This window comes from Brachypodium distachyon, chromosome 4 (genome assembly GCF_000005505.3).
Source record: "Brachypodium distachyon strain Bd21 chromosome 4, Brachypodium_distachyon_v3.0, whole genome shotgun sequence".
Taxonomy (NCBI): domain Eukaryota; kingdom Viridiplantae; phylum Streptophyta; class Magnoliopsida; order Poales; family Poaceae; genus Brachypodium; species Brachypodium distachyon.
In genome coordinates this window covers 33,489,232-33,558,822 of record NC_016134.3, presented here as the reverse complement: position 1 = coordinate 33,558,822, position 69,591 = coordinate 33,489,232, and the positions used below count along the sequence as shown (strand labels likewise).

The window sequence follows — 69,591 nt, the reverse complement described above, 5'->3', positions numbered from 1 at the left end:
GATCCAGAGATTTAGTGGAGGTGGCTTGGTGAAGGGGGTCTTGCTGGAACAAATGGTAGAAGGGGCAGTCGTGTCCCTTGCATTTGTTCGGTTTCGCTACCCTTCACTCAATTTAGAGATGTTGCATGTTCTACCTCCATCAGTGCCAGAAGATCTTCCACTGGGGCCAGTTTACGATTCAATGAAGCTCGTGGCTCGCCAACTGGTTGCGGCCATGACATTAGAGTAGAATATCTCTTGATCGAGTCTTTCTTTAAGTGCAGTTGTAAGCTTGGAGCCTGTCGGGTGCGCGACCAGCTAATCTTAAGGAAAAGCCCTCGCGTGGCAGATCTTCCTAAAAAGAAAAATGTGGCTACCAAGAGAAGAATGAGTTCTGCAAGAGTGGTAAAAAGATTTTTTAACACATGCAGATGTCACTAATCTTAGGTGGCAGCGCCACGTCATCGCCTGACGTGTGGGCCCAAAGCCTAGGTGGCAGCCATGTCATGCGGCCGGAGCTGTGCATACAGGCGAGGGACCTGGGATGAACCACTTACCAAACAATGAGGACCTAAACGTGCATTTTCAAAGATTAGGGACCTGCTTGACACATCCGCGAAAGAATAGGACCTCGGGTGCATTTTACTCCTCATTTTATGGCTGAACCAGAAGAACCTTCATTCCCATTTTTCTTCAACTTTGCAGCCTTGTAAGCAGCCAGGTTGAAAACATAATGGCCTGGTTGGTGGTTTGGCTGGCTTCTCGGCTGAGAAGATTGACTTGCAGTCAATTTGAGATTAGGGGCAGCTCCCTTCTTCTCTTTGGATTGAACAGCAACAGTACCTCTCTTCTTCTTGTTGGTTTGGACAGCAGCTACTTTGTTGGCTATAAGCTTCCCTTTGCCAGCAGCAACATGTGCGGCAACAGAAGAAGCAGGGGCAATAGAGTACAACAGTGCATAGAAAATAAAGAATTAATAACTGAACTTAATGATAACAGTTCGCACATATTTTTAAGTGGTGACGTACCTTTCCTGTTGAACAACTTTCTGCAGACAACTTGTTTTTCTTTGCAATTTCTGCCTCATAAGCAACCCTATCTGCCTTTCTCTTCCTTGTGCCATGTCTGACAACGTGGTCATTAACATTGTGCCTAGTGTTGGGATTGTTAGTACAACTTTTTATGTTGTGGCCTTCTTTCTTGCACAAGCTACATTTGATTTTTGCACAAGCTAATTACTGTCATCATCATTGATGTGCTGATCATGTGCTTCTGGCTCCTAATCACTCTCTCGATTGAGAATCTGGAACAACATCTTCAATCTGCTCTGCATATATCTCGGCAACTCCACCATCAGTCATTGCATCATCCATTCTCTTGACTGATGCATCATCATACAGTAATGCAAGTCCATCATCTAAGGATTGCCCAGGAAAAAGCCGATGTATCTTCACCTCCATATCCTTTATCAATGTGAAACAGAGCTTCTCTCTTTCGATGTATTGCAAAAATTCAGTCCCTCCGGCATATGGAAGCACTCCAATAATTAGATCTCAAAAAAACACCACACAAATGGACCCTTAAGGCGAAATAGTCCAGCAGGTCGTACTCTGGACGTAAAAATTATCTTTGTCAACTTAACGGCTAACGCTCGCAAAAAGGTGCATAAATTCACTGCAGAAAAAATCTTAAAACAATCATTCATCAAATCTAACTCGGTTCGGACGTGGAACTGCCCCACCAAGACCATCTCCTGAAACTCTACTAATCGTAAGAACCCTAGATGACGACGGCAATAGACCAAGGAAATAGATTGGCAGTACGTACTCCATCCATCACGCAACTCTGATCAGTCCACCTACTTCCCGATCATCTGCGGCGACTTCGAGTTCTTCGACGGCGTGCACACGAGCGGAAGTTAGATGGGGAGGCGAAAGGTTGGAGACGAAGGGTATTTTATTTTTCTTTACGTTTTATACCAATACCAACCACCTTGCCATGTCAGCGAGTCAAGGAAATGTCAAATGATCCTAGTCAGCTCCTAAACCGCCTCAAATTTGTCTAATACCGCTTAGAGGGGTGATTTATCTGTTTTTGAGGATTTAGGGGTTCAAATCAGACCAAAATCAAGTTGAGGGGGGTATGTGGCTGTCGAGACACATTTAGGGGTGAAAATTGAACTTTTCTCACCCTACAATGAATCTCACCTAATAATAAAAGGGGTAACGTTTCCTTCGTCGTCGTCTGTCGTGCATCAATTTTCGTGCCCGTCCCAATTTTCCCGATTTCACGTCGTCTCTTCCCTTCCGTAGCTCGCCCGCACCTTCCCCCGGCTGCCCTCCCGTAGCTGCGCCTGCACCGCACCTCCCCCCGGCGCTCGCTGCCCTCCCGCGCCGCCTCTGCCGTCTCGCGCAGCCGACTCCTACTGCTGGCTCCTCAAGCACCTCCGCAGCCCCGTCACAGGTTCAGCTCCTCACGCACCGCCAGCGCCCACTTCGTGGGCCATGCATGGACCTGCCGGCGCCGATCACCAACCCGCTCCTCGCGTGGGCGCGCGGGGCGCACTGGACCATGGGCGGCCTCAACTCCGAGCGCCTCTGTCTGCAGGGCTGCGCCCATCGAGGGTAACCTCATCAAGATCCGCTGCAGTGCGCGCCGCGACGACGGGGTGTTGGCCATGGCCAAGGTGAAGTCCCGCGTCGCCGGCCCGAAGCCAGCCTCACTGGATCCGCTCAGGTCCGACTGTGATGCCGAGTCGACGGACGAGGAGGAGGACGTCTCGTCAAGTCCCAGGAGCAGGTCCTGAGGCAGTGAGGCTCGAGCCGCGAGGTCGTCGTTGTCAGGAGCACTCGGAGTCCGGCGAGTCGGACGGGAAGAAGAAGCAGCCCACTGTGAGTCTGTGACGCCGGCGAACAAGTCTTTGAACACGAAGGCTATTTCCGTGAAGGCTTCTGTTCGAGCTGCTGAAGCTCCGGCGAAGAAGTCACTGAACAGGAAGGCTGCAGAGGTCGTGACTGCGTCTAGGAGGACCTCGCCAAGGTCCAAGAGCTGATGGATAGGTTCTTGCTCTATGTGCAATTCCATTTTTCATGTATTGGGTCGGTGATCTGTCAATTGAGGTGTTGTGATCTTGGTGGTTCAAGACACCATGTGTTGGCTCGGTGGATTTAAAGATTGAGAGAGATGCAAGATAATGCGTGTTCATCAAAATCAAAATGTTAGAATGAAATGTGATTTGATGCTTTCATCTCTGAAAATAAATTTCTAAAGTATCAGAACAACTCTCAGACAATGCAATTCCTCTCCTTATTTCTGAACATCTTGCATTATAGTGGCTTTATATGTGGTGTTGTTTCTCAGTCTGTTTGATTAGTTCAAGCTACAATAGGGACTGCTAATTAGAGATAAAAATATGGAAGTATGGAACTACATGAGAACAACAATGATTTCAACAGATGATTTTTTCTTTTCTTTGGATAAGATAGCAGATGATGTATCAGAAATTCATTCCATTCGCTCCCTGCCTATAAGATAGGCAAAGCTACATGTCTCACAACTCGCTAATTATCATCTCACCGTAATTTGTGCACATGTTATATGTGTGTCAGACTTGCCGGTACCTTTGCTTCTCAGTTATTTGTGGCAGTTAGTTGATTACCTTTATGTCCTTAATTATAGATAGGACTTCGATGAGATAGTATTTGGATCTTTAGGGATAAGCTTGGGTTTGCTTTCTATAGGAGATAAGAGGTCAACAAGATTGCTCTTGCCACGCACTGTTCAGGTTAACTAAGTATATATGTGATGCTGAGATTAGTTCATTTCTTTTCCTTTCCATCTTTTCTATAAATTAACGTGAATTTTCGTATGCATATGTTTAAAAGCCGTGGCAACGCACGGACAATGTACTGGCAGTGTAATGTAATATCGTTTTTACGGCCCGTTTGTAAATTCCAGCCCAGACCTCAGCACGCAACCCACAATCACAAATTCACAATACCCACCCTAACCCTAGCCACAAGTCTGTGTCTCCATCGCGGCAGCTGCCTGTTCTGCCTCAATTCCGGCAACGGAACTCCCTTTGAAACTCTTTATATACGTAATTTTCCACAAACGAGCACAGACGACAGATTCGCTCGTACCGCCTCCTCGCTGATTGCCTATAGCTGTCAGTTCCCCCAATCGAGGTCAGACCATCATGGCCGAAGGCAAGTCGCATGGTTGCGACATCATCCCTACGAAAGACACTCACCTCTTCCATCTCCGGGTAAGGTTCTCGGAGCCAAAGGATACCCACACCTTCGTTCCTATAGTGAGCCCCGTCGCTGCTGCATACGATTGCGAGGTGATTTATATGACCGCCGCCTCAGGCCAGATGCAGATGCGCTTCTCTCTCGCAGCGTGTTATGACTTAAATCTGGTGCTGGATGGTGCTGCCCAGGTGATTCCGCACATGGTTTTTCTCGACAAAAGAGGTTCACCGGCGCCTTCGGTGGGGACAGCGAGACCCGTACAGTCTTCTTACTCTGAGACTATGATAAGATGTTACAATCTGGACGCGGAGAGGGACGAAGTCGAAGCCAACTGTGTGGTGGACGACCACTTCGTAGTGCTGTGCTCCATTGAAGTCATCCGGGACGGTGCAACTTCAGCTTCATGGACGGAGAAGGAGAAGGAGCTCCCGGATTTGGGTTATGATCTGGCCATGATGTCGCATAAACAAGAACTCGCTGATGTTGTCTTCGATGTTGATGGGGAGAGCTTCGATGCACATCGCCTCGTGCTCGCGGCCCGGTCACCAGTGTTCAGAGCAGAGCTGTACGGCCCGATGACCGAAAGCAAAATGCCGTCTATCACCATCCAAGATATGGGGGCCTCTACCTTCAGATCTATGCTCCATTACCTGTACCATGGCTCATTGCCCAAATCTGGCAAGGCTGATGTTTCTTCCACCATGACAGAATACCAGCATCTGCTTGTAGCTGCCGATAGGTACGGGATAGAGAGGCTAAAGAAGATTTGTGAGGACGAGCTATGTGTCAGCCGTGATAGTATCACGATAGATAATGTGGTCTCAATGTTGGAGCTGGCAGAGGTCCACATCTGCCCCACACTAAAAGCTAGGTGCCTTGATTTCCTTGTGGATGGTGAAAATTTCAAGATGGTCGGCACATCTTGTGAGTATCTCCATTTGATGCAGGCACTTCCTTCTCTCTTGGTTGAAGTGCGGAATAGGTTCAAGATAGCACATGAGAGAGTCATGAAACCTGGTGCTCACAAGAAAAGCCGAATTTGTTAGGCATGACGATGAATTCCAATCCTTTTATCTGTCCTTCATCAATCATCCTGTGCTCTGTTCTATTGTTCCTGATTACTCAAGCCTTTCAGTTGGTCAGTCTTTCTAGTAGTTGCAGGAAAATGTGTATTCCTGGCATAGTTTAGAATCCTCTTTGGAGTGCTAGAAGAAGCATGGCAACATTTGCACCGCAAGTGTACTTTGTTCTATTGTTCCTGATTAATCTAGCCTTTTAGTTGGTCAGTCTTTCTAGTAATCTTGTTTATTTCATTTGAGTACTGACAGCTAGTGGTATGATGCTGCTGTGACGTTATTACCGTATTAACTGGAGTATGCTTCCTGTACAAATGATAGCTCATGCTCATGTTTGCAGACTGCTGTTTCTTTTTCTTTTTGTTGATACAAGTTAGTTTGGCTGTTATTTCTTATTGCTGTGGATAAAGTTAGTTTGGCTAGCTATCCAAGCTATCGAGTTCTTGGTACTCACACCACGTCTTGTTGATGGGGACGCAATTCAAGTCACTTGTGCGATTAGATGACATGGAAGTACCTGCCGTGCGTTAGAGATATTACATTGTCTAGGTGTGTTCTCTGTTGTTGTACTGTGTTGGTGGATGTGTCAAGCTATCTGTGTCCATGTGGCCTGCTTGTCATATTCCCGGAACGTCATCTTCAGTTACAAGAAGATCTGGAAGTAAATGTCAAAAAAGAAGATCTGGAACTTCAGTTGACAACCCTGAAATGGAATTGAGCTTGGGTTTTGTTTGTTTCCAAGTGTGGTGTACAGAGTGGTTACTTGATGATGGCACGCCACAAGAAGTCCGCAACGCTTTTGTCTCTCGGCACACCATTGCGGTGTCTTGAAGAATGAAGACCATGGTGTGGCAAGCTTGCTGGTAAGTAACAACTCAGCTAGCTTGGTCCTTTTCTAATGATGTTGTTGTGGCACCGGGAGAGGAACTGAAGGCAGTTGCCTATGGTGTATGGCCTTTGGCTAGAGGAAGCTGCTGGATGAAGGTTGAGAAATGAGAATGAGGTCCTGTCGGTAATTGTTGATGTGACTCACAGGTGGCCGCTTAATAGCATCTCCAAACAACTTCCTGAAATTATTGCTCTCGGTGTTGCATTCTGAAAATGAAACCATAATGGTCTGAGCTAATTTCTTATTGTACTAGAATTGCACTATTCTGAAAGATTTCGAAAGGTAGAGGGTATAAGACTCGAACTAGCAAATTTATTCAGCTTTACAATGCTTGAGACAGCACACAGCTTCACCATTGATGCTCATTTTGGACCACACAATGACCACTCATTCCTCAGTTGTACTTGGCTTCACTTCGATCGGTGTACCATAGATAGTCGTTCTAGTTCCTTGGTTTTTAAAGCCGCAAGTTTCTCTAGAATTTGTTAACCGAAAGTTCGGTTCCATGGAAATTGGTTTCGGTCTGTTTGACCAAACATAACCGAGTGCGCTCCTGTACTGTACAGGAGCAAACAGATAGCTGAAATGAATCATCAGGGGACCGGCAGAGAAGAGGGCCAAGAGGCGAGGGTTCGGGGGAGAAGGGGTGACAGGGTGAGTTTTTTTTCCTGTCGCCTATTAGGTTGGGCTGCTGGGGTGGGTCGGACTGAGTTGTGGCCGGGTGGAGAAGTGGGTTCTTTATCAGTATTATTTTCGATTTATATGGTTATTTTGGGTAAACATGTAATCAAGTTCAGTCCCAGTTCTTTTGGTTCGGTTAAAATGCCAACCCTAAGATGAATGTACTGTTAAAATGCCAATCCTAAGATGAAAGTACAGTCTTCTACTCCCTCTGATCCCAAATTTTTGACTCAAATTTGCCCAAATATGGATGTATCTATTCTTAAAATGCGTCTAGATACATGTAATATTTCGACAACAATTTAGGATCGGAGGGAGTATGTATAAACCATGCAGGACTTTGCATTGAATGGAATGGCTCAAAGCACATGGCAATTTATGGGCGAAAGTGCCCGCCAATGAAAGTTGAACATTGCTCACATATCAAATGGAGTAAATACCAACATTATTGAATTATTGAATGAGGTGTAAAGCAATGCTAGTAGCTTTTTAAAGATTAGTACTCTCTAATGGAATTTCAAAAAGTATAGGAGCAGAAGAAAATGTCAGAGAGTAGAGGTGAGATAGGATTTACTATTGATATCCATACTTCTAAATTTTCTGTACTCCCAAAACCAAAGTCAACATAAATAAATAAACAACGAAAAGTAAGGAGGGAACTACAGAAACAAAAAGGGCAACATACCAAGTGACTTTTTTTGAGAGGAAACAGACCAAGTGACTGTTTGCTGCAAACAGCCTAACAGAGTTCTCCCCTGGATCTTGCTCTGGAATGCAATTATACAAACTGTGGCATTGGAAGATGCAATTGTACAAATTGTGTGCTTTCAGCTATAATGTCATGTAATCAGTTCGCTGGATCCATGATACTTCACAATATCAGGCTGCAAGATACTTAAAAATTCAACGTGAATCAACACATAACATTGGTCATCAACCTTGTATAACTAGTGAATACAATTAACTGCCTAAATTACTAAAACTTGCAAAGTCTTGTTGAGTACCTCAAGTAATCCCCCTGCCCATTCTATAAAAATGCAGAGATGGATCCCCTTCCGGATGGTGATCTTGACCAAAAGTTTCAGGACAACATTCAGTAGATGTTTTACGCACGTTTGGCCTCAAGTCCCGTGAGGTATTTTGTTTAGATGCTACAATGAGCCCTGTTTAAATCACATAGTCATTTGTATTTCTTTGTATCATGCATTTATGCCAAATCAGTAGGACACCGTGGCGAGATTTCACTGGCATGAGTGATTTTGGGAAAAAGTGAATCCACCGGCCAAGTTTAACGTACCGATTTAAGCATTTCAAGTTTATGTACTACTAGTTGCATATGCCAAAGTTAATAACCATCGACACTTTTTACTCAGGTCGATTGCATAACGAACATGAAATGGACAAACAAGACTTGATTTGCCCCTCTACTTCGTATGTCATTTGGTATTTGTGGTTTTGCTGGATTCGTCGTGTCCCTTCCAAAGTTCCATCGGGCTTCAAAGATTCTACCGGACAACAGCAAAGATTACAGTTCCTATCAAGTTACCGTCTTTTCCAAAAGGTGATTACAATTCTGGTGTTTACGGACTACATCTGCCCCAAACTCAAAGCTAGGTGCTTTGATTTCCTTGCGGAGGGTGAAAATTTCAAGATAGTCGCAACATCTGGTGAGTATCTCCAATTGATGCAGGGATTTCCTTCTCTCTTGGCTGAAGTTCGGAATAGGTTCAATATAGCACATGAAAAACCGAGAGTCAGGAAATCTGGTGCTCACAAGAAAAGCCGAAAGTGATGAATTCCAATCCTTTTACCTGTCCTTCGTCAATCATCATTGCTCACTAGTTGCATGAAAATGTATATTATGATGGTTCAAATCCTCTGGAGTGCTAGAAAAAGCATGGCAACAGTTTAACCACAAGTGTATTTTGTTGTGATGTTCCTGATTATATCTAGCATTTTAGTTGGTCAGTCTTTTGAGTAATCTTTTATTTCAAGAGCTGACAGCTAGTTGTATGCTGCTGCTGCTACGTTACATTACCGTATCAACTGGAGTAAGTCTGAACAGCTTGCTATGCTTCCTGTGTTTGTGGACAGCATAAATTAGTTTGGCTGTTTCTTTTTTCTTTCTGATATAAGTTAGTTTTGCTGTTCTTTCTTGTTGCTGTTGATAAAATTTAGTTTGTCTGGCCAACTAGCACAAAGCTCTCAAGTTCTTGGTACTTGATTCATACGGTGTCTTGTTGACGTGGGCGGCAAATCAAGTCAGTTGTGCTATTAGATGACATTGTTGTACTTGTCGTGCCCTAAGGACATAACATTGTCTAGGTTTGTTTTCCGTTCTTGTAACGTGTTGGTTGATCTGTCAGGCCATCTGTGTTCATGTGGCCTGCTTGTCATGTTCCTGGAACCTTATCTGAGAATGAAACCATAACGAGTCTTGGCAAATTGCTATTGTAACAGAATTGTGTTAATTCTGTTATTCTGAAATACTTCAGGGCTCATTCAGTTTGCAAGATTCTTAGAGGATTTTATTTCCTATGTGTAACCTTTGTTTCATAAAAATGGAGATGTTAGATTTTCAAGGATTGAATCCAAATTAACCTAATTTTTAAGGATTGAAATGTGCAGGATGTTTCAATTTTCTATTTTTCTTATTCATGTGGTTTCAAAATCCTATGAACCGAATAAGTCTTCAAAAGGTTTCGGACTGGACTACTTACAAGTTTCCTCATTTTTTTGCAATGCCAGACGCCACAGCTTCACCACGGATGCTCATTTTCCGCCACACAATGACCACTCATTCCTCAGTTGCACGCAGCTTCATCAAATTTGATGTGTGTAGCATAGATGGAAGTCAGGGTGAGCATTACCGATCGGTTTTGTTCCTTGTTTTTCTTTAAAGAAATTCGGTTTCAAGAAAACACTGGCCGATCAGTTCCTCCAGAATCTGCTAACTGAAAGTACGGTTTCCTAGAAATTCGATTTGATTCTGACAAAGCAAAACCGAAGGGCCCACTGTAACAGATTGCAAAACTATATCGACATGTAAGTTTTCTTTTTCCAATTGCCTATGAGCTGGGCCAGTCTGGGTCAGGAAGAGTGGTGGCTGGATGGGGAAGTGTTCTTCATTTTGGTTTAACAGATTTGCCTATGAGTACCAACATTATCTCAGACAGATAGGAGCAAATGACTCCATCAGCACTTTAGTCCACCAGTATTTGTATCAGCAACAAGAAAATGAACAGATCCTTGTAACTGAGTAAGATTGTACCTCAGACAGATAAGAGTACAAACCGAGTATCTGAGGAGTACAAACCAAGTACTCCCTCCGATCCATATTACTTGTTGAAATATTACATGTATCTAGACGTTTTTTAAACATAGATACATTTATATTTGAACAAATTTGAGACAACTAATATGGGTCGGAGGGAGTATCATTTATTTCATGTTTTGAGATGTTCCATCTAGGCAGATAAGAGTACAAACCAAAAAGTATCCGAGTACAAACCAAGTATCATTTATTTCGTGTTTTGAGATGTTCCATCTAGAGAACCACAGCTAACTACCAGCCTCCAGATTGTATTCACCATCAGCATCATGCCTGGACTGCTCAAAACATGCCTCTTGTGTACTCCGTGGTAGAAATTGGTAGTCTCGACTCATGACAGAGCCATCATATGCGCCAGAATGCAAAGAAAGTATCTTCTAGATGCCAGACCTGAAAAAATTCAGCCGGTTGCCTAATTAGACAATCATACCAAAACGCAGAGTAAAACAGCAGTGGTTGTTCTCCCCAGTACTGCATAGGAAATTAGAAACCATCTTTCATGAGTCCAATAAAGAAAAAACACTTCTCATACATATACTGAAAAAATTAACTTCGTCTTACAGGAAGACCTGAAACATTGACAAGATCAACTGACCAAGGCAAGATTACATTCCCAGCGTATCATTTTGGTGTGGCTCACACTAAACGACACCAAAATTTTAGTCAAAGGAAGAGGAAATGCTTATGAAGAAATACAAGGTTAGTGCTTGCACCAAAGCATACGAGAGAGGGACACCAAAATTCATAGTAAATGAGGTGTAAAGCCATGCTGCTAGCTTGTTTTAATTTAGTACTCTCTAATGGGAGAACCAAAAGTATATAATCAGAAAGAAAATGTCAAAGGACTAAAGGACGCTAGAGGGAAGATAAGTAGGATTTACTATTGAGATCCATACTTATAATTTTCTGTACCCCAAAAAACAAAAGGTAAAAAAACCAAGAGTAAGGAGGGACTAAGAAACAAAAAGGGCACCAGATGAAACATGGACGATCAAGTGACTTTTTACTGCAAACAGACTAACAGAGTTCTTCTCCCCTCAATCTTGTTCTAAAATGCAATTTTACAAACTGTGGCATTGACAAAATGCAATTCAAACCTAGAATTGGGTACTTTCAGCTACAATATCATGTACACAGGTCTCTGGGTGACTGGGTCTACATCACTTCACAATATCAGGCTGCAAAGTACTTGGAAGTTCAATGTGAACTGTTGCTAAGCAAACAAACTTAAAGACTTAACTGATTTCAGAAGTTAGACTTAATTTGGCAAAACCTCATACAAAATGTAGAACAACATTTTTCTTCTGCATTTTACTTCACTCAAGTGTTGAGAGATATTATGTTCTATTACTCAGACCTCAAGAGGTAGTCTGCACTGCAGTCCCTTCATCAGAAAAAACAAATTATCTACATATACATAAATAACTCAACTGGTGGCAGCCTTCCATAACATCCAGACCACCCCCCCCACCCCACATTGATCAGACAAAATCCATGTTTGTGTACTCCCTCCGTCCAACAAAAGATGTCTCAAGTTTGTCAAAATTTGGATGTATCTAGACATGACTTAGTGTATAGATGCATTCAAATTTAGTCAAAGTTGAGACATCCTTTGTTGGACGGAGGAAGTATGTAGATTATTTGATTTGAGACACAAAATGATAATACAACATCCTCTTTAAACATTTATCATATCTTTTAGGTCGTAGCAACGGACGGGTATTGTGCTAGTCTACATAAATGATTGGAACTTGTCACTGAGAAACAATGCACCCCACGTAATATGCTCAAAACTTTGTCATCGATGATCCATCAGATCCAAATAGTGTTCAAGGTTACACACTTACGCGGTCAGGTGATTGGCAACCTTGGCTACATTACATCTCCCCTTATGAAAATAACATGACATAAAACAGAACAGCTAAAAGCCATATACCTATGTATCTGACAATCCGTGCACATCTAAAGCAGCCCAGCGATTAACGATAGTGAAAGCAGCCTCAGTGCTGTGACCACTGGATGCTCTTGATGTCGATGCCTGCCTTGGCCATCTCATAGAGTGGACTCATCTCACGGAGCTTAATCACCTGATGCACAGTGAGCTCAGTTGCTCTATCCACCTCTTCCTCAGTGGTGAAACGGCCAATGCCAAAGCGAATTGAGGTGTGCGCCATGTCCTCATCCACCCCAAGCGCCCGGAGCACATAGGAAGGCTCCAAGCTGGCACTGGTGCATGCGCTACCGCTTGAGACAGCCACCTCCTTCAGCCCCATCAGCAAGCTCTCACCCTCAACATATGCAAATGACAAGTTGAGGTTGCCTGAGTACCGGTGCTCCATGCTTCCATTGATGACAACATCATCAACCTTTCCACGGATGCCATCAAGCAGACGCTGCTGCAGAGCAGTGACTCGCCTGTGGTCATAGTCCATCTCTTTAGCCGCAATTTCACAGGCAGCACCAAATCCAACAACAAGCGGGGTGGGCACTGTCCCACTGCGGATGCCGCGTTCCTGGCCACCCCCACTCATCTGCGGCTCCACACGAATGCGAGGCCGGCGGCGCAGGTAGAGCGCCCCCACGCCCTTGGGCCCGTAAATCTTGTGGGCAGACAGTGACATGAGTCCAATCCCCATCTGGTTGACATCGATTGGGATCTTCCCGAGCGCCTGGGCCGCGTCAGTGTGGAAGGGCACGCCCTTCTCGCGGCAGATGCGACCAATCTCCTCGAGTGGCTGGACAACGCCGATCTCGTTGTTGACGGCCATGACGGAGACGAGCCCAGTGTCGGGGCGGATAGCGTCGGCGAGCTGGGCAACATCGATGAGGCCGTCAGGGCGGACGGGGAGGTAGGTGACCTCGAACCCCTCCTGCTGCAGGTACCTGCAGGAGTCGAGGACGCACTTGTGCTCGGTCTGGGTGGTGATGACGTGGCGGCGGCGGTCGCGGTAGAAGTGCATGACGCCCTTGACGGCGATGTTGTTGCACTCGGTGGCGCCGGAGGTGAAGAAGATCTCCCTGGGGTCGGCGCCGACGAGGGCGGCGACGCGCGCGCGGGCCTCCTCGACGGCGGCGTCGGACTCCCAGCCGTAGAGGTGGGTGCGGGAGTGCGGGTTCCCGTAGCGGGAGAGGTAGAAGGGGAGCATGGCGTCGAGCACGCGCGGGTCCACGGGCGTGGTCGCCTGCATGTCCATGTAGAGCGGCCGCCCCGAGATGCGCACGCCCTTGATGGTGATGGAGTCGTCCTCCTCCTCTGCGGCGGGGACGTCGGCCGGCAGCGCCGCCGTGGAGAGAGCGCGCGTGGGGGGAGGTGGGAGGCCGCCGCCGCGGCGGAGGAAGAGGGGGAGGAGGCGGCGGGAGAGGGCCATGGATTGGGGAGGGAGAGGTAGGGTTGAGGGAGGGTTCCGCTGCGCTGCGCTGCTCCCGTTTCGGCGGAGGGGCTATTTGGGGAGAAATGTGTGGAGAGATGGACGGGGAGAAGACCTTTGGCCCCTTAGGGGAGTGCGTGGATAGGCACACGGCCAAGGCCAAAGGCCAAGGCGGTGGAAGAGATAGGGAGCTAGGAAGTTTGGGCACGCAACGAAGCGCATCTAACTTTAAAGCCCGTCGCTCTCACGTAGCCACGCGCCGGATCGGCCCAGGTCTTGCTTGGTTGAAGGAAAGGTCGCGGCGTGTCCGCGTGGGCTCGAGTTAAAAACGCTGGAGCCTGCAGCATCTTGGGCTTGGCATTCTACGGTTTCAAGAGATGGAAGATTATTCGAAGAAAACTTGCCCAGGTTTGGTATTCTACGTTTTGGAAAGAATATCAGGATGACAAAAATGGATTTAGAGATGTTTTTTCTCTTGAGAAAAGACATCGAAATGGTATCTCATATCTTATACTCCCTCCGTTCCTAAAATTTACCATGATTTAGGAAAGGAGTATTTATCAAAGATGGATTTGGAGCCGTCAACTTTAAATAATATGGATGATACCTTGGGTGTGTTGTGACCGCGACCAAGACCAACAATACCAATTTTTTCTTCATTAGAAAAGAAAAAACTTTTGTTTAAATGGTTCGCAATATTTTGTCCGTCATGCTCTCTAGCCAATGCTAATTCATTTTTCTTGCCAACATTGATCAAAACATGAGCAATCAAAATCTTAGCCAAAATATTGGTTAGCCAACTTTTGGTAGGGTTGTATTGGGCTCAAACTAAACACACCATTTGATTTTATCAGAGGTCTTTATTGTTCGACGACGGAGCTATGGTCTAACAGGATGTTTGTCCCAGCCATATTGTGCAATGACTTTAGGTTTCCAATTACTTTGGTGCGCAAGTCATGCAGGTTTTCAAAACGTGTGAGGTTATTCCAACTTGTGTGGGTTTAGTATTGCAACTTCAGAGTGTTTTGTTTTTTGGATCAGGAAAGCCCTCAGGCTATACAATAGAGTTGAAGTACAAGTGGATTGTTCACGTTTTTTCATTAGGTTAAACTTTTAATTGAACTGATTTAGTGCATGAAACTCTTCACGGTATCAGAACCAAGAGGTCTTAAGTTTAAGAACCGGTTGACGCAATTAATTGCAGCTGTGAGAGCCACACGTGAGGAAAAGTGTTGAAGTATAAGTGCCCTTCTTTTGTCATAAGCTTTATCTTAGAGCATATTCAGGAGGGACCCTAAACTTGATTTCTATCCCGTTTTTAGGGGCTGGAGCCAAAAAAAAGTCTTCGGTAGGGATCCTATTTGAGTCCCTGAAGTAGTACGAGGCACCTAAATGCACCCCTCGAGCCCCTGTTCGCAGGGACCCTTTGGGGAGTCCCTATTCGTCTCCACGTCAGCACGGACGCTGCTCCTTCTACCTCGCTGCCATCCGCGTGCTTCTTCGCCGGACCGCGTGCCTCGCTGCTCCTCCGCCGGCCGCCCTCCGGCCCCACCACCGGCCTCCTGCCGTCGCCGCCTCGCTCGCCCCCGCAACCCCTCCTCTGCATCGCCGCCATCGGGCCCCTCCCCGCCGCCGAGCCGCCCCTCTATGGTGCTGCTCCGGCCACTCCGCATCGCAGCGCGCGCCCGCTGCTCCTCCGCCGCCGTGCTCCGGCCCCACCGCCGTCCGCACCTCCCGTCGCCTGCACCCCCCGGCCGCCGCCGCCGGCCGTTCCCCTGCTCTGCCCCACCCTGAGCTCCGCCCACCGCTCCCCCTCCCCTCGCCGCCACCCCCAGACGCCGCAATTCCCCTTCCCGCACGGCCACCCGCCGCTCCCCTGCTCTGCCCCACCGCGAGCTCTGCTGCCGCTCCCCTGCTCTGCCCCACAGCAAGCTCCGCCACGGCACAACCTGGCCACGAGCTCCGTCGTTGCAATGGGGAATTTAGGAAGAATAAAGAAGAAAAAAGAAAAGGAAAATAAATAAAGACAAGTTACTGACAAAAAGGACCCACATGTCATAACAAAATAGGGGCCGAGGAATAGGGAGTCCTGCCGAAGATGTTTTGGGACCTTAAAATTTGAGGGGAGTCCCTATGTGCAGTCTAGGGATCCTGTTTTAGGGGTTACTACTGAGAATGCTCTTAGATGAACTGATTCGGTGCATAGAACTCTTGAACAGAGGTCCCCAAAGAATTTAAAAATAATAATTGTACTCCATACAAGCACTTTTTTCCAAAATAAATAAATTGTACAAGCACTGAAAATAAAAAAGAATTGTACGAGCATGGGCCAGGAGGCCAGGCCAATCCACATTCCATGATGCGGCACGACCGCACGAATCTATGCCCAAAGGCCTGCAAAGGCTGTAAGGGCAACAGACGGCATCACCACGGCGAGGCACTGCGGCCGAAAGCGATGGTCATGGACATGGAGGAGCGGCGGCGTTGGATGCTGACCGGTGAGGCCGCGGCGACTGCGTCGCACGCCCCTCGAAGTGGCAGCGAAGGAGACGCGCGCAGGTGTACCTCGCGCGATTGGCGCCGCCGGCCGTGATCCGTGCACGCGGCGGCTGGAGCCGGACGAGCTCCGCTCCGGCGGAAAACGCTTCGCTTCGCCGATGGCCAGGTGCGCTATGGACCTTTGGTCAACCACATGCCAAAGTTACCACGAACTCAAAAGGCAAATACTCCGTACATAATTTCGCTTCGAGGAGAATTAGATACTGAATCTCTCTTTCGTAGTGCTGGCCTGCTGGGGGATTCATAGATAAACTGCTGGTAGACAAATTAGCCCTTTTTGCTTAATCACTGAACTCGTAGAAAAGGATTGGTAAACCTATTAAAAACACAGCATTGTGCAAATTTGCACTAAAATCATGACAAGTATTTAGGAAATACCGAATAGGGCCTGAAAGTGACCTTGCTCACAACGGCTGGCCGGACTCCATCCAGCACTTGTTCTTCTTGAGACTAATTAAATGGTGTTTGAAGAAATATCCAAAAGCTGTGTCTAGTTTATTCTTCCGAGACCACTTACGTTTTGTATCTTAAAAAAGCTCTCTTCATTCATCAGGTTGTACAAAAAATTGACTGCAAATTAATAAGCCAGCAAATGTTTGCCCATGGGAAAACACGGTTAAGCACTAAAGCAACGAGATCCCCCAAATCTATTCACTGCATATCATAGCCCCATTTTGGTTCTGGCTCTGTCTGCTTGTACTGTTTGTATGGCTTTCTTGGGTGCTCAGCTCGTCAGCTGCATTGCACAATCAGGACACGAGTTTAATTTTTCGCTGGTTCCAAACCTGCCAAATGGACCTGGTGAACAATGTTGCGGCTTTGGATGCTTTGTACCCTGTCGAAATCAAGTGCTTGGCCGGCTGGAACTGTTGCAACACTGTGGAACGCCTTTGACTCCTTCTGTTCAGTTCTCCTACCAAATGTAATGTAACTCTCCTCCCACTCCCAGGCACCAACGGTAGCAGCAGCAATGAGTTATCATCACTTCGTAATCATGGTGCTTTGCATCTGTTGCTTCTTATTATCCATCCATGTCCCTCTCACTACCGCACTCTCCTTCAGCTTCAATTTCTCTGCTCCTGGCTCCTATTGTGCCCCGGATGCGGAGATTGCCTGCGCCGGCGACGCCTACTTCCACACCCCTGTCATGGAGCTGACCAAGAACGACATCAGTGAAGGTAACAACCGCAGCATCGGCCGTGTGTGGTACATGCAACCGGTGCCACTATGGGACAAGGCCACAGGTGAGGTGGCCAGCTTCAGCACTTCTTTCTCCTTCCAAATCAAGCCGGTCAATGCGGATTTTAGCGCCGATGGGATGGCCTTCTTCCTCGGACACTACCCATCAGGCATCCCTCCGGGGAGCTACGGTGCGAACCTTGGACTTTTCAATGGCAGCAACAACAAGAATGCGACGGGAAGCGATCGTATTGTAGCGGTCGAGTTCGACACCTACAAGAACACGGAATGGGAGGGGGATGACAACCACGTTGGAATCAATGTCAACTCCATTGTTTCGGTCGTGTCGACCTCACCTGATCAGAAACTTATACTAGGTAACACCATGACCGCTGAGATCAGCTACGACAACATCACAGAGAATTTTTCAGTTACTCTCTGGATGGAAGAAACCTCGTACAGGATCAACACAAGCATTGACATGAGAATATGCTTGCCTGAGGAGGTAGCCATTGGTTTCTCTGCAGCTACTGGTAGCTCCATTGAGGTACACAGGGTTCTCTCATGGTCATTCAACTCCACCCTAGAAGGGAAGGGTTCTTCGATAACGCTGCCAGGAGCAGCACCTTTACCGGCTGAAACTACGAGCTCGAAACTGCAAGCAAATGTACATGCTACAATAGCATCCTCAGTTGCAATATTATCTGTGTTGGTGTGTGCTGTCATGGGCTTTCTTTTGTGGAAGCGACGAGCATGGAAGAAAGCAACTGAAATCTCTGATGGCGAATTTGAAGATGGGATTGATAAGGCTGAATTTGATAAAGGAGGGTTTGGCCCTAGGAGGTATCATTACAGTGAGCTTGCCGCTGCGACGAACAACTTCGCAGAGGAGAGGAAGCTAGGGAGAGGAGGTTTCGGCCATGTTTACCAGGGTTGCCTGCGGATTAACGATGAGGATCACCATGTTGCTATAAAGAAGTTATCGCCTGAATCATCTGTTCAAGGGAGGAAGGAGTTTGAGGCTGAGGTTAAGATCATAAGCCGGCTCCGGCATCGGAACCTTGTCCAGTTAATTGGGTGGTGTGACAGTTGCAAGGGGCTCTTGATTGTTTATGAGCTCGTATCAGAAGGAAGTCTTGACAAGCATATATATAATAATTCCAGTCTGCTAAAATGGCCTGACAGGTACAAGGAACTAATTGGTTTCTTGCTGAATTTCTTATATACATGAATTCAACTTTAGGTCCAGTGATCAGTTTATAGGACTACTTGCTATAGACCTCATCATCAGATTACTTCGTATAGGCCCATATATACAAGCAGTTTGTAATTCGTGCCATTTGGCATCTTGAAAAGCAATGACACAATTAGATAAAGACCAGCACAATGTTATCTTTTTGATAGCTGTATTAGGAGATAGTTTTGCCCTCATAGTTAATGTAAAATTCATCAACCACCAGGCTATGAAGGTATAAGGACCCAATACCCACAATTACTCGGTCATTCTATGTCTTCCCCTCATTTTAAGCTGGACTAACATGCAGTATATCATATTGATCCATGGGCTGATTTTTAGGTAAACATTGTATTGCCGAGCCAGTAGAGGAACTGAAATTAAATTTGCCCTCTTCAGCAATGTTCAGCTATATTATTCGTCAGAATAAACAAAAAATAGATTTTGTATTTAGAATGCAAAATACATCTGAACTCACATTAAATGTTTCTTTGGGTGGGGTGCTATGCAGGCAGATAAATGCTTGACCCTTCCATTTTGCCAACACTAACATTTCACCAACAGGTACAATATCATCATTGGCCTTGGCTCTGCAGTGCGCTATCTCCATACAGAGTGGGAGCAGAGCATCGTGCACGGTGACATCAAGCCCAGCAACATCATGCTCGACTCATCCTACAACACCAAGCTGGGGGACTTTGGCCTGGCAAGGCTTGTGGACCACGGAGCCAATTCACAGACGACGAAAGTCGTGATGGGTACCGCCGGATACATTGACCCTGAGTTCGTCAACACTCGCAGGCCGAGCACCGAGTCGGACGTCTACAGCTTCGGCATCGTCCTCCTGGAGATGGTCTCTGGCCGGCACCCGGTGATTGAGTCAGAGGACAAGCTCTTCGTGCTGCTGAGATGGGTCTGGGACCTGCACGTCAAGAAGGCTACCATTGAAGCGGTGGACAAGAGGCTGAGGGGTGGTGATGAGATGGAGGAGCGGCAGATGGAGAGGGTGCTGGTCGTTGGGCTTTGGTGCGCGCACCCGGACCGGAGCGAGCGGCCGTCCATGGCGCAGGCGATGCATGTCCTGCAGTCTGAGGATGCCAAGCTGCCGCGGTTTGGGGCTCAGATGTACAGAGCTGAGCCTGTTCTTCCCATGGGATCAGAACATGGTTACACTGATCTGTCGGTGTGGGCGCCATCCACTGGCTCCATTGTGATTGGTTCTGATGCAGAGTATAACTGACTCTACTGTGAGATTCGGTTCTCATTTGCGAAGTTGTCGTTCTTGGTAGAATGGAAATTTCAAATTTGAATCAACATCCAACCTGGAAACGATCAGGTGCAGTTGAAAGATATGGTTTCTTTGTTTCACTGTGATTTACTAATTCACGTTTAGTTGCCAATTAATACTACGCTTCCGGTGTTAGTAAAAAACTTTGCCTGGAAAATTGATCAGCTTGTTCCAGATCTCAATTCTGTCTGAGATGTGATATCCCAAGCCGGTGCTAGGGTCGCCGCCGGTGGGTTTCACGGATTCGCTCGATACTGAGAGAAAGAGAGAGGCCATGTTTCTTCTTATGCATGATGTTGTGGAATTTCCGTGTATATGCGAATATGATAGTATATACTCCCTCCGTTCCTTAAAGATTGGCATATTACAAGCCTTTGACCACAAAGAAATCAACGTGGTATTTCTCCGATGCATTGGGGGGAGTATATTTCTGTGTGTTGAATCTTTCTTTCTCACGGTTCATTTCTGGGCTTGTCTGGGATTGTACAGTTATCCATTACTGCTTTGTGTTCCGTTCTTATATATATTGATGAACGTGCCAGTTCAGTTGGTTCTAGTTTGTTCTTCATGGTTTATATTTCTTCAGATTCTAAACAGAACATATATATCAGCTGCTGCTGGCTGTGCCATGGAATGGAAGCCGAAATGTCTGCTTGCAGGGACGGAATACGCCGAGCGTCGATCCACCGGAAAGAAACTGATCGCAGGGCGGTCATTGGTGCAACCATTCAGGAGGTTCACGATGAAAGATCAAGCTGGTTTGATGTTGCGAGCTGATTGCCCCAACGGCCCGGTACCTCTGGTGAGAGGAATCGGCTTTGCCCCCTAGTCGTACTGCTCAGGCTATCTGTGCAGTTATGGGTTTAGTAACTGTGCTACTCCAGTAAACCAAGACCTGTCGAAAAAAAAAAAACTGTTACCTCAGTCCTCAGGTGTGACCGTCCCTTTCAGTCCTCAGTTGTATCCGCAGGTCAGATTGTTGGATCATAATCAAGAAAAAGGTTAGAAACAAAAGAATCTGCCTGTTTACCAACTGCCATCGTCTCACATTATTGTGTAGTTTGAAATTGGAAAACGTATATTCTCATCATTCATGCAATTTGTGATTGATCCAGGTATATGATGTAACTCCGTATGTGGAGGAGCATCCAGGTGGTCATGCCATTCTAAACAATGCTGGCAGTGATTCAACGGAGGGATTTTTGGGTTTGTAACGTCTCATTTATACATATTACGTTACATCATTATATCGATTCCTTTCTTTAATCATGATTCATGATTTTGTTGCTGATTTACCATGTACTCTTTCCATTTCACAAAGGTTGGCGTATTTTGTTTCGTTAACACAAGGTTTTAACCAATGATAACTCTATTAGTATGTGTTTTACATATATGAAATTTATATCAATAGATTCGTTTTTAAAAGTTCTATTCAATATTCATGATTTTGTATCATTTATGTTACATATTAATAGTGTAATTCTTAGTCAAATCCTTGTTTTAACGAAACAAAATACACCAACTTTTGTGAAATGGAGGGAGTATCACCCAACTGTCTGGCTTTAACTTGCTGCTCCTTTTAAGGTTAAACTAACCAATAGATCCATTAGTAATCTTCTTGTCAGGTAGTAATTTTGTAATTTAAAGTGTTAGACTCATGGAACTTCTTAACCCATTACTTAGTTGACCAACTAACATTTATCAAAGGATATTTCGAGTTTTCCAATTACAAAAACTTGCAAAGGTGATCAGGCTCTCATTGTTTCTCTAAATGATTTGCTATTGCTGGCCCATTCCGAAGTTATGGTGCAGTGATTTTTTAGTTTTGGAACTGCTCACGAATTTTTTTTTACCACTGAAACTGTCTGTGTGCTGAACCTGAAAGCCATTCTTGGCCCATATCCTTGACACCATAGGACATGTGTTTTTGTTATCCAAAATAATACATAAAATATTTGCACGAATAAATTGACAATTTTGTGCACAGATGGATGCTCTAAAGGGCAACCTTTTAAACAACATTGATGTGTATTTTTCTTATCCTGACGGGGACGTTTATTATCCTAATAGTTTTGTCAGGGAGAGCTACTTCTGATTTTGCTATTAGTACTTCTGTTCTATTAATCACTTTCATTGTTTGGGCTGTTTCTATTTTCTAGCTTAGATAAATGTATTAACTCGACGCGCTTTCAGCCCACAACATGGCACTAGAGTCTTTGATAAATTATAATTTTAAACAACAACGTTTTGTTATCCTGATTTAACAGGGCTACATCTGATTTTACCATTAGTATTTTCTAGTATTCACTTTAACAGCCTTCGTACCTTCTGTTTTTTTTTCTGGCTGACGTAAATGTATTAACTCGACGCACTTTCAGACCCCAACATGGCACGAGAGTCTTCGGTATAATTGAGGATTTCTGCATTGGCAAATTGAGAGACTGATGATAAAGAGGAGGGCTTGTAGAAGATCCAAATGTGAACCCATGCGTTCTTCTGCAGTTTCCTGAAAATGACGCCAAGGAGTGAAACCGTGTTCTAATTGTGATGAGGACTGCTCCCAGGCCTCAGCTGTGTGGTTCTGATGCTATCTTTGACCTGGTGCTTTTACTGGTAGCAGTCTCTGGACCGTGGACTATTTATGTGTCCTGAATGTTTTCCTAGATTTATCTGAAGATATCTTGCCTTGGATTTATGGAACTTTCTGAGAGCGGACAACGAATTGTGCCAACTTCCATATGAATTTCAATCATGATGATGAAAAGGTTTGCTTGGTCAAGTTTTCCCATGGTCAGGTCTGAGAATTTCACACAGTTGGGCTTAAGGGGACACGTCTAAACTTTCATCTGGCTCATACTTCTGTTCATGAAGTAATAGTGACGCGCACAATAGCAAGAGGCATTCTATTGATAAATTTGGTCAGGTGTATCTGGGACATTGCACAAGACAAGAGAAGAGCGAAAGCCTAATGGTTGCTGATTATTGAGTTGGACGGTTACACCCTTACAGAAGCTCTCAATTCATCCCTAAAAGTAGTTATAGCATAGAGAATATCTCATCAATACAGAATCACAATTAACATAAAACACTTTCAATCATGTTCTTTTCATATTTAAACAACACTTTTAAACTATTTGCAGCGGAAACTATGAACAACATTCATAACTTCATATTTTTCGGAAGCATCATTTTGCACTTTACTATTTTCTAAAACAAACAACTCGTTGGTTCAATTTGAATAGGAGGAAAAATTAGACCAAAATTCGTGCAAAATCTGAACTTAAACAGTAAGTCTTTCGGCTGGCGCAGCCCCCGGCCCATGGCGCACGCTGCCCACGGCCTATTCTCTCTGGCCCGACGCCAGCCTGCTCTCGCGCTGGGCTGCCGCGCGCGGCCCACGGCCCAGCCAGCGCCCTCGCGGCCTGCTTTAGCGCACGCGGCCCGCGGCCCACGGCCCACGCCCGCGCCAGGTTCGATCTGAACCGTTCAGGGCGGCCCGCCGCCACTTTAGCCCGCTTAAAACGGGGTGGCTGGAACCCTAGGGTTTCGATTGAAACCCTAGCGCCTCCTTCCTCTCCTCTGGCGGCGGCGCCCGCGCCTTTCGGCCGCCCGCCGGCGACGGCGAGCCCGCCCCGGCGGCTTTTCTCCCCCAACCCCCTCTGTTCCTTGACGGCGCCCATGGCACTGTCAAAGATGGCGGCATCGCTGGCCTCTTGCCGGCGAGCGCGTGCACCCGGCGGTGCATGCGGCGTCGTCAAGGGGTCGGCGGTGGCGCCCTTTCCCAGTGACGCCAAGCAACGGCGACCGGCGGCGAGAACCTCGGCGGTGCCATCCTCGGGTAAGACTGTTAGGGTTAGGGTTAGTCTCTCTTTTTGCTTTTCTTCTGTTTTTTTCTTTTTTTTTCTATCCCGAGCAGATCTACAACTTTTAATTCGCTCTGATACCAATGTTAGTATCCTAGGAACATCTAGTGTAGATCAACCGGGGTAGGGATAGCTTTTCTGTGAATAACCTTGGTTCGGGATATAGATAGATAGAGAGAGAGAGAGGGGAGAGAGTACCTTCTCCTTGGCTAGAGGATCCCGGCGTGGTTGTCATGGTCGGCGTGGAGGGAGCGACTACCGGCGTCGGATGAAGCAGTGGCGGGGCTTCCCGTCGCTGTCTGCGCCTATCCTTTAGATCGGGTTATGTGTGTCGGTGGGGTGACGGCTACGCAGAGGAACCTCGTAGTGCGTGCCCGGCCCCCACCTCTTCATATAGCGTAGCGTGACAGGGGCTCGCCAACATATTGGGTTGGGCGACCCCGATCAGGGCGCATCAGATCTAAACCCGATGGGCCGTTGGGCCCACACGGATGGAAGATCACTCTAACATCAGACAATACCTAGCGCTTAAAGTGGCATTCGTGGAACGGGGAAGATCAGAAGGCCGATCAATTAAGAAAGCTTTGCCTGAACAGTTATCGACGACGAGAGTGGACTGTAGACGAGACCAGTGAGAAGACTAGTACGGCAGCTGGCTCATTATATATGTAGACATATAGCCTGGACATTAATTTAACACGTTCCTAACCAAGAGCTTGCCTTAATTTGCACACAAGGCCATGGAGATGAAGACATCGAGTTGCCTTCTCGGCCTCAGCTTCCCCTGCTTGCTCCTCCTGGTAATATTTCCCTGTGCCACCTCGCTTAGCTTCAACTACAACTTCTCCGGCGCCGACGCCGGTGTCCTCACAGACGCTGGCATCCTCAAGTACATGGAGGACTCTGCCGCCGCCACGGATCGGATCGAGCTGACGAACACCTCGAGGTCGTGGAGTACCGGGCGCGTAGCACACATGCAACCGGTGCGTCTCTGGGAGGACAAGAAGTACGTCGCCAGCTTCACCAGCAGCTTCACCTTCGCCATCGTCGAGTCCAGCGACGGCCGGCCGCGGGGCGATGGGATGGCGTTCTTCGTGGCGCCGTATACTACGAGCCCGCGGGAGATGCCGGTGGAGATGCCGCAGGACGCGAGGGGCGGGTTCCTGGCCCTGTTCAACAACCCCAACAACTCGGCCAACACTCTCCCGCGGACCGTCGCCGTGGAGTTGGACACCAACAGGAACGACGGTTGGGACCCTCCAAGTCCCATCATCGACCACATCGGCATCGACGTCAATGACATCAGGTCCATCAAGTACGAAAACCTTACGAGCGGGAGCTTGAACGGGATCATGTCGGCGTTGGTCAGGTACGATGCCAAAGCGGCCACGCTCTCCGCCACCCTGTGGTTCGTCGACCCACCGCGGCAGGGTCCTGTCACCGTCAGCGCCAACGTTGACCTGCGGGAGGCCGGTCTGCCGCAGGACGCGGCGGTCGGGTTCTCGGCGGCCACCGGGAATTCCAGCGAGCTGCACCAGATTCTTGCTTGGTCATTCGAGTCCACTATGACCGGTAAGTGGCTTCGGCCTGTGCTTAGCTTGTTTAATTTTGCCGTTTGATTGACTTGAACTGCTGTCAAATACGGCGGGAACGGCGGTTGCCCTTGCAGCGCGAATCCCCTGATATCGCTTTGGTGACATGTATCACACACATATATATTTTCCTGGGGAGAAAATCTGTATCGATCTGTTATCGTTCCATCACAAATTCTTTTTTTTTTTGCGACAATCTACTGAGTGGATAAAATTTACTAATTAACTTGATGTGTTTATGGACAGACACAACGACCAAAAACATAGGTCTCGTAGCCGGGCTAGTATCCGGTGGTGTCTTCATATTGCTCGCAATAGCCGCATGGGTCGGCTACCTCCAATATCATAAAAGGAAGGGCATGCAATTAGAAGATGCAGAGATCCACCTTGACCAAGACATGGACGAGGAGTTCGAGATGTGCGGCCCTCGAAAATTTAGTTACACCGAGCTCTCACAGGCGACACAGGGATTCTCCGAAAAGGAGAAGCTGGGCGGGGGCGGGTTCGGAGCAGTCTACCGAGGGTTCTTGCAAGAGCAGGTGCTCCATGTGGCCATCAAGAAGGTCTCCGAGACGTCGCGCCAAGGAAGGAGAGAGTACATCGCAGAGGTGACCATCATCGGAAGGCTGAGGCATCGCAATCTCGTCAACCTTGTCGGGTGGTGCCATAAATCAGATGAGTTCCTGCTCGTCTACGAGTTGATGGAGAACCGCAGCCTTGACGTCCATCTCTACAATTCCAAACAAGTCCTAGCATGGCCAACCAGGTATCCATTATTCAGCAATTAAACAGAAATTGTTTTTACAGATCAGGCCTAATATATACTACTCGATCGTGTGCTAGGTACAAGATCATTCTCGGCATGGGCTCTGCTCTGTTTTACCTCCACCAGGAATGCGAGCAGTGTGTCTTGCACAGGGACATCAAGCCGAGCAACGTGATGCTGGATTCATCTTTCAACGCCAAGCTAGGAGACTTCGGGCTCGCAAGGCTCGTCGATCACAGCCGCGGTGGGTTCACAACGGCGCAGGTTGCCGGCACCAGGGGCTACATGGATCCGGAGTACGTGTACAGCGGAAGGGCCACCACCGAGTCAGATGTCTACAGCTTTGGGGTCGTCCTGCTGGAGATCGCTTGTGGTCGTAGGCCCGTCATCGAGCACAGGGACGAGAGCAAGGTCGTGCTCGTGGATTGGGTCTGGGCGCTCCACGGGCGAAAGATGCTCTTGGACGCGGTGGATGCACGGCTCGACGGCGGCTTCGACGCGCAAGAGATGGAGCGGGTGCTGGTGGTGGGCCTTTGGTGCGTGCACCCAGACTACGGCTTCCGGCCGTCCATTCGACAAGCCCTGAACGTGCTCCGGTGCGAGGCGCAGCTTCCGGACCTGCCACCGGAGATGCCTGTGGCGACATACGCGCGGCCACACGCAGTGCACGGATGGAGCTCCTACATGTCGTCGTCAACTGGGGCTGGGAGTAGCGCCACCACAGGGGGGCGTTCGTCCAAAAGTGACCAGATGATAGGTTCGGCGAAGAGCCATTCTTTCGCTACTGCTGCCGACACCGGGGGTGCTACAAGGCCGAGTGCAGCCGCGGCGGATCAGAACGACGCCACTAGCTCTACTGGAGAACATTCGGGCAATGGCTGAGCATTTCGGGTCCACGCATTAATTCTTCTTAGCACGATGTCTTGTTTTCATGTTAGTCAATGCGTACTGTTTAGTTGCTAGTATATTTCTGTGTGTTGAATCTTTTTCTTTTCTTTCTATCGGTTCATTTCTGGCATTGTCCGAGTTATATGTGATTGTACAATTATCCATTACTGCGTTTTGTTCCCTTCTTATATATTGATGAACGTGCCGGTTCAGTTGGTTCTAGTTTGCACTTCGTTGGTTCATTTCTTCAGATTCTAAGCAGAACATATCAGCTGCTGCTGGCTGTGCCATGGAAGCCGAAATGTTTGCTTGCAGGGACGGGATACGTCGAGCGTCGATCCACCGGAAACTGATTGCAGGGCGGTCATCGAGGCGGTGCAACCATATATGCAGGGTGTTCACAATCAAAGATCAAGTATCCCAGAAAAGAAAAGAAAAAAACAATGAAAGATCAAAAGTTGGTTTGGTGTTGTGGTTGAACTAAGAAGTCTGTCCTTCTGATAATGCTGGTACCTCTGGTTGGAGAGGAGGCTCGCTGCTCAGGCTATTTGTGCAGTTACGGTTTAACTATGCTACTACCAAACCAAGACCTGTTACCTCAGGTCTGATCCCGTTCAGTCTTTGCCGTCTCGGTTTACTTTGAGCGAAGATAGCTTGGACAAATCCCGCTCCACTTTCTGCCGTTCCTTTCTGTTTTCCTCACCTGCGCGCGTCTCTCGATCCTGCCCGTCGCTCCCCGATCTTCAACCCCTCCGCCTCTGACGCGCGTGGCTGCCATCGTCCTCCAGTTCATTCTCATCGCGATATCTCATCCGTGCTGTCTCCACTCCGTCCACAGTATTTGGGCATTAGGGTTTGAGGTATGAGATTTGGGCATTTAGGGTCGAGGTATGAGGTTGTTTGCATCCAGGGATTAGTTAAATCCCACTGACCTTCGCAATTTCTGGATGTGCCGGTGCACACCCACCCAGCACACCATCTAGATCCGCCCTCTAGAACAATCTAGGCTGCGGCAACTATGCAATGTCGATTAATTTTCTTGTGTTTTCTCGGAGTTTAGTGAACTGTGGACACAGTGACAGTGTGTCAGTGAGCTTCAGTTCCGGAATCCAAAGGATCGTGCTGGAGAGCGACTCCCAGGTGCTAACCAAGATGTGGCAGGAAGATAACTTCTCTCGTTCCCAAGTGGCTTCAATTCTTGGTGAAATCAAGGAGATTTGTAGGGTTTTTACTTGTTTTTCGCAATCTGTCCACAGAACTGCTAATGTAGCAGCTCATTTGTGTGCAAAACATGGGGCTAATGCTAAACAGGGGACCTCGCTGGCTGAGCTCCTTCCCAAGCTATATCTGTAACTGTCTGCATCATGACCGTAATCCTACTGAATTGGAATGGAAGATCTCCTTTATCCAAAAAAGAGACTCAGTGAGCCAGTAACCCTGTAACTCATTAGATTTACTATAAAAATTGTAAAGATTGAGATCTTTGTATTATTTCTCCCAGTCATCGTTATCATGTCTGCTGCCTGTAATTATTGCTCACTGAAACCAATTTTGTTTTGCAGTGCAGACCACTAGTTCCTGGTGTGCACGCGCAATGGAAATTATCATCGTTATCTCACTTCTTTTGCTCCTTGTGCTGGGGACACTCTTTGTTATCCCACGATCCAACATCAAAGGTAAAAAAGGGTGTGACACTCTAATCTTAAGCGAAGTCTATTAAAATTTATTGGAACTGACTGCTGAGTAAATGTCGTAATGCAGGTAAAGGAAAGGAAACACATTCAGGGGGGGTTGAAACGGTGCATTTCATCCTCCATAATGTCCATATTTCAATAGTGTAGTTTTCTCTAATGCACCAAAGTATACTTTTAACGAGCACTTTTTCTTGAACAATCCCATGATGATTTAGAGTAAATTCTTTACTTTTGATAATTTAAGGACAAGATTGTTCCAGCTTAATCCAAAATGTGCTTATTTAACATACAATTTTGTTAAGAAAACATACTATTTTTATGTTTAGCAGATGTCTGATGCTTTAGAGTGGTGATCAAAAGACAGGATTGTTCAGGTTAATCCAAAATTCGAGGCCAACTCATTATGTGCTTACTGCTGCTTCAAATTCAGACATCTAGGAGCTATTCAAAGAAAGAGGTATCAACTCACAACACAAGAAAAGATTGTTGGATCATAATCAAGAAAAAGGTTAGAAACAAAAGAATCTGCCTGTTTACCAACTGCCATCGTCTCACATTATTGAGTAGTTTGAAATTGGAAAACGTATATTCTCATCATTCATCCTATTTGTGATTGATCCAGGTATATGATGTAACTCCATATGTGGAGGAGCATCCAGGTGGTAATGCCATTCTAAACAATGCTGGCAGAGTGGCAGTAATTCAACAGAGGGATTTTTTGGGTTTGTAACGTCTCATTTATACATATTACATCATTATGTCAATACTTTTCTAGTAAGTTTTCTTTAACCATGATTCATGATTGTGTTGCTGATTTACCATGTATCACCCGACTGTCCGGCTTTAACTTGCTGCTCCTTTTAAGGTTAAACTAACCAACAGATCCATTAGTAATCTTCTTGTCAGGTAGTAATTCTGTAATTTAAAGTGTTAGACTCATGGAACTTCTTAACCCATTTTAAATTTTGAATGGACATTGCATTACTTAGTTAACCAACTAACATTTATCAAAGGATATTTCGAGTTTTCCAATTACAACAACTTGCAAAGGTGATCAGGCTCTCATTGTTTCTCTAAATGATTTGCTATTGCTGGCCCATTCCGAAGTTATGGTGCAGTGATTTTTTAGTTTTGGAACTGCTCACGAATTTTTTTTTTACCACTGTAACTGTCTGTGTGCTGAACCTGAAAGCCATTCTTGGCCCATATCCTTGACACCGTAGGACATGTGTTTCTGTTATCCAAAATAATACATAAAATATTTGCATGAATAAATTGACAATTTTGTGCACAGATGGATGCTCTAAAGGGCAACCTTTTAAACAACATTGATGTGTATTTTTCTTATCCTGACGGGGACGTTTATTATCCTAATAGTTTTGTCAGGGAGAGCTACTTCTGATTTTGCTATTAGTACTTCTGTTCTATTAATCACTTTCATTGTTTGGGCTGTTTCTATTTTCTAGCTTAGATAAATGTATTAACTCGACGCGCTTTCAGCCCACAACATGGCACTAGAGTCTTTGATAAATTATAATTTTAAACAACAACGTTTTGCTATCCTGATTTAACAGGGCTACATCTGATTTTACCATTAGTATTTTCTAGTATTCACTTTAACAGCCTTTGTACATTCTGTTTTTTTTTTCTGGCTGAAGTAAATGTATTAACACGACGCACTTTCAGACCCCAACATGGCACGAGAGTCTTCGGTATAATTGAGGATTTCTGCATTGGCAAATTGAGAGACTGATGATAAAGAGGAGGGCTTGTAGAAGATCCAAATGTGAACCCATGCGTTCTTCTGCAGTTTCCTGAAAATGACGCCAAGGAGTGAAACCGTGTTCTAATTGTGATGAGGACTGCTCCCAGGCCTCAGCTGTGTGGTTTTGATGCTATCTTTGACCTGGTGCTTTTACTGGTAGCAGTGTCTGGACCGTGGACTATTTATGTGTCCTGAATGTTTTCCTAGAATTATCTGAAGATATCTTGCCTTAGATTTATGGAACTTTCTGAGAGCGGACAACGAATTGTGCCAACTTCCTTCTGAATTTCAATCATGATGATGAAAAGGTTTACTTGGTCAAGTTTTCCCATGGTCAGGTCTGAGAATTTCACACAGTTGGGCTTAAGGGGACACGTCTAAACTTTCATCTGGCTCATACTTCTGTTCATGAAGTAATAGTGACGCGCACAATAGCAAGAGGCATTCTTTTGATAAATTTGGTCAGGTGTATCTGGGACATTGCACAAGACAAAAGGGAAAGCCTTATGGTTGCTGATTATTGAGTTGGACGGTTGGACCCCTAGAAGCTCTCAATTCATCCCTAAAAGTAGTTAAAGCATAGAGAATATCTCATCAATAATAACAACTGAACAAGTTGGCACTTAGACATAATATGCTAGTCTGAGATGCCAGAGCACACAGCGGAGCTTTTTCTTAAGTAAGAAGGCTATCTTCAATCAACTGAATAATTGTTACTAATGTTTTGGTACGCGCGCTTATTATCCTAGAATTACTATTTCTTGCTCGCTTTATTATTAGAGTAAAATACACCACTAGTTCACGAACTCGGCAAAAATGAGCACTTTGATCCACGAACTCAGAAAACGCACACTTAAATCCCTAAACCGGGACTATTGTGTCACTTCAGTTCAAAAACAATTCGGCGAGGTTTAAACACGTCATGTGGCTGCCACGCCGGCCTCGGCCAGGACCTCGGGCTGCTACCCGATTTTCTTAGTTTTTTTTGGCAAAATCATCATGTCCGAGCCGCCCGCGAGGGGCAAGACGGCTGCGCCCAGACAGGGATCCTGGGGCCTTGAGAACCATGCCGTTGCCTTCGCCGTCTCACCTAAATTTTCTATCAAGTCCACAACGCTCAATTTTGACGAAAGGACGACGGTGAAGGGGTCGCTGAAGCCGACATGGCGGCCATGCGACGTGTTTAATCCTCGCCGAACCGTTTTTTTGACTAAAGTGACACTGATGTCCCAGTTTAGAGGTTTAAGTGTGTTTGTTTTGAGTTTGTGGACCAAAGTGTTTATTTTTGCCGAGTTCATGAACTAGTGGTGTATTTTACTCTTATTATTATCCAAGATTGTTTGGGTTCTGTTCCTTTTGGTTCTTTCTTGTGGCCCAGTTTTTGTTTTGTTTGGCTTTATCTGGTGGCAAGTACCACCGGTGATTCATAATGTTGCGCCTTCTTCTTATAACACACATGACATGCATTTAGATTTTAGGTGCGTGTCCAAGTGAAAGAATATTAAGCTAATGATGTCCAAGAGACCAAGAGAAAGATATAAATTTTTCTAGAATACAACCAAGAGAAAGAATATTAAGCTAGTGATATCCAAGAGAAAGATATACTACGGAGTACTAGGAATTCAAAACATCGATCACATGATCTTATTTTTCTGACAGAAATCAATAATACAATGCAACACTCTGGTGGGCAAAAGAAAGAAAGAAGAAGAAGAAAAAAAGGAATGAAGGAGGCAGTGATTAATCTCATCTCCTAAAGATTAGGCCTGCACTGGGCCAGGAAGAACAACTCGGTTGTTGTTCTTCCCTCCTCTGCCTCTGGACAAAAGCCAGAGCCCGATCAGAGGGTGGTGGTTACCTTAACTGCTTCGCTAAAATCTCTAGTGCTCATCATCAGCTCGAAATGTTCCTCTTCTTCGGGCGTTCCCCTTAATCACGCGAAGAAGCTAGAAACGTCGAAGTCGTCGAGCCCGAACCCATCGAATTCGTCGATCGAGAAGGCGGCGGCAGGCTCCGCCGAGGCCACGAGCGCGAGCGCGGACACCATCTTGTCCATCTCGGACTGCGCCCGGAACGGGGCGGCCATGGCGAGGTGGCTGGAGCCGCCCGAGGTCGCCGGCGAGAGCTCGACGGACACGCCCCGCCCGAAGCAGCAGTCGTCCGGCGTCGACGGCGCGGAGAACTTGCTGTAGCGCTCTTGCGGCGGCGGTGGCGCGGGCGAGGAGAAGGAGAAGGGCGTGGTGGTGGTGGTGCTCCAGCTCTGGGGCCCCGCCATGGCCGCGAGCCCCTCGGTCTCCACCGTCAGGCTCTGCAGAAGCCTCAGCGCCTCCTCCGGGTTCTGCGGCTCCTCCGGCTGCGCCTTATTGGCCCCCGCCGTCTTGTGGAGAAGGCAGGTGTGGTCGCCGTGGTAGATGACGTCGAAGAGCGTGGGGTCCTCGTCGGAGCGCTGCACCTGCTTCGTCGCCGCGCATCCCAGGGTCTTGCGGTGCGTGCAGCGGTAGTATCCCCTGCAATGTCGCACAGTTCAAGGTCAGCGATGATTGTGAAATCAGAAATGACACGTGCAGTTCTGAAGAACTCTGGTTTATTTTATTTTTCCAGAAAAAGTTTGTGATTGTGAAATCAGCGCAACATCTGCTCAAAGTAGCAGAGCATCGGTCATCTATCCAATTGGAACAATTCCCAATCAGAGGTGCTCTGCGCTGTTCCAATCTGACATGTGGATGGATGCAAAAACATTTGGGAAAAGGCTGCAAGCAAGCAGCCACAGTTTCCGAATTCGAGAGCAGAGATCTCAATGATTTCGTTTTGCCACTTGTAAAAAAGACATGTGCGATTCGTGCTCTGGTACAGATAACCTTTCGCTGAAATGTGGCAAAAAGGTAAACTACCAACCTTGGGTGCTTGGCTCCAAGAATCTCCTTCTGGCCGTACTTCCTCCAGCTGTGGCCGTCATCCCCCACTGGGGTATCGGCTCCTTCTCCCGACGGGATCACCCTGACCTGCTGCTTCCGTCTCTCCATCGTCTTCCTGCAAATCCAACAACAGCAAAAAGGCCGCTCAATAATCCAGAACTAAAGATCCAAAACACGCCTGGCTGATGAACCGTATCAGGCTAAAAAACGTAAAAAACCAAAGTGCTATTCACCTCTTCTTGTTGGGCTTGAAAGTCATGTCGGAGACGCCTTTGAGAGGGCTGGGCGTCGGCGAGTCGAGGCCGGCGGAGCGCTTGCCGAAGTGCCCGGACTTGATCATGCCGATGGACCTCTCGGTGACGCTAAAGATCTGCGCGGCCAGGCGCTTGCAGAGTTCCGGGGAGCCTCCCAGGTTCACGTCCAGCTGCTTCACCAGCTCCTTGATGAGGCTCAGCTCCGTCACCACCAGCCGGCTCCCTCCATTGCTATCCACGCACTCCATGCTCTCTCTTCTCTAATTTCCTGCCGCTACAGAATTTCTCCGTGAATTTTCTCTTCAAACAGCTGTGTGTGTGTGTGTGTGGAAGAGGCAAGCAGAATGGGGATGGTGATCGGAGTGAGTTGAGGCGAGATGGTGAGTGAAGCCAAGGGGCGAGGCCTTATATAACGAACGGGTGGGGGGAGGGAACCGCGTCTCCGGGTTAAGGTGAGAGAAGAAGAAGAAGAAGAACAGGATTCGGACCGGTGAGCTTAGTAGAGTGATTTGATTGGCCCAATCCCATGCCTATGCCGGACCGGGGTAGGATTAATGGCTGCAAAGACTGTTTAGCAAAGCAAAGGGGCCCTGCATGCAGGAACCTTCAGCTCGGACACTGAAGTTTTCTCCACCAACCAACTTCACCGTTGCTGCTAAAATGTGGTTAAACAGTTTTACTAATTACAATTATTCTAAAAGTTTGAAAACCTATTTGAAATTCTCGATCATATGGGGACAAAAGTTATTGCCCATAAGACGGCAAATGTTATAGATTCCTCCTAATAAAGTTCATGTGAATATATACACCGCGTAAAAAAACCTGAACTTTATCTAAAGGGCCCCCAAATAAGCCATGTGACTGTACAAGGACACGTATGCTTGCCCCTGCCACTGCTATCTTTGTTTCCAGGCCATATCTATAGAAAATCTTGATAGGTACCCCCGCCCGCTGAAGGCTGATCGAAAGGCAAATGACGTTGCAGTGGGTTGTCTTCCAAGCATCGCACTCACGCCTGTTTGGTGATAGCGTTTTCGTCCTTGTAGCTAGCTAGGTTGCGATTTTAACGTAAGACCGTAAGGGAATGGCCAGCAACTTATTTAGTATGAAAATTGGTGACTCATTTTATCTTTCTTTGGCATGTCTCTTTTACATCTGCACTTTTCTACTCTGAGTAAATTATTCGAGTATTAAGAAGTAGAATGGTATTTGGCCTCAACAGACACACAGGTAAATGCATGAAATATGTCCTACTACCATGTGTAAACAGGGTCTTACTAATAAGGTTATTTCTTATGACTTGTGGGACAACGTCCCTCCAGTGCACTGATCAATGCTGATACCAAAACCTGTATATATTACTGGTCTGATATTCTATGCTGGTTATCTGTTGGTGTGTTAATCAGAGAATGATGCTTTATGTATTTATATGGAGTACTAGTACTAAGCTTGAATACAACTATGTGTACTAGGCTGGTCGAACATACTAATCAGCGAGGAGTCATTAGCCCACTATCACACGGACCCTGGAATCTTAGACCGGGCAGGGGGGGCAAAGAGATGGGGAATTTTTAAGGTCAGTTGCCCCTGATGCTGGCTGACCAATTCAACCTTGCCCCTTTGCATGCCTGAACAGGAACCACATTAGCAGCTGCTCCTGCAATCATCGATCCAATGGATCTATTTATATATCTGTACAAACTATAAGCTACTACGGGAAGAACAAATATTGTAAAATCCCAAGTTGTCGTTTAGCCATAGATACATGTGTCTGCACTTCTTTCTCAACTGTTTATATATTCATATGTTGCTGTTGATAGTTGATACCGTAATCTTCAACAATCTACATAGCCCAGTTTGTCATGTGCGTTTCAAGCATTTCTTCCGCCGTTATTCGTGTCCGATCCATTGAGCTAATATGCTTTAAAGTATAATGAATTAATTAATTAATCTGGCCTTTTCTTCTGTACGTCTTCAAACAGAATGTACTAATATGCTACTGGAAATTAATAGAGCTGTACGTACGTGGATCTTCGACTGATGAGAGAAAGTTAATCAATTCAGTTTTTGTGTCCTTGACATGCTCTGCTCGCTTTGCGCTCACGGAAAAGGCTTATCGTCTTGCGTGGTAAAGCGGAGCCTGTTTCTAGAGGGATTAAAAATTTAGTGGGGTTTCGTTGATTTTGTGGGAGAAGTCAGAGGTTCTATTTTGGGCGTGCATTGGCGAAGCAACGTGGAAGCTGACCAGGTGCAGGAATCTTCAAGCCCTCTCCGCGTTAACAGCACTATGACCTCAGCAGCTGGGGGACCACTGACGTAGGAGAGAGAAAGCCAGTGCCGATCCATCCGTATCTTTCGTGCCCAGATACTTAACTCCTCTCTGTGTGTGTTTATTTGACAGTCAAGTGGCCAAGTTCGTAATATTACTTGGATCCTATTTGGATCATCCCCAGGAACGTGTAAATTTAGTTTAGTGGCAATGGAACACTTATATATACTATATAGATTATTGTTTTGAGGATTTCATATGCTTTACAAAATGACGTTCAGTTTCATATGCTTTACACACATATCAGCTGAAAATCTAGATTCAGTGGAAACTTGAAAACTCTCAATATTGAACATTGGATCTCATAGATGGATCAGATTAAAGGTGGGGAACCTCTAATCACTTAACACGTTTTATAAAGCCACCCCACATGATTAAAGGTCTAGGTTTTTTTTTATAAAATGCGCTTAAGTGATTATATATTCCACCTTTTATCTCATCCATTTATTTAGGATGTAATGATTAGGGTAAAAAGTTTTCAAGTTTTCGATGGATAGATGTTTTCACCTGATATTTTCCCCTCTATCATATTGACTGAAGCGGACCGCAATTCTCTTAACTATTGGCTGCGCACTAGACCTTGCAGGATTAATATATCGGATTCTATAAGACGTCCTAAGCATTCAGAAGTTAACGTACCTCCGAGAAATACCGCAGTTTTGTCAATCTTGTAGCTTGAGCTAATTAACCGGAACCATGCATAATTCTGTTGGAACAATACATGCTAAGCGATAAGAGTGAAATATATTTGAAACATAGTACCTACTGTTGGTAGCAAGGCATTGAGATCGAGGCATCCATCCCCTAGCTGATAGGTGGACAATATTTTCCTAGAAACAAATATTGGCAACCGCATGAGAAGCAGAAGACCAGGAGGGGGGAGGAAAAGGATAAAAGCTCAACACAAACCACATGTGCTGCACATAAACAAAAAAAAAGTGATATGAAACCATGTTGGTTTCTCAGTTCGACAAGGACAGAGTGTCGTGCTTGATGGGTGGGTGGAGCAACTGCCAAAACACAATTAGTAGTTCCTATATTTATCCCCAGTCACTGAAAGGTGCGCGTACTTGTTACATCAACGCGGTCTTTTTTGTTCTTTTGTACACTTGTTATACTTAATTATACTACCCTCGCAAAGCAGACACCGTTCTCATTAATTTGCTGGGCGCTCCAGCATAACTACCTGGGACATCCATCAGTGAAGCCAAATATTTAATGTACTGATCGATCTTTCCTTTTTCTCCCTCCTAAAGCAGTGGGTAATTGTTATGCAAAACTACTAGCACTTCTCATATAGCGCACTTGCCTCTTTCAATTTACAACGGCTTAGTTTACGCTTGCTGACTGTATTATACTAAACTTCTTTTATAATTTTTTGTTAGAAAATATACGTGCAAGCAGAGAAAGTTAATTAGTTAGTCAAACAAAAACTAGACAGAAATTGTTTCACATACAAGATTATATATAAGGATGCACCGCAATACGTACCAAATTAAATGCAACCTAAATGGCAAGACCACTTGACAGGTTCGGCTTTAATGAAACATCACATAACATGCATGCATACAAGTGGAAATAAGGTAGGAAACGATACGGTTCCACCACTATTTCTTGTCTTTTCCTTCCAAATTGACGACCTATATATTTATTTTGGCCTAGGTCGAACAGCCAAATAGTGTGTCGACGGTCTTGCATGTCATTGGAAAGTCACACGAGAATGGCTTACGGAAGGCGGAACTATGTGATCCGGAATCTAACAAGAGCAAGAGTTGGCGAGAGATTTTACCCAGTTGTTCGGCCCCTCGAGATTGAGGTAATTAAAGACCTACGTCCTGCTTGCGATTGTTATTATTGTGTATGCTAACGATTACAAAGATTATTCTCTCATTTCTTGGTACCGCTACTCAGCCTTATATACACAGGCGATATAACCTAATCTGAGTCGGATAAGAGACGGAATCTTAACACAAGTCAGCTATGTTTTCCTTGTTAGGGATTACTTGCGATACTCCACCCCAAATTTGTTCGATCTTCTCTAAGCCGGCCCAGCTGTCCTCATCCGGGCCACGAGCCTGCCTAGTCTTTCGCGGCCTATTCCTTCTTCGTGGCCCTACCCGTTTGGGTATTCCCTCGTCAGGTCTAGCCAGGAAATATTAGGTTATATAAGTTCCAAGAGATACGCTAATTAAACTTGGGCATGTATGAATTAAGGTACCAATGCCCAAAGACTCACGTTTTGCAGCATTTGGACAACGAGTCTACATGTACACGAAATTGATGGATTATTGAGCATCAAACTCCCTCCTTCAACAAGTGGAAACAAGCTTATTTCCATGAAGTATCTATATGGTTAGTCATAAAGCTAGAAGCGAATATGCATTCGGTTTAAAGATTGGCTCTGTAGCTTACAATAACAGTCTTTTCCTTCTTTAAGGAAAAAAAATCTTTTTTTGCTGTACATAAACAGTAGCTTTGTGGACTATATAAAATTGAAGTTGAGAATTTCCCTATAGTTTCTCATAGAAAATCCCCTGCATGGAAACCTTTACAAATTGTTGATCTCACATTGTTATACGTGTCATCAATCAACTCTAACATAAATTATGCAGGTACTCACACTAAGGCATGAAAAAACATAGCGACAATTCGCTTCCATCAACTAAAGCATTGCTCCCAATGACAAGAGAAATTTGTTTCATCGATATTTTGTTTGGTCTCCAACACATCAAAAAGATGCTTAAGTCGATGAGTGCATGTGCGTGCTAGGAAAATAATTTTTGTTTCTTTTTTTTGCGGTAAATTTTTTGTTTCACATTTATTCTGAAGCGGACTAGTTGCCAAAGGATCGGAGAATGAAGGGGGGTTGCAGATGAGGCGGCACTAGCTAGTGGGTTTGCAGGGTCGCGAGGTTGAGTAGGACAGGGAGGATGCACCAATGGGTGGTGTGTTGATGGCAGTCGCTATGGTGTGGAGGCGTGACACGAGCAAGGTAGGAAGGAGACCCCGATGAAGATCGTTCAGGTGAGAAAAATGAGACACAGATCATGAACAACCGTAGCATGCGGTGGCTTGTCAGTGCACCGGCTCCCTTTAGATCGGATCAGTAAAAGTTTCCGTATTAGGACTGTCTGTGAGGTAGTGGGCTGTATAGAGAAATTAAATACTTCTTCCGTCCTGAATTAACTGACGTGTATTTATATAAAAATTTTATACGAATTTAAGATTCTTATATAAATTCAAGTTAGTTAATTCGGTACGTAGGAAGTACCAATAATTGGATAAAACTACATCAAGAAAAACGACGGATCAGACGCTCTAGCGTTGTTGGAAAGAATTGGAGTGCTGACAATGTACTCCGTACTTCACAATGTACTGTACTTCCTGTATCCTTCGTCGCGCACAACCATTGGCTGCAACATGAGGAAACACTGGTACCAATTTAATTATCTACGCGGCAGAGTTCAGTACTCCCGGTAGATGCAGGTAGCTCCGGCAGAGCTCATTTATCACGTGACAAAAACGATTGCCCAGCACCCATTGGCTGCAACTTGCAAGCCCCAAGTGGACCCGGACACCCGGTACTGGTAACGGACGACAATCGAGAAGAGCAGCTAGCCAGCGAACCTGCTGCTCGTAACCCATTGGGCCCCTCGTCAACTTGAAACGATGGAGCAATAAACAAGAAAAAGCCTCGCTCATCAGGGTTCCGACCCCCCTCTCAGGTTTTGGACCAGAGAAAACCGGCCCTAGGTTTTGGACGCACAGTAGTAGCTCGCCAGTACTCTACCGGTTTGGAGTTTGGAGTACCGCGTTGTACGTGCCCATGTGGCCGGACTCCCCGGAGGAGTCCGAGTGGGAGGAGGAGCGACGCCGTACGCGGCGGGCACCGCGTGGCGCGGGGCATCTCTGGGTCTGGGGTACGCGGGCGCGCACACGCTCACGCAGCCAACGACAGAAAAAGGCGTGGCGTCGTCGCCTTTAATCTGCTCGGAACGACGTCTCCTTCCTCGGCCTTTCCTTTCCCCTTTATTTCCTGCCGCGCGCGGGCAGAGGCCCGGGGCCGGGCCGGGGGGCTACACATACGCGTGCACATGGATTCCGATTCAGATAGCCGTGTGTTGCTCTCGCTACCTAATTCCGGTAGGGGGCAGCCACATCATGTTGGTACAGTATCAGCTTTCCGAAGGGGTGGGAGGCCACCTATGCAAGATTAATTTGTCCGTGTTGCCAGCCACGTACTCCTACAATCCAAGTTTTTCTTTTTTGGCGTGCAATCGATCGCAGGTGTATGCGCGGTACTGTAGTAGTATGTTCCAACTTTCTTCTTGGAAATTTCTTGCTCAAGTAGCAGCAACTGCGACAACTTTCTTCCTGGAAATTTCTTGCCCAAGTAGCATGCAGCAACTGAGACAGTACACAGGTTCTGAATGTTATTGCACGGAGTCAAAAAGGTGCATCAGTACGTGTTTTGTCTGATATCCAAATGGTTTGAAAAGACAGCAAACAAGCTACTCCACATGCCTAGTAAGAAAAACGATCCGTCTAACTAGGTTAAGAAACAATAATATACATATTCTCATCAGAAAAACATGATCTACATATTGTCTGCCTTTGCTCTTTGCCTCTGAAGTTTCACTGGTTTTTACATAATCTCAGTAGGTTTTTGTTTTACTTCAATATCTACACATTGTCAACATGCATCTCAGGAGATATGCATACATAAAGAACGAGCTATTTCTTGGTTCGTTGGAGGTCACATACATAATGAACCTTTGTCCATCTATGCCAATCAAGATTTTTAATGCCATATATGGAAAAATAGTCTTCATTCATATATACCATATGCTGCAATAGGAGAAATAAGCTTTGGTTTCCACGCAAAAAAGAAAAGAAATAAGCTTTGGTCAATGAATAGCGAGTGCACATCAGCATATGTATGCATGCTAAAAAATTATTGGTGGGGCCTTGATGCTAACTGTTTTTGCCCTACTGCGACTTGTTTATGAACTTAATCGCTCACTTGGCTGATATGGTCAACGGCGCGAACAACAAATTGAATTCTAGTTAACTGTCATATCACTACATAGATATGGAAATAAAACTTGTAGTTGCGCATCAGTTGCGTCAATATAACAAAGTCCAAATCTGTTCGGCAATTAGTGCTGTCAAGGAATGGGAACGAAACCATCAATAATCTAGGTTATGTGTAGTTTTTTTTTTTTTGCTCTATCAAGTGATCTAAGTATATACTCCCTCTGTCCATAAATAAATAAGTGTACTTTCAGGTTTTGTTCAAAGTTAACTTTTTTAGGTTTGATCAACTTTGTTGAAAAGAATAGCAACACATATGACATCAAATTGATATATTATGAAGCTACATTTCAAAACGGATCTAATCATACTAATTTAGTGTCATAAAATGTTGCCATATTTTCCAATATTTTTGTCTTAGGACAAAACCTAAAGGTACACTTATATTTGTGGACGGAGGGAGTAGTAGCTTTTAAAAAATGATAATGTTTAGGCTGAAGCTGAACAAAAAGAGACCACGTGATTTACATCTTTCTAAATCCTATGAGAAGAATAACAATATAGTCATGGATGAAGGCGAAAGCTATACTCCAACAAATGCAAAAATGTAGATAAATTGCAATCTAAATGCTTAATTTGTCTTCCTCGGAAGAAAATCGGCTTGATTTAATGTTTGCGGAAAATGAGTCAATAAAAGGTAAAGCTGAAATATCGATGCGACGAGTTAGAAAGCTCCGAGCAATCTCATCACATCTTTTAGTACAAAGAAGCCACAGAAAATTGTTTTCATTTGCAAGTTGCTCCAATAGTACGTTCTTATGGAGGTTGTTCCATGTCCCACACTGCAACTTGTAATTACTCCTCTGCCTACTATGGACAAACATCTTGGACCCCCGGATGATTTTAGCCGACTTGTTTGACGGCCGATTCCTGCATGAGACCACACATATGTGTCTTCTTTATCAGCATTTGAATTGTCCAAGGATTCACACAACATTGCTCAATGATCTGGTGAGCAATCTTATATGGGCAAGCAAACTGTACAACAGGAAAACAAAAAAGGATTACACAAGAACCTTCGCTTGACAGAGAACGCCAATGCAATTTCCTCCTCGACTTTGAGAGCTGGGGACATTACCGAGTACCGACAGTCAAATCATTTCTACTTGTGCAAATACACTAGGAAACCGGAATCACAATTTCCAGGAAGAAAGGACAGCCTATGTTGCTTCAGATCACCCATAGGCCATAGCTTCATGAACAGGAAGCCAGGTTCGACTGAACTTCTCCTAGAGATTGCCAATTATTTGTTTTTTTTTGCGGGGAAAATTGCCAATTATTTGAGCGACGAGTCTTTGTAAAATATTACTGTACTTCGTACTACAATTTTGTTGGCTTGCGTTTGGAGAAGCAGGCGAATGAGATTTAGATGTTGGCGTGTTTATTATCACAGTGGTATCCATTTGTTGGTAAACCAATTGATTGGCATCTCATTCTCAAGAACAAACAAGAAACAAGGAGGCACACCGCACACTTAGTACAGACGTACGTCCCCAGCTTTATTCCCTGTCCCTTCATGTTTGCGTGGAATATTCAGGTATTCTAGGTCAGATTGGAATTATGTTTGCGGCTATCATGCTTTCAACTTAACAGGATCGATCCCAGTCAACGGTGCTTCCTGGCATTCTAATGAATAAAATTAATGATACAAGATGACAACTACGACGTGTGCGATCGACTAGTCTAAGGAGGAAAACTTTTCTGCGCCTAAATATAAGCAGGGAAATTGCTGTGCATCATCCTGTAACTGAACACATCCATGGCATAATTGGCATTTCGCTTTTGCAGATCCTATGTGCGTTAAACTTTCTTCCTCGCTCGCTCGCGAAACGGCGAGTGCGACGCCGCTGCCGAGCTCAGGAATTCACAGAGATTTGCTGATTGTAGTAGAGGGGGACATGCAGATGCACTCCAGCCCCTGCAAACCCACCAAAGTTTCCCGGAAAAAGTCTCCTCGTGGCGTGGTGTGTGACACGTCGGTTGTGTCGCACGTCGGTTTCATGTTTCAACGTACCGCTGACACTTTTGTTTTCACCGCAAGGCGAGCTTTGTTGGATCCACGTACGTTGGAATGATCATCGCGGTGTTGATTCCGGACAGGGCATAAATCTAAAAAATTGATCCTCTTCTCACAGTTTAGTAAAACTTTAACTAATCAGATGTCTTTGCTCAACGCGACAACGCTAACTTCTACTGCGTTTTAAATTGGTGACTAGATTAGCGTTATGTGGTTTGGCTGAAAAGAAAACGTAGTAACCCTTTAAAACATAGGTTGCTCAAAAGATTGCTAAGTTCTTTCAATGCTAAACCATATAACACTAACCTAGTCATGCTCAACATTATAGAGGCTGACGTTGAGAAAAGATGCCATATTATTTGGTTAAAATTTTGCACTAGACCCATTGCTTGTTAAAGAGTTTTGAGGACCATTTTTGTTGATTTGCGGCTCTCTGCCTTTTTGCTAATCATATAGTATTCATATAACAGTAAGCAGTCTTTTGCTAATCACTTTTAATTTTTAAAGGGAGACAATTGCAGATCCGGTTCCCGACGATTACAAGAAATCTTAGAATTTACTGTTTGAAAATTCTCAAGTGGATCTTGAATTCAATTTTTTTACACTATGAATAAACAGGTTTGCTACCCTAACTTGTACACAAACCAGGCGAGCTTATTTTCTGGTCGATCGAACACTAGAATCAACACAAGCGAGAGGTGGAAACACACAGACACACACAGTGGACATAGGCGTTTGTGCATCTCAATCTTGCGCTGCTTTTCTGATCTTACACTTCCCATTTTGTCCAGAGCTAAACACACAGCTATGCCACGAGCTACATCATGCCGTGCCTGGACTCGGACGCGGCCGGTACGCAGCCACAACAGACTAGATGACTAGATGAGCACCTGTTAGCAATGAGCCGCTCTTAGCTCTAGCTAGCAGATAGCAAAACAAACGATATAAGCTACGCGTGCACAAGATTATTACAACAAACTCCCCCCCGTTCCTTTTGCGCCTACTGAAGTACTTTATGCCGATTTTACTGCACAGCTCCTTAATTAAATCTTTATGCGACCCAGGGGATAACATGAATTTCAGAATGTTGCCGGTGAACTCAACAACGATCTTTTGATTCTCCACGCAGCAAGACAACAGCCCATCCCATATATCTGGTTACGAACCAATCCAAATTTCAATGCACTCCACGTTCCCAGTTTGCTGGCCTGCATCCCGTTAAGCCTATCCATTACCCCCAGCATCCCAGGAGTCGGCCCAGTGGTCCTCTCTGCTCCAAGCATTTTTTTTTTCTCCAAAGAGTTTTCCATAGCGGAAGCAACGGTGGTGGGCCGAGTCATCACCAGCGCCAGGCCTCACGATATGGTTTAGGCGACGTGCATGTTTAACTTGCGACTTCGAGTACATTTGTGGCCTGCTAAGGGAAGCAATTGTTCGATCTAACCTACACGATCATATACTCCCTCAGTGCCTGAAATAAATGAGGTGCCTTTGATAAGAATATGTACAAATTCACGTCACTTATTGAGTAGTATTATTCAAGTCAGGCAAAGCGAAAAAAAAATAGTGACTTCATCAAACTATCACTAACCCTATGATGCAGGCGAAACAAAGAGGATAAAAAAGCAAACTCCAAGCCTTCAAGACGGAACGCGGCAGCCGACGATGATAAATCCAATTGTAGATCGAACTCAGGATTTTCATCCCCAAATGGTAAGCTTCGAGTCATCACCTGCAACACAGGGGCACAACGCTGGCTCACGTCGACATTGCTTGATCTAGAATCAAATGTACCATCATCAGATCACCGCCTAACAACACATTGTTAGTAGGATACCGCAGAGAAGGTACTAAAAGATGAGGCAACTGCCACCTCGCTTCTAGCTAGCCCCCGTCACACAACCTTCGGACCAACATCACCAGGCATAACTTGGCGCCTTTTCATTAGACGCCATGCGTAGCACGTGCTCCTGATAGTTCCCGCCCCAATAGTGTTGCCATCGCCAAAGGCCAGAACCCTAGATCCGTTGTTCCTACCAGACAAGCCACGGAGAACAATCCGTGTACCACCAAGAGCACGCCGCCGCCTCCACCTTCCAAAGTAAAATATTTGACGTAGGACAAGAACTAGAAGTACATTTATTTGAGAACAGAATGAGTCCATCTAACAAAAATCTTGTGGAAAACGTCTCATACCCAAACAGGTGGCCTATATATATATATATATATATATATATATATATATATATATATATATATATATATATATATATGCGTTTAACTTCCATTTGGATGCACTGTAATCTGATTCAGCTGTTTAGATCGGAAATTCAAATTCCGATCTGTCTTATAAGAATTGAGTCTCAGACTGGAGTTCTCATCTTCTAAACAAGTCTTGTTGCAAAGACCCCCAGCTGTGACATGGACTGATGGACACGCATAAGGAGCTTTGTGTTGGCTGCTAGCACCACGGTAGTTGGAAAAGGAGAGATGCCAAGATATGATGCATATCCCCCATGATGGCAACGTACCACCACTAGCTTATGTTGATCACTATATGTTATGATAATGTGTAGTTAAGTAACGGACCCAAAATATCAGTGTCGACTTTACTTGGCGACAAGAATTATGATATAGTAAAAGGTTCTTAGCAGCCTGCAGATCAACATGCAATGCATTATGCATAGTTATATTTGCCCGTAAAATTCAACGGTAGCAGAGGATGTGTTTACCCTTTGTCTACACGCATGTGCGGTCGGTGGAACAACCACATGTAATCGTGTTACCGAAAATTTAAATTTAAATGATTTAAAGGATCCAATCATCATATTCCAAAAGTACGTGTTTATATATAAATGTGTACGGAGTATATGTGACGATCCGAGTGTCCTATACAGAGATTATTTACACGTTACCTTTGTTTCTTTAGAAAAGATTTACGTTATCTCTGTATCTCCAAAAGAAAGGGATATATTAAAAGGGAAAACCACAGAACAAAGAAAAGGGGAGGATGGCTTGGTAAAAAAAAAAAGGGTAGGATGGTGGGGAATCAAGAATCCCGGGGCCGGGACCGGTGACAACGACGGCCATGCGTATAAAAAAGCAGACTTCTACTGGCAGTGCGCTGGGAAGAGGGGGTAGTATCTTTTTCTAAAACGTGAAAACTGCCGTGGCGTTTTCACGTGATGCTACCTGTCTCGTTCATGGCCAACAACAGCCCTCTTGGCGCTACCTTTAGATAGCAGCCATGGAAAATCTGCTTGTCTGGAGCTAGCTTATCCAAAGGAAAATGGCGATGCTGCGGTGCCATTGGACAGCACTCCCCTCCAACCTGGGGAGCACGCCGGGATCAAATCAGTGGCTCCAACCCCCAATAATTGCTCTTATTCTCCTTCAATCTATGTGTGTACTGGAGTAGCACTCTTGTACCGAATAGTGTGTTCCAAAAAAGCAAAAATGATCATCAACAACAACCTTTTTTTTTTTTGGGTAAGTAGTGATTCATACGGTAGAGTATATGATTTCTTTGCTGGTGAGGCATTCACTTGAAAGCTAACTTTGGGTTCTCGAAAAATGAAAGAAAGAAGAAGCTAAATTTGGTGGCATGGATATCTTCACCTTTGTTTTTCGGACAGCTGGTGGCATTCGGTTGAAAGCTTCTTTTGTCATGTGCTTTTTAGATCCGCTCCTTTTCACGTATGGAGTACTCCCTCCGTCCCATATCAAGCAACTTAAATTTATTCAAATATAAATGTATCTATGCATAAAACATGTTTAGATATACATGTAATAGAAAGTCACCTAATATGGACGGAGTGAGTACACGTTAGGAGTGTTTCCCAAAACCCCAATTTGATGTGAATACATCCATCCATGCCGTTTAGTAATTTGTTTCTAGAAGAGGGTTGCGCCAGCCAGCTTGTACTCTATCGTAAGCGCACGGGTCTATCTCCATATTTAAGCCAGCCAGTCCATGGTGCAAAACTTGTCTACGATCGAGTTCGCGCACGTACGCGCACAAATCAAATTCGTCCCAGAACTCTCCTACGTACTACAGTCGTACTCCATCCCATAAGCCCGCTGGCTGACGTCACGGAGCACGGCAGCTCCTTCTCCTTCGTCGGCTCCACACCGGTGGGGCAGTCTATATAAAGTGACCATCTCTTTCTCCTCGTTAATAATCTCCTCCTCTGTGCGTCCCATCTGGTCCAGCCAGGAAAGCAAATTAAGCACGAGGGGGGCAGAAGCAGCGTCCCACAGTGTTTCGTGCCAGATAGAGAAGCCGGGCCGCGGCTGGGGGACGAGAGATAGAAAGAGTAGATTGATAGATGGATGACGCGGGCGAGATACACGCGTTTGGGCGAAGCCTGCGGCGGGAGAGCTCGGTGTGGTCGCGCGGCGGCGACGACGCCTTCTCGCGGTCCTTGTCGTCGCGGGACGAGGACGACGAGGAGGCGCTGCGATGGGCGGCGCTGGAGAAGCTGCCCACCTACGACCGCGCCCGCACCGCCGTGCTGGCCATGCCCGAGGGGGACCTCCGGGAGGTGAACGTCCACAAGCGCCTCGACCCGCAGGAGAAGCACGCGCTGCTGGAGCGCCTCGCCTGGGTCGGCGACGACCACCAGCGCTTCCTCAACAAGTTCAAGGACCGCGTCGACCGGTAACCTTCTTCCCTTCAGGTCTCCCCCCTTCCGGCACTCCGGCAAGGGATTTTTTTTTTTTCGAGATAACTTCTCCGGCAAGGGATAATTAACAGGTTCGGATCTCTGCGTGCAGGGTTGGGATTGAGCTGCCGACGATCGAGGTGAGGTACGAGAACCTCAACGTGGAGGCGGAGGCCTATGTTGGGAGCAGGGGCCTGCCCACCATCCCCAACACCTATGCCAATGTACTCGAGGTATGTCGTGTCACACAGGAAACACCCTCAAGCACTTCAATTTTAATTTTTTAATTTCTGCCGAACCTTCGGCATGACCTACTCTAGCTGCACAAGTCTGCTAGTCTGTTTTCTAGCGGACAGTGAAAAATACGGCTACGGGTAAGGGGTTTAGAACTGAAACCGACTGACGTGGACGGTTTCTGATGAAGAGTGGCAGATTTGACTAACCAAAAGTTCCTTTTTTTCTTCTCCTTTCCTTTTCTAATCTGGTAAACGTCAATGAATCAAGAGCAACTTGTTCGCTGCCATCGCAATGGTTACTGAGTTCAGCTCCACCTGGGTTTGGGGATTTGTTTCTTAACAAAAATCAGCGACTTTACACTTGGCTCAGGACGTTTCTTCTTCAGTTTCTCCCTCCTTGCTCATGTATGTACTGCAATAGCCTTGAGCTTGGTTCAATAGTGGCAAAGCGAGATGGAAATACCACCAAATGTGTCACTGATATGTGGTTCTAGGCCCCACATATCATCCACACACTGCATGATACTTTCTGATTTACGAGTACTATTTATCTTTGCGGTGGCTACAGATAACTGAGAAACTTCCTCAGAAGCATGCATTGTTCCTTAATAGAGTACACAATACAAAGTATGTTCGAAACTTGTAAAGCCGTGCACAAATCCTCAAACCCCAGTCGCAGAAAACCTTTTGGTCTGCGAAACCAATCCAGTTGCCTGGTTGTGATAATTGGCCATCTTAACTAGTTTGATTCATGATGTGCCGCAAAAATTTGATCCTACGTTAAGACAACAGTCCTGAAGATTTTCAAAACCAGAAAAAAAAAATCTCTATTTGGAGTCAGTAAGGAAACTGACTTGAATCAACAGTAATGTTTGCTGATTGGATATTCAAACACTAGGATCACTGCAAATCCAGCAAACCACATGAAAAAATAAATAATCTGCCCACTGGTCTATGCAGTTTCCGTGAAGGAGTTATAATATGCATAGAGTTCGATTGCATTCATTTACCATGCCTTTTGTGTTGCATAATATGTCTACTGACATTGTCGTAATTGTCTTCAAACAGGGCCTCGCAAATGCCCTTCACCTAACACCAAATAGGAAGCAGAAAATATCTATCCTTCACAATGTCAGTGGAATCATCAAGCCTCACAGGTAAGTTCTGGACATATTGTCACTTTGCAAATCATCTCCATTGAATTCTACCTTATCCCTTCTATTTTTAGGATGACCTTGCTTTTGGGGCCCCCTGGTGCCGGAAAAACCTCGCTGCTTTTGGCCTTGGCCGGAACAATGCCTTCAAGTCTTAAGGTACATCATCCTTTTCGTTGTTCTCTTTGTCGTCAAGGTACTTCTTTTGTTTTTCTGTACACCATGATTATAACTTGCTAGTACTAACATGAGGAAACATTGTGCTCACAAAAGATGTCAGGGGAAATAACTTACAATGGGCATACTATGGACGAGTTTGTGCCACGGAGATCAGCAGCTTATGTCAGCCAACATGATCTGCATATGGGTGAGCTGACTGTTCGTGAGACAGTCAATTTCTCTGCAAAATGTCAAGGAATTGGTCACCGTTTTGGTAAGAACTGGAAAAATGGAGACTCCATAACTCATCGCAGTAGCATATTGCATTGAATAACTTGAATTTTCTACAAAATGATCAGACCTTCTAATGGAGCTATCGAGAAGAGAAAAGGAAGAAAACATCAAACCGGATCCAGAAATAGATATCTACTTGAAGGTTCAATACAGTCGTTACATTTTACATCACAGTTCATTTCATTCAGTTTTTCAGCAGACGTTTCCATAAAGATTTGATGCATATCAATCTCTCATTTTTCTTATGAAGGCCGCTGCAACAGGAGAGCAGAAAGCCGAGGTGGTCACAAATCACATACTAAAGGTGCACGTGAATCAGCCACTTGTTTATAGCTTTGTAGTAATTTAAACTGAATTGTACAATTATAACAAGAATGCATGGAGTTTCTTTCTTACGTCTGCAAAGAGTTCTAGAAGATGGAAAAGTGATTTCATTGCTAATTCTTTAATTTCCATTTGCATTATTGAAGATCTTGGGGTTGGATATCTGTGCCGACACAATTGTAGGCAATAATATGTTGAGAGGCATATCAGGAGGGCAAAAAAAGAGAGTAACTACAGGTAAATATAGCTTGAGAGTAAGAAATGATGCTTATGTCTTACGGAATTAAATTATATTATATTACTGTACAATCTAACTCATCCATTCCTTGATATGGTTTTGCAGCTGAGATGCTCGTCACACCAGGACGAGCCCTTTTCATGGACGAGATATCAACTGGACTTGATAGCTCGACAACCTTCCAGATTGTGAACTCCATCCGGCAAACAATTCACATTGTTGGTGGAACAGCTGTCATTGCGTTGCTACAACCTGCACCAGAGACATATGAATTGTTTGATGATATAATTCTCCTCTCAGATGGACAGGTTGTCTACAATGGCCCTCGAGAACATGTGCTCGAGTTCTTTGAATCAATGGGATTCAGATGTCCTGAGCGAAAAGGCGTAGCTGACTTCTTGCAAGAAGTGAGTTCCGTGAACTTGTTGTACCAAGCTTTCTCTAGTTACATATTTATTTAAAATTTTTTATTTTAAAATACCTTCAAAATATAAAATGTGAAATATCTAGGGATTTTTCGTAATGCAAAGTTTGTTCACATGTGGGATGGATAGAACAGCAGATGCAAAACTGATAGTTGTATAAAACTGTCATAAAGTTGGGATCTTTTTAATACCTGGATCACAACTGGTTATATTGTTGAAGTGTGACTGACTAGAGGAATGTGATAGGTTACATCAAGGAAAGATCAAAGACAATACTGGATAAACAGTGATGAGACATACCGATATGTTCCTGTTAAGGACTTTGCGGAGGCATTCCAATCTTTCCATGTTGGTCAGTCTATAAAAAGTGAGTTAGCAGTCCCATTTGACAAGAGCAAGAGTCATCCTGCAGCCCTGAAAACATCGCAATACGGTGCCAGCATGAAGGAACTACTCAAAGCTAACATCAACAGAGAGATATTGCTCATGAAAAGAAACTCCTTTGTGTATATATTCAAGGCAACTCAGGTGATTCTAAAAAGCAAAATCTACAAAAGTTCAGTACTAGCTACTTCATTGTTATTCCAAGAAAGTACAAAAGTAAATAATATATGTTATCGTATTATTTCTCTTTAATCTTCAGTTGACACTCATGGCGATCATTGCAATGACCGTCTTTCTGCGCATCAACATGCATCGTGACTCAGTAACAGATGGAGGGATATACATGGGTGCTCTCTTCTTTGGGATCTTGATGATCATGTTCAATGGGTTAGCAGAAGTGGGTCTAACTATTGTAAAACTACCTGTTTTTTTCAAGCAAAGGGATCTTCTCTTCTTTCCAGCATGGACATACTCGTTGCCCTCGTGGCTCATTAAGACCCCCCTCTCCTTGCTCAATGTGACAATTTGGGTCGGCATAACATACTACGGCATCGGATTTGATCCCAACATACAGAGGTAAGGCCTAAGGGACAAAATTCTAACATACTATAATTTTTTGTTAATGTATTTCAGAAGAAGCTAATGAAAACAATGCAATTCTGCAGGTTTTTTAGGCAGTTCCTGCTGCTCTTATTAATGAATGAGGCGTCATCTGGACTCTTCCGCTTCATCGCTGGCCTTGCAAGGCACCAGGTTGTTGCAAGCACCATGGGTTCCTTCTGCATACTAATTTTTATGCTCACAGGCGGATTCATCCTGTCAAGAGGTATGCAAAAGTAGCTAAGCTGAAGTCCTAAACAGTAACCACTTATTTGAAGTTTCCAGCTAAGAACTTCTGGATTAAATTGCCTAATCAGCTATGGATGTTGTATCTGTGAACCATAAATTAAATCATTCCTTTGATATATAGAGAACGTGAAGAAATGGTGGATATGGGGGTACTGGATATCACCCCTGATGTATGCACAAAATGCCATATCAGTGAACGAATTTCTAGGTCACAGCTGGATGAAGGTAAAGGGACTCTTATGAAAATGGATAAGAAATCATCTGTCTGAATTTGTCTAGCTACACCATATTGTTTTTTGACCGAAAAGCTAAAGCATATTGTTATTGCTGTACTACAGACAATCCCCGGTTTGAAGGAACCACTTGGGAGACTAGTTCTTGAATCTCGTGGGCTTTTTGCTGATGCAAAGTGGTACTGGATTGGTGTTGCTGCGTTGCTCGGATATGTGTTGCTATTCAATATCCTCTACACCGTTTGCCTCACATTCCTCAACCGTGAGTCAGAAATAACTTGTATTTAGAATGCAAATAAATAGTTAATCTTGCAATTTTTCCAAACAAAGCTGTAATTTTATAAATCTTACACATTCTGCTATTCACAGCATTTGACAGCAACCAGCCAACAGTATCTGAGGAAACAATGAAGATAAAACAGGCTAATCTCACTGGTGAAGTTTTAGAAGCATCATCGAGAGGACGGGTTAACAACAATACAAAAGCATCCGGAGGTACTTACTGATTCTATATTCATCACTTTGAGGAAGATATATAAGATAATGTCCAAGAGGCAAAACTCAATTATATGATTTCCCGGTCTGATATTGAGGCGTAATTTAAAATTACACTTACATATGTCTACCAGATACTGCAGACGAGAGCAACGATGAATCAACTTCGAACCATGCAACAGTTAATTCTAGTCCAGGCAAGAAAGGAATGGTCCTCCCTTTTGTACCCCTCTCCATCACATTCGAAGATATAAAATACAGTGTAGACATGCCACAGGTAATTTCTTTATGGGAATCATTAGAAATACAGATATGTCCAATATGTAGAACATATATGAGTGAAAACATCATGCATATTTCCTTTATCCAACAAAAACTGTAGGAAATCAAAGCACAAGGTGTGGCAGAGAGTCGGTTGGAACTACTAAAGGGTATCAGTGGTTCATTTAGGCCAGGAGTACTTACAGCACTTATGGGTGTCAGTGGCGCCGGTAAGACTACACTGATGGATGTGCTGGCTGGACGGAAGACCAGTGGATACATAGAGGGAAACATTACAATCTCTGGCTATCCAAAGAAGCAAGAAACTTTTGCTCGTGTATCAGGATACTGTGAGCAGAACGACATCCATTCCCCAAACGTGACTGTGTACGAGTCTCTTGCATTCTCTGCATGGCTCCGATTACCTGCCAATGTTGATTCATCAACAAGAAAGGTTTGCAAAGAACAAACAATCTACTTTTTTTTGCATATTTTCATAGTATAGAAACATATATTAGAAAAGTATATGGAACATGATTACATGAAACTAATACTGTCAACTAATCTTAAATCTTATGGCAATATAAGATTAAAAAAAGGGTAAAAGTAGAATGTAGATTCCAGGATCACAGATATTTTGACGTGATTTTTTGCAACATTTAGTCATGTCTTGGAAAGGATGACCATATCTACTCACTGCTTTAACACATGAAACTTGCTGTCCAGATGTTCATTGATGAGGTCATGGAGCTAGTGGAACTTTTCCCCTTAAAAGATGCATTGGTTGGATTGCCTGGTGTGAGTGGATTGTCAACTGAGCAGAGGAAAAGGCTAACAATAGCAGTGGAGCTGGTTGCTAACCCTTCTATCATTTTCATGGATGAGCCAACATCTGGACTTGATGCACGAGCAGCAGCCATTGTCATGAGGGCAATAAGGAATACGGTAGATACAGGAAGGACAGTTGTTTGCACCATTCACCAGCCAAGCATCGACATATTTGAATCTTTTGATGAGGTACTAAACATATTGCCTACATATATTAAAGAAGAAAGTAAAGCAACACATAGGCAGTACATATACTTGTGAACCCTTTTAGTCACTAATGGTCTTGTGTGTCTTTGCAGCTCTTCCTGATGAAACGAGGAGGTGAAGAGACTTATGTAGGTCCACTAGGCCGGCACTCATGCGAATTAATCAGATACTTTGAGGTGACAAAAGAGAACATAAATTAGAGCACGTTTCCATATACAGTTACGCACAGAACAAAAATGTTACTGAACTGCTTTGCTTTGATTCTACACAGGCTATTGAAGACGTCAGAAAGATTAAAGATGGCTACAATCCTTCAACATGGATGCTAGAGGTGACTAGTGCAGCGCAAGAACAGATAACTGGGGTTAACTTCAGTCAAGTATACAAGAATTCTGAACTATATCGGTAGGTTTCTGGTTGCATTACTTCATGGTTTAATGATCTAATGAAATACTATAAAGCTATACAGTTTTAATTTAAGCTATGAAATCTTATGTATTTCAAAACAAAAAGTAACCATCAATATCTTCTTCAGTGTGCTTAAACTATTATTTAAGAGGGAAGATCCCTAAATGACAAAACAACAAATTATTTTCGAACAAATATGCATTACAAACAATGTTGAAATCCTAGATGGCCAGTTATCCATTTTCTCTGTTGCAATTGAAGTTTGAATATCTGTGAGGAATGTAATAGACAAAATAATGTCTAAGTGCATTAATATTGTCAATTTATTGTATTTCAGGAGGAATAAAAATTTAATAAAAGAGCTAAGCACATCTCCTGAAGGTTCAAGCGACCTATCCTTTCCAACACAATACTCACGAACCTTCCTCACACAATGTTTCGCTTGCCTGTGGAAGCAAAGTCTGTCGTACTGGAGAAACCCTCCATATACTGCTGTCAAGTACTTCTATACTATGGTAATTGCATTGTTGTTTGGAACAATGTTCTGGGGCATTGGCAGAAAAAGGTACTTTAATATATATAATATAAATGAAAGCAAGTACAAATTGTATATATGATATTTGTTGAGGAGACTACCTATAGTTTCCCACCTTTCCAATTCACTAGAAACATTTAACTCTTGCAGGCACAATCAACAAGACTTGTTTAATGCCATGGGTTCAATGTATGCCTCAGTTTTGTTCATGGGGGTGCAGAACTCTGCCTCAGTTCAGCCAGTTGTGGCTGTTGAGCGCACAGTCTTTTACAGGGAAAGAGCGGCTCACATGTACTCACCTTTGCCATATGCACTGGGACAGGTAGAGTTTGTGTGCATTAACTTTAATCTTTAGTCATTTTATATGCTAAGTAAAAACAAGACTAAGGAGATCAACGAACATAAAAGGTTTTGCATTCTCATGTAAAGCATCATAAACAGATGCAAGCATGTACATATGAGGCTTGATCGAATGTTTAAGATAATATTGAGTTATATATCCAGAAAAGACGGTACAGATAGTTAAACCAATCCCCTAAGTAAGTGGAAAGCAAACATAGAACAATAATTGAGAATTGTTGGTTTCATAGGGTTCGCCCTCCCGAGTGTTCTTTCTAGTTTATAGCTGCCACCCCTCTCAGCTTTGTAAATAACTCTGTTAACTTGTTCTTTCGTCTTAATTAATGAAAAGCAGCGCTGCTGTCTTTTCGTGAAAAAAAGAAAAGAAAATAGAACAATAAGACCTCTAACTCCTATTTTCCTTTGCAGGTTGCAATTGAACTTCCATACATCTTTGTTCAGTCCTTAATATATGGTGTGCTAGTATATTCTATGATTGGGTTTGAGTGGACAGTTGCCAAGTTCTTCTGGTACCTGTTCTTCATGTACTTCACTCTAGCGTACTTCACATTTTACGGAATGATGTCGGTGGGCCTGACTCCAAACTACAATGTTGCTTCTGTTGCTTCCACGGCATTCTATGCTATTTGGAACCTTTTCTCAGGATTTATTATACCAAGAACTGTAAGTATACTGTTTGTTCTCAATGCTTAACTTCTTGTGCTTCCACTCCAATAGAAAAAACTAGGAACCGGTACCAAACTTTGCTCCTTATTTTCCTAATATTATGTAAAATGGCTACTTTCCTCTACAGAAAATTCCGATATGGTGGAGATGGTACTACTGGGCCAGCCCTATTGCATGGACACTCAATGGTCTGGTCACTTCACAGTTTGGAGATGTAACAGAAAAGTTTGATAATGGTGTGCAGATATCCAAATTTGTGGAAAGCTACTTTGGGTACCATCATGACTTCTTGTGGGTAGTCGCTGTGGTGGTAGTCTCGTTTGCTGTTCTCTTTGCTTTCCTTTTCGGGCTCTCGATCAAGCTATTCAACTTCCAGAAGAGATAAGTGACAAGGGAAGACATATCCGAGTTTGATCAAAGCCTGCTAGCAGAGATATAACCATAGGACTAGGTCCTTGTAATTGTATTGCATGTATGTGAATACTAGAATAGCATATTTTTTGCGAGGAAAAATGGAAAATAGTACTTCCTCCGTTCCATATTAATTGGCACGGAATTAATACAAGTTAAAGGGAGTATATATTTATGAGAACACGATGCCAAGATAAAATGTCCAGCGACAACGCACATTGTGCCCAATGCCTAGGATGCAACGGGAAGTTCAGTTTTGCAAGTTATACTTGTATCAACCAATTGAGTTTTCCAAAAGCGCAATTTGCTCTAGAAAATTTGCAGCTCTTACAAAACAAAACGGTGGCATACTGTACAAACAATTTAACCAACTGAACTGATACGGATGTAACTTTGCACAAGATGTAAGAAATCATACGGAACAACCAAATATACAGATGCGAACCCTCTAATATAACTGGAATGCTACCACCGATTAAACTAGATAAGAACTCGATCCATAAGAAGGGCAAAATCGCGCCCAACCTTTCTCGCCGCAAAAGGTACAGGGCAGAGAACTGGGCGTCTGGGCGAGGACAAGTGTGGTAAGATGTTGCGGAGAAGCGATAGTACATGCGGCTACCGGAGAGGGCAACTCACTGGCATCAGTGGGCGATCGACGGACGCCACGCCCTGGAGCACCGACGGCGCTCGACGAAATGCCCAAAAGAAACGGAGATTTGTCGCGTTCCCAATATTTGCCGAGATAGTCTGAACCATCCAGCATTCCAGCCCAGTAGAAAATGCTGCCGACGCTCCCTAGTTTGGCGTTTTACACTTTGGCCCATTTAGATATTTATGTTTTTTTCAACTGATTTAGATTTTAGATATTCGCTAAAAAATGAGAGTTCCAGTTTGCGTCATTGCTACGAGACGGAGAAACCCTAGCCGCCGCAGCGGTTTCCCTCGCCACAGGGAGGCCAGGCCATCAAGAGGCGAGGGAACCACGAATCAACATTTGACATTGTTTTAGTACCTTTTTTGTAAGGTTTTGTGTCCTTAGCGGCGGTGTCCTGACGGTGGAGGCGACGACGTGCGGATTAATGGTCTTCCAGCCCCATCCCCGTTCTGGCCTGACTATTGTGGTCTACTCCATAGAGTTTTGGGATCTCACGACTCGTAATTTCGTGATTTTGGTTATCTTCCTCATCGGTTCGGCGATGATTCAATGGTTCGACAAACTTTCTTGCGAGGGGTGTGTCCCCGGCCACCACGTGTTCAACGATATTAAGTTCTCACCCACTGGGGTGGGCGGCTCAGTAAAATCTACAAGGTTAGTCCAGCTTATGCAGGTTTGTTCTTCTACTATTTCGTCACCAGAGATCTGGAGAAATATCAAAATGTGATTGGCGCAGTTAGAAAAGTTGGCTTCAAAGATTTTTTATGTAACTTTCGGTTTATTCGAAATCTTTGTTGCGTTTTAGTTTTTTCGATCAATTGTAATACGTTCGTTGAATAAATAAAGCCAGATCGTTGTTCTAAAAAAAATATTCGCAAAAAAAAACTGATTTAGATATTTACACGACGCTGCCCCTAAAAAAAATTTACAGGACGCCAGATCAAGCAACATCCCTTTTGTATACGCTACCGGGGACTGCTAATTGACGGACGTCCCCCCATACTCAACCTGGCGGACAAATTCTGACATCCCATTTTTGGGCTGTCGAAACTTTTTTTTACCATTTTTTGCAACTTTTTATTTTTTTGCTCCATGGCTTTTTATTTGTCAGCTTTTAATTTTGACGTTTTGAACTTTTAATGTTTTGAAATTTAGCTTTTAACTCGAAGGTTCGAAGGTTTTAATTTTGAACTTTTAATTTTTTGAACTTTCCATTTTAATCCTTTTATTATGTGCTTTTAATTTCCAAAAAACCCAAAAGAAAAACTTACCTCGTGGAGGCGGCCTTCGTCCCGGGCGCCGGCGCTGGCATGGATGGCGGTGGCGAGCCACACCGGCGGGCGCGTGGGGGAGAAGGAGGCCGGGCGCCGCCGGATCCAGGTGGGGGAGGGTGGTGTGTGTGTTTGGGGTTGGGGGGGGGGGAGTTGTGTGTGTGTCCGTGTGAGGAAGAGAGATAGCGCTTTTCATCTCTTAGAAGAGAAACTCGCCGGTTGTTCTTTTGCATGATTTGATCCTGACATTACTTGAAAACTGCTCCTTAATTTGGAAGTGATCGTACAAAGGTTAATTCAGGGGACCTCTGGATCAGCACAACAGAGCAACTAGCTCACTTGGCTTGAGATGCATGCGGAATTTTGGATGCGTATTTTGTTCCAGGAATAGATATGTGCGAAATTCAATTCTTTTCAGGAAATGAGTGGAGCCACAAAAAGACGAGCAGATTTGTAGGCCCATAAATGATCATTTAGCGGATGATGCGTTGCTATTGACTTAATTGTGCAGACTTTGACATCTCAACAAACCCAATCGATCAAAGCTAGCAAGAAACCTCACTAGCCTTTCTAGCTAGCAGAACGGCGAGGGAAAAGAAAAAGGTCCTTTCCCTGATGGTTCGTATCGTGCACTACTACATTGTGCAGCTCGGTAGCTTAAGTACAAACTAGTACAGTAATTTCTCAGATCCTAATTTTTTATCGTGATTTTAGTCCAATTTGTACTAAACCACGACAAGAATTTAGTATCGGAGAGAGTACATGTACCTCCTTACAAATAGAAATGGTGATCATGCATAAAAACAACAATAATTACTTACAAACTTGTGTGTAGTGTCCTGATGTAAATAAGAACTATTAATAAAGTAAACAAGCTTCTCTGAAGCTCGTAGCTGCAAAAAACTCAAACTTAAATCGCAATTGACATGAACAAGTTCAGCACATGTACATAGCTAGAACGCCTTATAATTGCTAAACTATCAGACTCTCCTACAGCGAAAAAGTAATCTACAACGCCCGAAGAAGAATCACCAGAGCACAGTACATCTGGAGCAGCAGGGCACCTACGCTCGTCGCCCTCCGGTGCACGGCCGGCGCCGAGGACGTGCTCGACCCCGTGATCGGGTTGTTGTGCTGGTAGTACCACGGGTACCAAGGCAGGACTGGGTTAGGCGGCGGCGGAGCAGGCCCAGCCGGGACGGCGCTGTACGGCGGCGCGAGGAACGTCCCCGGCATGACCCCCGGCGGGGTCAGCTGGCCGAAAGCCCCCGGCGGAGGCGGCGGGTAGCTTCCGCCGAAGCCGTCGTTACCGCTGCCGCCTGTTGCTGCTGGTGGCGGTGGCGGGTAGCTGTTGATGATTCCGCCGGAGGTTGGTGGCGGGAGGCACGGGTATGGACAGTCCGGCGTGTCCGCCAACGACGACGTGGCGGCGGCGAGCGCCGTGATCAGGGAGAAGAGGACGGTGGCCGGCCGGCCGGAGGTGGACATGGCTAGCAGCGTACGCGTGCCGGCATGCGTGCGTTCGAGAAAGAGAGACAGAGAGCGAGAGCGCACACTGGATATATATGGAGTAGGTGCGAAGGTGGTTGCACACTTTTGCGCTGCACCGAGAGGGCTTTTGGTTAATTTCCTGGGGCATTCGGTGCCAGCTGCGAGTCGAAACAAGAGCTGCTGGTGTGTTCGATGGGCAGGAGCAATCATTCACTTGCTACGACAGATGTAGGAGAGAGACCCGTGGAAAACAAGTTTGTGGCACAGCGAGGGAGACAAAAGAAAAAGTTTGTGGCTCATGCGAGTGTTCTGTTATGTTCGTGTCGGCCGTCTGATCGATCATCAGGTGTTCAGGAGCCGTGAAATACAGAAGAATTTTCTATACCTTGATTTGCCGTCATACTGCGACCTCGATCAACAATTCTCTACCTTGATTAGCGTCACCGTCTGCGAAAGTCAGAACAACAACGAGGTTAGCACAAATAGAATGCAGGCACGGGTTAGTTTTGTATATATGGAAAGGGAACAGCTACAAAGTCTACAACTTACCGGCAATCAGACTAAAGGTATATAGGTTGTCAAACCACATGATTTTCAGTGGAACGTCAGAAAAGGACTCTAAGGACACATAAAATCGGCCCAGCAGACTCGTATAAATGGACGAGGACAAAACACAAAATCTACTAGATTGGACACATTCTTAATTTGCGTTTGGCTTACAACGATCCAATAGCCCTCACGGTGGCCGGCCCATGAAGCAAGATCGTTCAAGGCCTAGGCCTAGCCGTGGAGCAGCGAGGCAAGGAGCTAGGCAGCAATGAGAATTGCCTGACAAACGGCCCATATTTTAGACAGAACCGGTCCAATTTTCTGAAAATTTGTTATGATTTAGTGAATGTTCCGTCAAAAAGTTTTAGAAGTCCATCACGGATTACTGAAGAAAAGTTCCTAAAAACATGTGAACTGCCGCGTAGGTCATGAAACTAGCGAACGCATAGGACTCAGAGTGGTTGTCTAAAAAAAACGAATCAGTTCTACGTATCATACTCCGTAGCGTATAAAGCCGTAAACCGAAAACAAGTCCGAGCTTCAGGTCTTGGTTAAGTTGCCCGAACAGGACACCCCGCCACCCCGGGAACCCCTGCAGCTTATAAACTGTACCCATCGACCGATCCCTGCCCCCAGCACGCTCCCCTGCTCTCCGCAGCCTTCGGTCCGTCGATTCTTTCGATCCGGCGCGCGCCCTCGACATGGGGAAAGCTCAGGCCGGACCCGGCGATAGCGAGACCCAGCGGCGGGCGCGCAGTACGTACGAGCTCCTGGACTCCGCGGCATCCCTGGAGCCCGGCACCGCGCGGCGGCTGTGCGAGGCGGTGCGCGAGATGCGCCGCGCCGACGCCGACATGGAGGAGGCGCGGCGGCAGCTCCTCTCCTCCTGCGGCGCCGACATGAAGGACTACGCGGCCGTCTACAGGGCCTGGATCGCCATGATGGAGACCGACAGCGGCGGCATCGGCGCCGCCCGGGAGCTCGTCCTGTACTGGGGCTGCGTGTGCGCAGCCGAGGGCACCGCCGACGAGTACGCCGCGTTCTGGATCGAATACCTCGCCTTCGAGCTCGGCCACGGCGGCGGCGGCGGCGCGAGCGTCCGGGCAGTCATGGTGGACGCCGCCAGGGCGTGCCCGCGCGACGCCGCCGTGCGCGCCATGTGCGCCGTGGCGGAGCGCCGCCTCGCCGAGGGCCCTGCGCCGAGGCGTCGATGGTGGACGAGGCTCGCGCGGCGTACGTGGATGGCTCCGTCGGCGGCGGTCATGGCCGTTGCTGCCTGTCGCTGTTCGCCCGCAGCCGCGTGGGTACGTAGCGACATAGCGGACGAGCTTCAGAAGTAGACCAGATTCATTAATTAGATCTTCGTAGCATAATGTGAAGTAGGAGTATCGGGGGAATGACCCGTGCAGGGTCATGACACGACACAACTCTAGCCGAAATGACGACACAACTCTAGCCGAAATGACGGAGGCAAAGCCGGAATGCCGGCATCGTAACGTCAAACTAACACTAAGTCGGCATTTCGGGCGTATGTCGGGATGACTATCTTGTCTTATGAGTTTGCAGAATAAGGACGAGCACCTTGATCTCGGCGATGGCCGAGATCTCTCAACGGTCTTATCCTGACCACGCGGTGCAGAATAAAACAGCACCATCATTATCTCAGAAAAGCAGTCAGCGCTTATGTACCGGTGCCAGGTGACTGTAGAAAAGAAACACCGAAAGAGAATTTCTGACGGAAGCCCGCAGAGGATAGCTGTACTCGTTGCAGGGTGCCAGGAAAAAGTAAAGTTGTCTTGTCCCTACGGTGCTACCTGGAGGGAACCAAGCCGCGTGCCCGGCGGCCCAAAGAAGATGACGTTAGACTCGGCTCACATGTCAGTGTGACATGGATGGTCTATAAATAGAACCTTACCCCTTTGTAGAGAGAGACATAGCACTTAGACATCTAGGATTTCCCCTTCTTTTTCTTGTTACTCAAGAATACAGCTCAAGGAGCGCCATTGTAGAGCTTGTCTGTCCCGGCTAATACAAGAAAGTAGGAGTAAGAGTCTTACCTCGGTAAGAGGGCTCCGAACCTGGGTACATCTGTGTGTGCTTGTGTGATTTGCGCATGTTTCCCTTCACATCCTCCCTCCTCCGGATCCATCATCGTCCATCGGCCCCAAGTTAAGCCATCCTATGGCATTTGCCGTGACACCACCACAACAGTTGGCGCTCACCGTGGGGCCAGCAGCGGCGCTGGCTGAAGTTTTCATCTGGACGGGAAGCTTCCTCGTCACCGGAGAGCGCGTGGTCTCTGGTTTGGTCCAGAGATTCGACTCTCTGGGCTTCATCGACAACAACGCGGGCTGCTTCAACGACGCACCGCTTCCCTGCGCGGGCCGCTTCATCAACTTCGGCATGCACGAGGTTTATGTTGCAACTAACAGCCCTTGCAGGTACCCATAGCAGGTGGTGGTCGCCGAAGACCCGCTGCCGTCCGCACGGTTCGCGGCCGGCATGTGGACTGTCCTGCTGACCGTGTGGAGGTCATGGTGACGGGTCATGGTGCTGATGCTGGAAGGGACACGTGGGAAGTGACGCGGCCCCAGCCAAATTTGGCAGAACGGGGAAACTCTCCTTGGAGAAGCCGGAAAACATCGCCGCTCAAGCCGGCACGTCGGCCCTGCCGCCGAAGCCGACCCAGCTCCAGGCCTCCATCGAACGGCTGACCGCGCCGGTGGCGTCGAACGCTAACTCGGCCCAGCTGTAGGCAGAGTTGGAGTTGGAGCGACAAAAGCTGCTGAAGGAGGCTGTTGACGTCGCTCATGCTCGGCAACAACTGGATATTTCACTCCGTGAGTATAACAAAGCCCATGGTCTAAGTTCTACTGCGTTTACTAACCCTAGCCGAGTTGGGGAGGTGCGTAACCGTGGCAAGAACTTGAATGCCGAAATGACAAGAGATGGCAGGGGTGTGCCAACAGTATCGGGAAGTTATGCCTCGGCGCTAAAGCCGAAATACAATACCCCTGTCAAGAATCTCAGAGTTGCTGAGGCTGCGGCCGAGGAGCTGCCGAATCTTACAGGAGAGGCACTCCCACAGCAGCAGCTGCGCGTGAAAGAGCTGCTCCACACAGCTAATGAGCAGAATGAGGCATACATGAGAATGCACGGCAAGCCCGGTGCATCTCAAGTTATTTACTCGGCAGTGGATGCCGGAGGCCGAGTTGACAAGCAAGCCTCTTCACCTGGTGGCAAGCGAGACAAAAGTGTCAATTCTAGCTGGGATAAGCAGCTGGAGCGTTATGACCCAACCCTGGCAGAGAAACAGATAGTCAGAAGGGTTGATGACAGCCAGAGTGGCCTACGTCCCGGCGACAATCGCCGAGACCAGCAAGAACGCTACTCGTTTGATCATGGACACCGACCTCGGGGTCTGGCACCCAATACTGCTGCAGGTCAGCAGCGTGACGGGCGTAACCCCCCGTATTGAGGTGAAGATCGCCGGTATGACCGTTACGATGACGGATACTCGGCCATGGGCGACGCGGGTTATATCAGGCAAGAGCGTGATAATCTTGGCCCGCTCGGAGCCCGAGTTGGGAACAGGCAAGTGTCGTGCCTGGATGCCCAACATCGGCTTGACATAATTTATCTGTCTGAGCTTCTAGAGGAGCAAGGCCCTCCGGGACCGCATTGTTTTGCGCATCGGATCATGAGGGAGAGACCAGCCTCGGGTTTCCAGCTGCACAGAGGTACGAGAACATATGACGGCAGTACTAAGCCGGAAGATTGGCTGAAAGATTATGTCATTGCAATAAGTGTGGCAGGCGGCAACCGCAGATGGGCGGTACGTTATGTACCCCAGATGCTGGTAGGGCCGGCAAGGATATGGCTGAACAATTTGCCGGAAGGCAGTATCAATTGCTGGATAGACTTTGAAGAAGCTTTTGTCAGCAATTTCACTAGCACTTACAAGAGGCCAAATCGTCCTCAACAGTTGTCCATGTGCAAGCAAAGAGACAACGAAACTGACCGGGACTACCTGACAAGGTGGAACAAGCTCCGCAATTCCTGTGAAGGGATAGTGGAGTCGCAAGCCATAGTGTGGTTTGCCCAAAGATGCCGGCACGGCAGCATGTTGTGGCAAAAGCTGCAAAGAGAGATGCCGGCTACCCTATCTGAGATGATCCGGATCACCGACATGTATGCGCTTGGCGATCCGACTTAGCCATCACCAATGCCGGCAGAACCGCAAAGGGAGCAGCCGACATACAATCCTGCTGGGGCATTCCGGAGGATTGATCATCAAGATCACCGCAACAAGAGAAGGGATGACAGGCCGGATTACCGATATGGGCCATCCCATGTCGCCGCTATTCAGGATCAACCTGATGCCGGCTCTAGCCAGCGTCAGAAAATAGGAAATCACCAGTGGGTCAAGAAAGGAGAACAAAAGAAGCCCTGGCAGGATAAGCCAAAGTATACGTTCGAAGTGATGCTGGATCAGCCTTGTCGTTTCCACACGACTAACCCCAACAAGCAGGCGAATCACACAACGCGGCAATGCAGCTGGATGTAGCGGGTCGAGAAGGGCGAGGCAAGTTGGTTACCCCCTCCTCCGCCACTCACAGGTGCTAACGCACAGATCCAGGGACCCCCTCAAGCAAACAATGCTGTCAATTAGGTGGAAGATCAAGATATGCCGGGATATGCCGGAAGAAATGAGTACAAGGAGCATCACCAAAACTACATTATCTTCATCACTGAGCCTACTGACAAGCAAAGTTAGCGCATGCGAGAGATGGAGGGCAATGTTGTTATGCCGGCTGTTCCAAAGTTCATGTATTGGTCGGAGCAGGAGATCAACTGAAACCGGGCAGACCATCCCAAAGTTATGCCCAACCCTGGCGGATATGCCCTGGTGGTCGACCCGACACTCATCGGGCCCGACATTAACGTCAAGTTCACTCAGGTTCTCATTGATAATGGGAGCAGCATCAATATCCTGTATCGGGACATGATGCTTAAGCTCGGCATTACTGATAATATGCTTGAGCCCAGCCAGACTACCTTTCACGGTATTGTGCTGGGAGTGTCTTGTGCCCCGGTAGGCAGGATCCGAGTCGACGTCTTATTCGGCACTAGGGAGAACTGTCAGACCGAGAACCTAGTGTTCGAGGTGGTGGACCGTACCATGCACTGCTTGGCAGACCGGCACTCGCCAAGTTCATGGATACTACTCACTTTGGTTATCTGAAGATGAAGATGCCAGAACCAAATGGTACTATAACCATCACTGGCAACTACAAGCGCTCAATCGAGTGCGCGACGGCAGGGTCTGCTTTGGCCGAGTCGCTAGTCATTGCTGGCGAGAAGAAGAAGTTACAGGAGGCTGTCGCGATGGCTCAGGCGGCACAGATTGGTTTGCCGGCTATGAAAAATCCTCATGGAAGTGTGGCTTTCGAAGCGGCCAAGGAGACGAAGAAGATACAGATTGACAGCGAATTTCCGGACCGCACCATCATCATTGGTGCCGCCCTGGGTGAGAAATAAGAAGGCGAGCACCAGCTTTCCCCGTGAGCATCGGGACATCTTTGCATGGTCGAATCAGGACCTGCCGGGTGTGCCGAGGGAGTTGGCTGAGCACTCATTGCATGTCAGACCAGACGCAAGACCGGTGAAGCAGCCCCTTCGACGTTTCGCCGACGACAGAAGGAAAGTCATATCGGAAGAGGTATCCCGGCTTTTCGCTGCGGGCTTCATCATGGAAGTGTTGTATCCCGACTGGCTGGCAAACCCGGTCATGGTTGAGAAGAAGAAAGACGACCCAACTGCTGCCAAGGTATGGCGCATGTGTATCGACTACACCAGCCTAAACAAGGCATGTCCCAAAGATCCTTTCCCGTTACCTCGGATCGATCAAGTGATCAACTCCACTGCCGGGTGTGAGTTGCTGTCTTTTGTAGACGCGTACTCTGGTTTTCATCAGATAACACTGAACCCTAATGATCAAATAACGACATCATTTATCACCCCGTTCGGGGCTTATTGCTATCGCACTATGCCATTTGGTTTGAGAAATGCTGGGGCTACTTATCAAAGATGCATGCAGAAATGCTTGCACGATCAACTTGGCAAAAATGTGCAGGTATATGTCGAAGATGTCGTCATAAAAACCAAGTAAACCGCCACGCTCCTGGATGATATCCGGGAAACATTCGCAAATCTGAGGAGATTCCGAATGAAACTGAACCCGGCCAAATGCACATTTGGTGTGCCGGCAGGAAAATTGCATGGGTTCCTGGTATCAAGCCGAGGAATAGAAACGAACCAGGTAAAAATTGCCGCCATAGAAAGAATGAAACTGCCGAAGTGCCTCAAAGATGTGCAAAAATTCACTGGATGCCTAGCATCGCTAAGTCGTTTCATTAGTCGGCTGTGTGAAAAGGCTATGCCCTTATACCAGCTGATGAAGAAAACCGACAAATTTGTGTGGACGACATAGGCAGACCTAACTTTTCAAGAGCTGAAGAAAATGATTGCTACAGCACCAATATTAGCCTCGCCAATGGAGAAGGAGCCAATGCTGTTATACATAGCAGCGACGAACCGAGTCGTTAGTGCCGTCGTCGTGGTGGAAAGAGATGAAAACGGCAAATCGGTGCAAAGGCCGGTATATTACTTGAGCGAGGTGCTATTGTCGTCTAAGCAGAATTACCCCCTTTACCAGAAAATGGCGTACGGCATTTATATGGCGGCAAAGAAACTGAAGCATTACTTTGATTCGCATCAGATCCGGGTTATATGTGAGGCGCTTGTCTCAGAAATCATGAATAACAAAAACGCGAGCGGCCGGGTAGCAAAATGAGCTGTCGAGCTAGCACCCTATACGCTGCAGTACAACAGACGGGATGCCGTGAAATTCCAGGCTCTGGCGGATTTTTTGGTGGATTGGGCCGAGATGGAGTATGAACCACCGTCTCCGGAAACTAACTACTGGAAGATGCATTTTGACGGCTCTAAGATAAAAAGTGGGCTAGGCGCCGTCATAGTTCTGACCTCACCAAAGCGTGATCAACTTAAGTATGTATTGCAGATTCACTTTGCAGCATCCAACATTGTTGCCGAGCATGAGGTGCTGGTGCACGGACTGAAAATGGCAAAGGAAATTGGAGTTCGCCGGATTCAATGCTTTGGTGATTCCGATCTAGTCGTCCAGCAAGCTTCCGGTAACTGGGATGCACTGGACGCCAACATGGCGCTATATCGGTTCTATGTTAAGAAGATCAGTGGCCACTTCGAAGGATGTGAATTTCATCATATACTGCAGGCGAAAATGAGGCAGCCGACACATTGTCAAAACTCGGCTCAATACGACAGGCCATTCCGGCGGGTGTGGCATTAGAGCATTTACGCAAACCATCCATCAAGCCATCACAAGAATCGGAGTCGATATTTATCCCGGCGAGCTCAGAAGCCGACTTCACCCCCATGGACATTGATAGTGGCAACGGTTCCAATAACCCGAGGACTGAGCGCCTTAATTTGGCAGAAGCAATGACGGTTGAGCCAATGGAGGTAGACGTACCGAATGAGCCGATCTTCACTACTCGTCCTGTGTCGGCTTGGGCGCAACCGATAATGCAGCACACAGCCGGCATGCACAAACTGTCACCCCCATGGGAAGAACCCTTAATTGTGAGCAAAGCACTTCACAATGATTCCTACTATCTTATAGATGCACAAGATCCCAAGGCGAACCGGATGGACCTCGGTCAGGCGAGGAGACCAAGAGGCCATGGAACGTAGCTTTGCTTCGTTCGTTCTATACTTGAGAGCTGAGTATTTGTATCGTTTTTTCCTTATGCCGAATGTTGTAAAACAATGAAATTATCCGCCGGGTTCTTAAAAGAAACACGGGGACTTTCATATCATTTAAGTGCTGTATTGCAATTATCTTTCGTATGTCGGCATGGCTTAGTTGTGTAATCTTAACTCGGCATGGCTTAGTTGTGTAATTTTAACTCGGCATTTCTTTCTTAACTCGGTTATTTCCAAGCGAATTCATTGAGTTACTTTTTTCGAAAGGGTGGTTTTATCACTTTGCGATTCATACGTCGAACGCCGACAAGGCAGACAAAAGAACCGAAGTCATAAAATTTCACTAAGAGAAAATATGAACTCGGGGACTCGGTCGGGAATTCGATAAACAAAAGACTTAATTAAATTAAAACATGGTGCCTTGCAAACAAAAGTATGGTATTCCGGTTACATTTGCACCCGGCATTCCGGAGATCTCATAATTCTAAAGTTTTTTCCGACATAGCTAAGAAGAGACAGATGGGTTGTTGGCGCCGGAACTCGAAGCATCCGTCGCGGTGGAGGCCGACTCGATGACGATCTCCTCATCCACTACCTCTTCCTCGTCTCCGTCGGTCATCTCCGCCTCTGCTTCAGATGTTGGGCCCTCCACAAACGTATGCACGTCGGCATACTGGATGAAGGAATAGGCCCACTCCTTGCGCTTCGCAACCAGCTCGGGATCCGTGATATAGGGGGAGCCGACACGCATCGACTGCAGCTCGTCGAGGTTGATGCCGTCGTACCAAGATAGTACGAACGACAATGCCTCGTCGGCGCCGATGTGCGCGGCCAACTCCCGCCAGTCACTCAGGCGAGACTCCACTTCCAGCAGGCGCTTCGCCAGTTCCGGGATGTCCGTCGGAGCTTCTTCTCCCGGCCACAGAGAGCGAAAGGCCCGGATGCCGGCATTCAGCATGTTGATGCCGAATGACTTCAGTGGCTTGACCCGGCTTGCAATGCTCACCAGGTAATCCACCAAGTCGTATTCGTACGGCACCGCTGCTGCTGCCCCTGCCGGATCCCTCTTTCGGTGGGCCTTCCTCACGGCCTCTTGGGCACTCTCGAGGGATAGGGGGAAGAATTCTGGCAAAGACAGGCAAATAGTAGTGAGTCTCGGCACCCTATTGCTATTACTCGGACAAATGAACAGATGAAGAAATTTGCACCAAGGCGACTTACTCGTCAGCATATTATCGATTTTGATGAGCTCGTGCCGGACGACCTTGAACAGCTGGGTCTTCTCGGCATCCTCCAACTCGGCGGCAGTGGCGCGAGTCTCAAGCTGGGCAACTAGACCCTTGCGCTTTTTAACCTCGCTTTCCAGGCGGATCTTCTCATCGGCCTGGGAAGAGAGGGTCGAGGTGAGTTGACCCACCTCGGTCTGGTGCAGCTCGGCCTGCGCTCCAATCTGCGCCTGTAGCCGGGTCACTTCTTCCCGATGCTGCTCTGCCAACCGAGTCTTATCATCTGTTTAGCAGACATATATTACAGAGGCTGACATCTAATATGGATGAAACCCGGAATAGGGATGAAGTGCTACCTTGGACCTCGGGGACGCGCTTCAGCAGCTCCGCTACTTGAGCATTGTCCCCGGCTGTGAACAAGAGCAAGTGTTAGTCTTCGCAG

The 69,591-nt window shown here is 46.0% G+C and overlaps 7 protein-coding genes across 20 annotated transcripts; 4 read left to right on the top strand and 3 right to left on the bottom strand.

Annotated features, from left to right (window-relative positions):
- Positions 1–4,044: 4,044 nt before the first annotated feature.
- On the top strand, positions 4,045–5,623 carry LOC100841263 (BTB/POZ and MATH domain-containing protein 1). The gene has a single exon (XM_003576387.4). It carries the CDS (start codon positions 4,178–4,180, stop codon positions 5,276–5,278), a length of 1,101 nt encoding a protein of 366 aa, XP_003576435.1. The 5' UTR covers positions 4,045–4,177; the 3' UTR covers positions 5,279–5,623.
- Positions 5,624–10,095: 4,472 nt separating this feature from the next.
- Positions 10,096–13,740, bottom strand: LOC100825765 (cysteine desulfurase, mitochondrial). The gene is made up of 2 exons (XM_003577951.4): positions 12,146–13,740; positions 10,096–10,599 (listed from the first exon to the last, which is right to left on the bottom strand). Exon 1 carries the CDS (start codon positions 13,575–13,577, stop codon positions 12,210–12,212), a length of 1,368 nt encoding a protein of 455 aa, XP_003577999.1. The 5' UTR covers positions 13,578–13,740; the 3' UTR covers positions 10,096–10,599; positions 12,146–12,209.
- Positions 13,741–16,248: 2,508 nt separating this feature from the next.
- Positions 16,249–27,158, top strand: LOC100840345. The gene is made up of 5 exons (XM_003576384.4): positions 16,249–18,500; positions 19,114–19,783; positions 24,432–25,272; positions 25,539–26,058; positions 26,136–27,158. The coding sequence occupies exons 1-5, from the start codon at positions 17,107–17,109 to the stop codon at positions 26,938–26,940; spliced, it is 4,230 nt and encodes a 1,409-aa protein (XP_003576432.3). The 5' UTR covers positions 16,249–17,106; the 3' UTR covers positions 26,941–27,158.
- A 310-nt stretch (positions 27,159–27,468) lies between these two features.
- LOC100825151 (cytochrome B5-like protein) lies at positions 27,469–30,727 on the top strand. 14 transcript variants are annotated; one of them, XM_014902878.2, is made up of 6 exons: positions 27,469–28,369; positions 28,509–28,622; positions 28,708–28,745; positions 29,071–29,148; positions 29,263–29,362; positions 30,327–30,727. In XM_014902878.2, exons 1-6 carry the CDS (start codon positions 28,336–28,338, stop codon positions 30,356–30,358), a joined length of 396 nt encoding a protein of 131 aa, XP_014758364.1. In that variant the 5' UTR covers positions 27,469–28,335; the 3' UTR covers positions 30,359–30,727. The 14 variants fall into 14 exon arrangements, 6 of the variants coding, with proteins under 6 accessions (XP_014758364.1, XP_014758365.1, XP_014758367.1 ...); XM_014902881.2 differs by having other exon boundaries at positions 27,471–27,806; positions 28,514–28,622; XM_014902876.2 differs by having other exon boundaries at positions 27,471–28,369; positions 28,514–28,622.
- Positions 30,728–31,939: 1,212 nt separating this feature from the next.
- On the bottom strand, positions 31,940–33,988 carry LOC100840042 (WRKY transcription factor 6). The gene is made up of 3 exons (XM_003576383.4): positions 33,554–33,988; positions 33,301–33,435; positions 31,940–32,912 (listed from the first exon to the last, which is right to left on the bottom strand). The coding sequence occupies exons 1-3, from the start codon at positions 33,820–33,822 to the stop codon at positions 32,339–32,341; spliced, it is 978 nt and encodes a 325-aa protein (XP_003576431.1). The 5' UTR covers positions 33,823–33,988; the 3' UTR covers positions 31,940–32,338.
- A 13,207-nt stretch (positions 33,989–47,195) lies between these two features.
- Positions 47,196–56,326, top strand: LOC100839738 (ABC transporter G family member 53). Its single transcript, XM_010239770.3, has 24 exons — positions 47,196–47,674; positions 47,791–47,911; positions 48,983–49,071; positions 49,143–49,227; positions 49,342–49,501; positions 49,587–49,663; positions 49,772–49,825; positions 49,992–50,082; positions 50,189–50,490; positions 50,755–51,036; positions 51,152–51,468; positions 51,558–51,718; positions 51,863–51,966; positions 52,080–52,236; positions 52,344–52,469; positions 52,604–52,746; positions 52,852–53,184; positions 53,457–53,747; positions 53,858–53,941; positions 54,037–54,170; positions 54,511–54,738; positions 54,859–55,030; positions 55,477–55,731; positions 55,862–56,326. Exons 1-24 carry the CDS (start codon positions 47,343–47,345, stop codon positions 56,117–56,119), a joined length of 4,356 nt encoding a protein of 1,451 aa, XP_010238072.1. The 5' UTR covers positions 47,196–47,342; the 3' UTR covers positions 56,120–56,326.
- Positions 56,327–58,846: 2,520 nt separating this feature from the next.
- On the bottom strand, positions 58,847–59,693 carry LOC100839434 (formin-like protein 3). Its single transcript, XM_003576381.4, has one exon. The coding sequence runs from the start codon at positions 59,560–59,562 to the stop codon at positions 59,083–59,085; it is 480 nt and encodes a 159-aa protein (XP_003576429.1). The 5' UTR covers positions 59,563–59,693; the 3' UTR covers positions 58,847–59,082.
- Positions 59,694–69,591: the final 9,898 nt, after the last annotated feature.

Excerpts from the sequence above, each read along its gene's own strand:
- LOC100825151 (XM_014902876.2), top strand. The coding sequence starts at position 28,238 with ATGGGGCTAATGCTAAACAGGGGACCTCGCTGGCTGAGCTCCTTCCCA. Across the intron at positions 28,746-29,070 it reads ATTCAGGGGGGGTTGAAACG|ACATCTAGGAGCTATTCAAA; the intron begins GTGCATTTCATC and ends CTTCAAATTCAG. Across the intron at positions 29,149-29,262 it reads GGATCATAATCAAGAAAAAG|GTATATGATGTAACTCCATA; the intron begins GTTAGAAACAAA and ends TGATTGATCCAG.
- LOC100839738 (XM_010239770.3), top strand. The coding sequence starts at position 47,343 with ATGGATGACGCGGGCGAGATACACGCGTTTGGGCGAAGCCTGCGGCGG. Across the intron at positions 51,719-51,862 it reads CGGATTCATCCTGTCAAGAG|AGAACGTGAAGAAATGGTGG; the intron begins GTATGCAAAAGT and ends TTTGATATATAG. Across the intron at positions 53,185-53,456 it reads TTGATTCATCAACAAGAAAG|ATGTTCATTGATGAGGTCAT; the intron begins GTTTGCAAAGAA and ends CTTGCTGTCCAG.
- LOC100841263 (XM_003576387.4), top strand. The coding sequence starts at position 4,178 with ATGGCCGAAGGCAAGTCGCATGGTTGCGACATCATCCCTACGAAAGAC.
- LOC100840042 (XM_003576383.4), bottom strand. The coding sequence starts at position 33,822 with ATGGAGTGCGTGGATAGCAATGGAGGGAGCCGGCTGGTGGTGACGGAG. Across the intron at positions 33,436-33,553 it reads TTCAAGCCCAACAAGAAGAG|GAAGACGATGGAGAGACGGA; the intron begins GTGAATAGCACT and ends TTGGATTTGCAG. Across the intron at positions 32,913-33,300 it reads CTTGGAGCCAAGCACCCAAG|GGGATACTACCGCTGCACGC; the intron begins GTTGGTAGTTTA and ends GCGACATTGCAG.
- LOC100840345 (XM_003576384.4), top strand. The coding sequence starts at position 17,107 with ATGAGTTATCATCACTTCGTAATCATGGTGCTTTGCATCTGTTGCTTC. Across the intron at positions 19,784-24,431 it reads TTGGTTCTGATGCAGAGTAT|CACAAGGCCATGGAGATGAA; the intron begins AACTGACTCTAC and ends CCTTAATTTGCA. Across the intron at positions 26,059-26,135 it reads GTCCTAGCATGGCCAACCAG|GTACAAGATCATTCTCGGCA; the intron begins GTATCCATTATT and ends ATCGTGTGCTAG.
- LOC100839434 (XM_003576381.4), bottom strand. The coding sequence starts at position 59,562 with ATGTCCACCTCCGGCCGGCCGGCCACCGTCCTCTTCTCCCTGATCACG.
- LOC100825765 (XM_003577951.4), bottom strand. The coding sequence starts at position 13,577 with ATGGCCCTCTCCCGCCGCCTCCTCCCCCTCTTCCTCCGCCGCGGCGGC.